General features: G+C 34.6%; 5 protein-coding genes across 30 annotated transcripts; 3 read left to right on the top strand and 2 right to left on the bottom strand.

The window, feature by feature from the left end:
- The first annotated feature begins 2,942 nt into the window (after nucleotides 1–2,942).
- Nucleotides 2,943–5,069, top strand: LOC105783028 (uncharacterized). Its single transcript, XM_012608196.2, has 4 exons — nucleotides 2,943–3,473; nucleotides 3,799–4,248; nucleotides 4,336–4,654; nucleotides 4,892–5,069. The coding sequence occupies exons 1-4, from the start codon at nucleotides 3,069–3,071 to the stop codon at nucleotides 5,026–5,028; spliced, it is 1,311 nt and encodes a 436-aa protein (XP_012463650.1). The 5' UTR covers nucleotides 2,943–3,068; the 3' UTR covers nucleotides 5,029–5,069.
- Nucleotides 5,070–6,299: 1,230 nt separating this feature from the next.
- On the top strand, nucleotides 6,300–10,543 carry LOC105783027 (pentatricopeptide repeat-containing protein At3g24000, mitochondrial). Of its 2 annotated transcripts, none has more exons than XM_012608192.2 (4): nucleotides 6,300–9,320; nucleotides 9,520–9,754; nucleotides 9,886–9,955; nucleotides 10,040–10,543. In XM_012608192.2, the coding sequence occupies exon 1, from the start codon at nucleotides 6,413–6,415 to the stop codon at nucleotides 9,245–9,247; it is 2,835 nt and encodes a 944-aa protein (XP_012463646.1). In that variant the 5' UTR covers nucleotides 6,300–6,412; the 3' UTR covers nucleotides 9,248–9,320; nucleotides 9,520–9,754; nucleotides 9,886–9,955; nucleotides 10,040–10,543. The 2 variants fall into 2 exon arrangements, with proteins under 2 accessions (XP_012463646.1, XP_012463647.1); XM_012608193.2 differs by having other exon boundaries at nucleotides 9,520–9,781.
- LOC105783029 (uncharacterized) lies at nucleotides 7,917–17,266 on the bottom strand. 25 transcript variants are annotated; one of them, XR_008192622.1, is made up of 5 exons: nucleotides 16,632–17,266; nucleotides 16,067–16,561; nucleotides 12,450–12,512; nucleotides 12,086–12,320; nucleotides 11,661–11,976 (listed from the first exon to the last, which is right to left on the bottom strand). XR_008192622.1 is itself a non-coding variant. In XM_052626180.1 (4 exons), exons 2-4 carry the CDS (start codon nucleotides 16,543–16,545, stop codon nucleotides 10,650–10,652), a joined length of 321 nt encoding a protein of 106 aa, XP_052482140.1. In that variant the 5' UTR covers nucleotides 16,546–16,561; nucleotides 16,632–17,266; the 3' UTR covers nucleotides 10,497–10,649. The 25 variants fall into 25 exon arrangements, 1 of the variants encoding a protein (XP_052482140.1); XR_008192621.1 differs by having other exon boundaries at nucleotides 12,454–12,512; XR_008192623.1 differs by having other exon boundaries at nucleotides 12,086–12,512; nucleotides 16,067–16,345; nucleotides 16,455–16,561.
- Nucleotides 17,267–24,046: 6,780 nt separating this feature from the next.
- LOC105783824 (upstream activation factor subunit UAF30) lies at nucleotides 24,047–25,808 on the top strand. The gene is made up of 3 exons (XM_012609495.2): nucleotides 24,047–24,228; nucleotides 24,489–24,690; nucleotides 25,447–25,808. The coding sequence occupies exons 2-3, from the start codon at nucleotides 24,517–24,519 to the stop codon at nucleotides 25,573–25,575; spliced, it is 303 nt and encodes a 100-aa protein (XP_012464949.1). The 5' UTR covers nucleotides 24,047–24,228; nucleotides 24,489–24,516; the 3' UTR covers nucleotides 25,576–25,808.
- Nucleotides 25,809–26,091: 283 nt separating this feature from the next.
- Nucleotides 26,092–28,615, bottom strand: LOC105783823 (GDSL esterase/lipase At4g26790). Its single transcript, XM_012609492.2, has 3 exons — nucleotides 28,123–28,615; nucleotides 27,377–27,866; nucleotides 26,092–26,560 (listed from the first exon to the last, which is right to left on the bottom strand). Exons 1-3 carry the CDS (start codon nucleotides 28,486–28,488, stop codon nucleotides 26,367–26,369), a joined length of 1,050 nt encoding a protein of 349 aa, XP_012464946.1. The 5' UTR covers nucleotides 28,489–28,615; the 3' UTR covers nucleotides 26,092–26,366.
- Nucleotides 28,616–62,918: the final 34,303 nt, after the last annotated feature.

The raw sequence follows: 62,918 nt of genomic DNA, 5'->3' as shown, positions 1-62,918 counted from the left end.
TCATTAAAGTCCATTAAATTAAAATTTCATAGCCATTTGACCCCTTTAACTAATACAATTCAACTTTTACACCTTTTACAATTTAGTCCTTTTTATCTAATTATCTGTTTAAACATCAAAATGTCTTAACAAAACTTTAATACGATCTTAATATAATCTCGTAGACATTAAATAAATAACAAAATAATAATTCACTCATCGAAATTGTGGTCCTAAAATCACTGTTTCTGACATACCACTAAAAATGGGCTGTTACACAACTAGTTGTGAAGATGGTCCACCTTGGTGGAACAATGATTCTGGAGGTGTTTGTGACACCATCAACATAGGTGTATAACCATATTGTGTCTCATACACCGATGGCTGAATAATCAGACTTTCCGCCGGTGCCCCAAATATAGACGGCCTATACGTCACCGTCAGAATTGTTGTCGTCTGAAATGTTGATGGCATCGACGTGTAATATGCGTGTGATGGAGGTGGTGGTCTAAAAATAATACTTGAAGTCGATGTAGAAACAAACAAATATGGTGCAAGATGTGGTGCTTATATAAAAATGACGAGGTTAGTGAAAACATCAAAATAAGTCGAGCCATACTGATCGGGGGGTGGTGATGTCATCAATGCATGTCCTTGCATTGGTGTAGATGATGGATCCAACTCGACAGCTGTTCCAGACCTTGGATGCCCAGGCGTTCATCGTGGTCTCTTCTCATAACGTTGCCTACCCTTCGTCTCTTCCGCTAGTAGATATGGCTTGTCATGGTGTCTAAACCATGACATGTACTCTGAATCGTAGGCTAACTCCCAAGAAATAATGAGTTCGCGAGTAGGTAAAAAGTTTTACCTATGGTTCCAAACATTGATATATTCCGCGTGAAATGTAGGCCAATTTCATCGATTCTCCCCCGCAAGTCAATATGGTGCAGATTGTCGATGTCTTAGGGTGTTGGCGGAATCATTTGCCTAAACCTAAACTGTGGCATAACTACATCTAATTCGTGTATCTCCACCGTAGTGTACACTACCAGTGGTACCTTCACGTGCCAGATGTTGGGATTCACCAAGAATTCAAACGAGATGCATTCTTAAATTCTCATATCGGAGTATGGCGTATACTCAAACTATATTAAAATAATAAAAAAATTAATTATATATACTATTAATTAGATATACGTTAATATTATATAATTCAAATTTAAAAAACACATACCTCTACTTCCGGTCGTTGATCTGACATAAGTTGTACATCTTGAAGCTCCTCCGGTAGTCTCACATAACTTGACCCATGGTTCCATCTATTGAAATAATATGTTAACACATTAATTTAAAATTTAAATAATTTTATTATGATAAATATATTCTCTAATGAATTTAACCTTGTTATGAGTGGGAATGTATAAGGGTAGTCCGCTCGAGGATGTAAAAATGGAAGTCGATACCACTCCAATGATTGTAGCAGTAGCATATAACCACCGATTTTAATTTTCTGTGGTTTTGTCGCCCGACACATCTCCTGATACAATGTTGCCCATACAGCTGACCCCCAACTAAGTTTGCTCGCTTCTCTAAAGTCTACAAGTTTTAGCAGTTACCTTAAATTGACAAGATTTCATGATTTATCAGGTATTAGGAGACCCTCGATGATCATAAGGATGTACGTCCGAGCATGTTGTTCTCTTTAAACTTCATCCGATTCCTCATCGAGCCCACCAATTTTTTTTTCAACCAATTCATATCTATCCAAGCTCCATAAATCATGCCTGGGACCCTTCCTAAAAGTTGCGCGCATACATTTTTCTAATCGACCGCGACAATTGACCCAGTCACTACCGACCCATCCACCGATAACTCGAGTTGTAACTGCAAGTCCTTGAGTGTGATACTACACTCGCCGCATGAAAGATAGAATGTGTGTGTCTCAAGTCTCCACCTTTCCACCAACATGCTTATAAGTGTAGGGTCAAATTTACACCCCCTACCCATACGGGCTACGTGCAAAAATCTCACATCTCTCAAATATGGTTTGATTAAAGACGATGGAGGAACGAGTAGAATACAAATATATGTCTCCAAAATCTGATCTTTCGATTATATATAAAAAATACAAAATATTAAATTTTAGTATAATAACAAAATATTTAAATTAAATTAGACTAAATATAGTAAAAAAACGTCTTACCATTTGCAATTAATCGACCGAAATGTGCTTGTCATCCAAGCGAATTAGAGACTTTGACCTTACTAATTTCAATAAATATGAAAAAAATTAATTTAAGAAAACCTTATTAAAATTTTAATAAAAAAAAAGAGAGTTGAGAGAGGAATAAAAATTGAGTGAGAATCAAGAAAGAATTGAGAGAACTTTAAAAGAGATTTGAGAGAAAATTGAGAATGTGAGAGAAAGTTGAGATGAGATTGAATTGAAAAAGAATAGAATTTAGGGGGTTTATATAGGAAAGGAAAAGAGCGTAGGGGGTAAACGGCTTTGAGATGGATTTCTAACCGTTGGGGTGGGGTAGCTGTTATGGAAAACGCTTCCAGCTAAAAGCATTTCTCTGTAAATCCGCTGAAAATGCTTCTAGCTGGAAGTGTTTTTATTTTTTCGACCTAATCCCGTAATTTTTCTGAAGATCAACTTAGTCCAGTAAATTTTTTTTTTAAAAAATCAACATTTTTTGATACATTTTTAATAAAAAATAATATAATGTAAATAAATTAGATTAGATCGTTTAATTTTCAGGTATAATTTCAACAATGCCTGCTTGATCTGAGGACCAACGTCAGATTTAGACAGAAATTCACAATTAAGAATGATTATTATAAAATAATTGTATAATTGTAATGTACAGTCAAAACCAGGAAAAAAAAGAAAATAATTTTTCTGATAGATTTTTCCCAAAACTTTTTCCTGGAAAATAGAAGAAAAGTTGAGTCCTCTTTTCTCTCTCGATTCCAACACTTGTTATCCTCTGATTGGATCACAACATCCTCCCCTCTTAAATCCAACAAAACTTACAAATCCCCCCTCCCCCCAAACTCTTCAAATTCTCCCACAAATCCCCTTGATGGGAGACACCATGGAACCTTTGGTGGATGATGGGACTAAGAAGTTCACAAGAAGCATATCTCATGCAAAAGATGAGTTACAAAGCTTTAGAACATACCTAAAATGGATGTGTGTTGATCAATCAAACATTTGGACAACTTGTTTGTCTTGGTTTTTGTTCATATTTTTGGGGCTTGTTGTCCCATCTGTGTCTCATTTTTGGTTGGCTTGTTCCACTTGTGATGCTAAACATGCAAGGCCTTATGATTCGGTGGTTCAGCTGTCTTTGAGCAGTGTTTCAGCTTTGTCTTTTGTTTGTTTGACGAGGTTTGTCAAGACATATGGTTTGAAACGGTTCTTGTTTTTTGATAAGCTTTATGTTGAAAGTGAAGCTGTCAGGAAAGGATACACTGGTCAGCTCAATGTAAGTATTCTTTCATTCTTTCCCTTCAAATTCATGACCCTTTTTTTTTTTTTGTTTCTTTAAATTGCAATTTTTAGAATAGTTTTCATATGTGGATTTGAATGAATTTCTGGTTTTTTTTTTTTTTTTTTGTTATTGTCTGAATCTTTCGTTATTGATAGGTAAGAACGTTTAGAATTTTGTAGTTTCAGTTCCTTTGAGAATTTCAATTTCATATGGCTACAAGAAAATGTAGAATGCTAGGTTGCTTCCTTTTGGATGATATTGAAAAAAACTTTCAATTCATAGATTAATGTGATTGAATTTTACTGTATAATATATGCAGAGATCACTGAAAATTGTAGCAGTCTTTGTTCTTCCATGTTTCATAGCTGAGACTGCATACAAAGTATGGTGGTATGCCTCAGGTGCTTCACAAATTCCTTTCCTAGGCATTGTCTGGCTCAGTGACACGGTTGCCTGCATTACGGAGCTGTGCTCGTGGCTTTACCGGACGACTGTCTTCTTCCTTGTGTGTGTTCTTTTCCACCTTATTTGCAATCTCCAGGTTCTCCGACTCCGCGACTTTGCTCAGGTTTTCCAAATTGATTCTGATGTTGGTTCAGTCTTGTCCGAACACCTGCGGATCAGGAGGCATTTGAGGATCATCAGCCATCGATATCGCGCGTTTATAATATGTTGCCTGATCTTGATCACTGGCAGCCAATTCACTTCTTTGCTTATCACTACAAAGGCTACTTCTGCACTGAATTTTTATAAAGCTGGAGAACTTGCTGTAAGTGTTCATTTATCTATCCATGAGATTTTCGGATCAAAACGGTTAACACATTGTTGGATGAGTGCCCTTTTTTTGTTGTTGTAGTTGTGTTCTATAACTCTCCTCACTGGACTCTGTATATTATTACGAAGTGCAACGAAAATAACTCACAAAGCACAAGCTATTACATGCCTAGCGGCAAAGTGGCATGCTTGTGCAACATTAGATTCACTCAATGCGAACGAAGATGATATGCCGAGGAGTCCGTCTGTCATTCAGAGCCATCAACCTTTCCCTCATGTGGGTACGGATGGTGAATCGGACGATGGAGATGACGTTGGTGATGAAGATGACATAGACAACAACAAGATGATCCCGTCTTATGCTTATAGTACCCTTTCATTCCAAAAGAGACAAGCTCTAGGTAATAATGTCACTCCGAAGAACATTACATGTAACGATTGGGTTTTAGGACATTTCCTTCTCATTGCCTATCGGGATTTTAGTGTATTTGGAAGCGACGGCTAGATCCCGATGCATAGGGTGACTCGAGATAGACGTCTTGAAACTCGGTTGTTACAATGTCAACATGAACATAACAGTAGTATACGTGTTGAGTTGCTTGATGATATTGGTCTGTTTCATTCTTGGTTGATGACAGTGACTTATTTTGAGAACAATCGAGCTGGGATAACAATCTATGGGTTCGTACTAGATAGGAGCACACTCCACACCATTTTTGGCCTTGAGTTATCGCTTGTTTTATGGTTGCTTGGAAAGACCATTGTTAGCCTTTAATTTCTTTGAGACACACATTGTACGTATCTATGTAATATATATTTGGGAATTTTAAGGAAACTTCTCTTTTAAACAGACTTTTACAAAATTCTTTACTTCAAGGGATCTGTTCAAACGGAACCAAAGTCCAAATAAAGAGGTACAATACAAACTCTTTACTTCAAGCCTTCATCAAAGTAAACTAAGGGAAATTTGATAGAATCCTACTTTTTTTCTTTCTTTTTATTATCTGAATATTCAGGAATTAAGATAATTTTAATGCTCCTTTTCCCCATGCATAAACTGAACCAACAATTAAGATAAGCATGAAAATAAAAACTTTTATGAATACAGGTATCCCTAATACATCGAAACTCATTGCCCATGGATAAAGAAAAATCGTTTCAACATAAAAAAAAACAACAAAAACTAGAGCAAACATGTAAAAACGGATTCGAAATTGTAACCAAGCATCGCCTATTGGTTCTATACCCAATTCATAACTAAAAAGTTTTTATAGACCCTTTTTAACTGGGGCTAAAACTCTAGAAATTAGAAATGCCAAAATAGGAATAGCACTTGGTACTATTATAAATGCTCAGAAAATATCATAAAGCACGTTTCATTCGAAAGTACGCGTCACTTTGGAACCAAAGCCTAAAAACCATTTGAAAGCACGCTTTGTTACAATCAATGAAGAGAGAAAGCAGTCTCATTTTCTACCTATGCTGACCAAGTACAAGGAGCCTAGCTATCTTATTAGAGTTGTTCATGAACTAGATCAGATTGGGCTTTAGCATATTATTAATATATTTTATGCTTGTCCAAGTTCGATTTGGCTCGAAATATGAATTTAAAATTTTATTCAAATATGTCTATATTTGTAAAAGATTAATCCAAATCCATTTTAGGCCGACATATTATTTTTAAATTTTTTAAAAAGATATTTATTTTATTTTATTTTAATATTTAATAATTTTATATACTTTTATTTATAGAAAATTTTATATAGTTATCTTAACATTATTTTAATGTTTATATTAGAATAATAATATATATTTAATATAGTTTTATTTTTTAATGTATTCTAAATTATATAACATATAAATATAATATAATATAAAATATTACAAACTTAAAATTAATCAAATCAAAAATTCTAAATGCTCAAACCCGAATTTAGCTCATATTTTTAAATAGATTTAATATTTTTTATTCAAACCTATTTTTAAACTTAATATTTTTATCTAAATTTTTCGAGCTTTCGAATGATACTTCGTACTTGCGTGAGTAGCCCAGCCCAGTTATATCTGAAGTAACAGCGAGATAAAAGCTTCAAACTCGATATCTTTACACAAAGAAATCTGAAACCCCAAGCTATTTTTTAATTTTTTATTTTGTTTCAATGCTTATTCAATCACTTGTTTTTCGATGTTTGTCCACAAGAAAAAACCGTCTTGTCATTGAATTCCCCAGGAGGTTGCTTTTTGCCTCATTTCAGTTTGTTTCTTCTTTTACTGCCCATGTTGCCACAGAAGAGATAAACCCATCTTTAAAAGTCCCACTTTTCAAAGAAAAAACAAAGCTTGAAGGATCTAAAAGGTTAAAGCTTTACTCTAAGATTCTACATGATTGCGCATCAAAAGGGTCTTTGAGTTCAGCCAAAGCTGTTCATGGGAAGATAATAAAAAATGGGATTGACCCTGATTTGCATTTATGGAACTCCTTAGTGAATGCTTATGCAAAACGTGGGGTCTTTGGATATGCTTGTAAAGTGCTCGATAGAATGCCTGAAAGAGATGTTGTGTCTTGGGCCGCTCTGTTCTCTGGTTTGGTTAATGAAGGGTATGGATATTATGTGTTGGATTTGTATTGTTCTATGAAGAAAGATGGGGTTCTGCCAAATGGGCATTGCTTAGTGACCGCTTTGAAAGCTTGTTCTTTGAGTTTGGATTTGTTTTTTGGTACATTGTTGCATGGGGAAGGTGTTAAAGTTGGAGTTTTGTTGGATGTTTTTGTTGGATCCTCTCTTGTTGATCTTTATGCGAAATGTGGTCAGATGGAACTGGCAGAGAGAGTATTTCTGTTCATGGATAAAAAGAATGTTGTATCATGGAATGCATTGCTTAATGGATATGCTCTAAAGGGCGATGCAGGAAAGATTTTGAATTTGTTTCAAGGGATGACGGAATCTGAATTGAGGTGTAGTAAGTTTACTTTGTCAAATGTGCTCAAAAGTTGTACGTACCTGGTAAACTTAACATGGGGCTTGATTGCACATTCTTTGGTGATTAAGACCGGGTGTGAGCATGATGAATTTGTTGGTTGTTGCCTTCTTGATATGTACTCAAAATGTGGACTGGCTGAGGATACTCTTAAGGTTTTTAAAAGGATTCAAGAACCCAACATAGTAGCCTGGAGTGCAATGATTGACTGCCTTGATGAGCAAGGCCAGATTCAAGAGGCAGCTGAGTTGTTTTCTCTAATGAGATGCAAAGGGGTAAGCCCCAATCAGCATACTTTTGCCTCTATTGCTGGTGTAGCTGCTAATTTGGGTGATCGGTTATATTGTGAAGGCGTTCATGCTTGTATATTTAAACATGGATTTGAATCTGAAATCATTTTGAGCAATGCACTTATTGCAATGTATATGAAAATCAGGTCAGTCCAAAATGGTTGGCGGGTGTTTAAGGAAATGAGTTCTTGGAATTCAGCTTCATGGAATTCTCTTCTTTCTGGATCTCATAATGGTAAAACTTGTGATCGAGGACCAAGTATCTTTCACAAGATGCTTGCTGAAGGTTTTAAGCCTGATATCTGTACATTTACTAGCATTTTAAGATCTTGTTCCAATCTTTTAAATATAAAATTTGGACATCAAGTGCATGCCCATATAATAAAGAATGGCCTAAAGGATAATAATTTAGTGGGAACATCTCTTATTGACTTGTATGCCAAAAATGGATTCTTGGCGGATGCAGAGCTACTTTTTACTCAATTGATTGAGAGGGATCTTTTTTCATGGACTGCATTAATTGCTGGTTATGCTCAAAGTGATTGTTCAGAGAAGGCTATCAAGTGCTTCAATCATATGCAGAGGCAAGGTGTCACGCCCAATAATTTCACTCTTGCTACCTGTTTGAGTAGTTGCTCCAATATGGCGATGTTGGAAAACGGGCAGCTGCTTCATTCAATGGCAATTAAGGCTGGGAATTCAGGTGATATGTTTGTATCTTCTTCAATTGTAGATATGTATGCTAACTGTGGATGCATAGAAGAAGCTGAAGCTGCTTTCCAGGGCATGGTGTCAACGGATACTGTATCATGGAACACGATGTTATTTGGATACCTGCAACATAGACAAGGATTGAAGGTTTTAGAAACTTTTAGGATGATGTTAGACAAAGGCCTTGAGCCAGATGAGGTTACGTTCATAGCAGTTTTATCTGCCTGTAGTTATATGGGCTTTGTAAATGAAGGGAAAGAGTACTTTGATTCCCTGACCAATGTTTTTGGAATAGTACCCACAATTAAGCACTGTGCCTGTATGATTGATATTTTAGGTCGAGCTGGCAAGTTCAATGAAGTTGAAAGCTTTATCAAGGACATGAAGGTTACATCGAATCCCTTGATTTGGGAGACAGTTCTTGGGGCTTGTAGAATGCATGGAAATGACAAACTTGGTGAAAGTGCTGCTGAGAAACTCTTCGAACTTAATCCTGGTATAGCCTCCCATTACATATTACTAGCAAATATTTTTGCTGCCAAGGGTAGGTGGGAGGATGTCCGAAGAGTCAGAGCATTGATGACCCATTGTGGTGTTAAGAAAGAACCTGGGTGTAGTTGGGTGATGGTCAATGGTCAAGTGCACATCTTCAGGTCCACTGATGGTTTTCATCCAAAACATGGGGAGATCTATATAAAATTGAAGGAGCTTGTCGAGAAGTCTATTTTAGCAGGATATGTGCCTAAGACAGATCATATACTCAATGATGTCAGTGATGATGAAAAATTAGAACAGCTCTTTCATCATAATGAAAGATTAGCTCTTGCTTTTGCTCTTATTAGCATCAACCCTGTGAAAACAATTCGGATATTCAAAAATTTGCACATATGTGAAGACTGCCATGATTTTATGAAGCTTGTCTCTGGTGTCATAAAACAGGAGATAGTTGTTCGTGATGCAAATTGTTTCCATCACTTCAAAAGCGGCATTTGTTCATGTCAAGACTATTGTTGATTTGTCTCTAGCCATCTGACAAAAACTTCATTCTAGCTCAGTAATTTGTTTGCAGGACTTCAGAGTTTAGACGGTAAATGCTCATGCTCTCGTTTCGTCTTATCGCTGGCATTGGTTACGTGATTATGAACTTGTATAGCTAACGGTTGTTTCTTAACTTGCTTGTATTGTTCTATAATTGAATCATCCTTTAAATTTTTAACCCTAATCTTCTTAATCTGTCTCGTTCCTGTCAATTCTGATGCTGTGTCATCTTTGACTGAGCACTGCAGGATCTGGAGGTATCACATTTTCAAATGATGGCTTCTGGTCTAGGTCACAGGCAGCCAATTCCTGTAATTGGTCATCACTATGAAGGCTAATGTTGGATAGAAGTATAATTCTCTAATTATAGGCTGCTTTGTGATACAAATGGTCTGTAATTTTCTCGAAGGTCTGTCGCAGAGAAGTGATTAGATTGACAACTAGATTTTCAATGTTTGATTTTGCAGTGAATGATTGTGCATGGTATGGGAATTTTCAGGTTTCTTGTTGGTATACTGTGTTACATTGCTTCCTTTTGTTCATCCATACTTACTTTCATTCATCATGCTACTTTTATTTGTGTTGTATTTATCGGATCTTTATCCTCTTTTCAGTTTCCGTAGAGGTCTTGATTTCAATTCCAGGAAACAACCATATCTCGGAAAATTCATCATGGCTTTGCAGGTTGGTGAAGTTGTAAATCCCTTGCATTCTGATAATATTAATTCGTTCATTCGAATCTGACCAACTGATATTATGTGTCAACAGTTTAACAAGCTGCAAGTCAAATGAAACTTGATTGCCCAAATCAAGATCACCGGACCATAAAGTTTGGCTTCACCTTTGCATTGCATGTTTGGAGGTTCATCTGTAGATGACAACTTCTTGTTTATTGTTGTCTCCAGATTCATTCCTATGACACAGTTCTTCATATTGGATTTATCAGTTTTAATTTGTTGAACTGAAACAGCAGAACATCAGAACTTCTGCCATCCGACATTGTTGCTGCTGCTCACTTGGATGCTTCAGTCAAGAAGTCTTAAAATTACTCGAAATCGAGAAATTCGGATATCAACGATTGCTTTCATGATCACCAACGCTTAATTTATCCTTCAAGAACACGGTTTGCTCAGATTATACACGAAAGGAACACAAATGTGGTGTCCGATAGAGACGCTGATGATTTTTTGCCCTTGATGTAATTAACTTTGAGTGCTAAGCAATGTAGGCCAAATCGTATACTCTAACACTGATATATAAAATTATTTGGTATGTTCGGATGTATCGTTTCAATTGGTTAAAATGTTGTTCTGTGCTTCAGTAAAGTTGCAGAATTTGCATGAAGTTTGAAGTTTTCAATCACTTCATACTTGAATCACTACCGGGTCTGAGGAGTGACACTTCTTTCATCCTTTGTGCTGGTTTTTTGGGTAGGATGCCAGATCTGGTTGCGTATGGAACCACTGTTTCGAGTGTTTCCGGCCACCATATTTTTGTTCCATCCTCCAGCGGGGATTTGGCAATCTTTACTTTCAGTTAATTTACCTAAATAATTAAAAAAAATTAAATACTGAAATAGGTTATCACCTGGATTATATACGAAAATAGTATGTTTTTATATTATAATATAAAAATTAAAATAGGCGCAACCTCTTTTTTTATATTATAGTATTTTTTATTTTTTTAAATATTATTTTATTGGCAGCTCCTTTCTCATAGGCGTGGTGTTTGTATTTTTTTTTTCCCGGATACAAAAATGGTATGGGGTAGGTGGCACCTATCTAGTAAGCGCAACTGGTGGAGCCTATCTGACAGGCGCGACTGGTTGAACAAAATAACTATAAAATTATTTTTTTAAAAATAATTTTACATTATTAAAAACTCACCAAATACTAAACTAAACACAATAATTTATAAGATAATCCTAAATTACTAATAAATTAATTTTAAAATAATTACATATAACATAATCCTAAATTACTAACAAATTAATTTTAAAATAATTATAAAAAAAATTTACATTCATACCAAATATTAACCCAAAACCATAAACACTAAACATAAACAATTTATAAATAATAATTAATAACAAAAGTATATTTTTGTGCAGGCGGAGGGCGCAGGGGAGGCAGTGGCGCTGCACTGTCGAAGCTCGACCGATGGCGCCTATCGATAGGCGTGGATCGGTCTTGGGTATTTTTAACCCGTATTTTGACTCGTTAACTGTATTTTGACCTGTATATATATATTTAAATATTTTTAATAAAAATAAAATAATAATATTTTATTTAAAGTAAAAAGATATTTTAATATAAAAAAGTTGTTGCGCGTATCAGATAGGCACGACCCAAAAAAATTCATTTTCGTATATAATCCAGTTGACAATCTATTTTAATATTTAATTTTTTAATATTATTTAGATAAATTAACCCTATTTGTCTTTTTGAATAAGAGCAATTTAAAGTATTCTACATTGTTAAATATTTGTAATATTTTTTTTTTTACAAAAAAACCCTAGTTACTTCTTTTCCAAGAGTGCTTCGCCGAGAGTCCTAGTGAAGGCAGTCACTTTTGCAACTTGGGATGGGGGAAAGCGGTGGAGATGATAGTGAGCAGAGGGACGAGATTTCACTCTTAACTGAAGAGCTTATCCAATTATCTATCAAAGGTTCGAAGGTAGTTCCGAATAAAAAACCAACCCTGATCTGCACAATATGGACAGAGAAGTTTTACAATCCGGAAAGTTTTAGGGCACAGATGAAGAGTTTGTGGAAAACAGAAAAGAAGTTTGAGATTCAAACAGCAGGACAAAACCTATTTTTGATAGCGTTTGAGATGGAAGAGGATTTAGAATTGATTATGGAAGGTAGGCCATGGTTATTTCGAAAGAGTCTAATCCTTTTCGACAGGATTACCCAATCGGTGGAAAGGTCTCAGATTCGGCTCAACTCCTCACCGGTCTGGCTGAAGGTAGGACCATGTCTACCATAATTTGATAAAAAAGACTTGCTACATGCCATAGGTGTCACTTTTGGTGGGATAATCAGATCTGAAATCAACGGAGAATGGTGTCGTCTAAAAATAAATCTCGATGTGCAGAAACCCCTTCGAAGAGGTATTTTTGTCTCAGTGAATAATAAGAATAAATGGTGGATTTCCTTTAAATATGAAAAATTACCGACTTTTTGCTTCAGATGTGGGAAGCTGGGGCACGGACTTTCAGGTTGTAACTCACTAAATCCTGCAGAAAAAACAAAAATTAAAGAAAATCCCCCATACACGATGGCACTAAGAGCAGAATCAAACTTACTTGGAAAAGAGTGTATTAAATTAAATAACTCTTTAAATCAGAATAGGGTTCAATGTTTTTATACAGGTGGCTCTGAGCCAGATTTGATTGAAGATGGCAAAGCTGAAGAAGCAAATAATTGGTTGGGGATGACGCATGGGGAGCTACTAGTGAATGAAAACAAGGAGGAGATGAAGAAGCAGGAAAAAGAAGATTCAGTTATGAGCAATGAGTGAGTGGTTGATAAGAGGAGAAGTCAAGACAGTAATCCCAATTCAGTAAAGTCGTCAACTTGGAGAAGAGTCAATCCAGCCCTAAAGTGGCAAAGCAAAAGGATGGAAACTGCAACAAGAAGAGGAAAGCTACTGAAGAAATAGTAGAGACTTACTATATAGAAGCTGAATATGGAGTTGAAACAAAAAGGCTAAAAAAAGATAGAGAACAGGAACAAGGAGAAACGCTACTAGAAACGATGGGAAACGCTATGCAACAGAGTGATACTAATTTACTCATAGGATCGGCGGCTGCCAAGAGGCAAGCCGGCCGAACGCAATGAAAATCATTACTTGGAATGTTCGTGGATTGGGGAGTCCACGAATAGTTAGAAGGCTGCGATACTTTCTAAAGCAGCAAAACCCCCAAATGGTCTTCTTAATGGAGACAAAATTAAGCAAGCAATGTATGGAGAAAGTTAGAAGAAGATGTGGTTTTCAGAATGGATTTGATGTAGATGTAGAAGGTTCTCGATGTGGTTTATGCTCAGCATGGAGAGAAGAGATTACGGTTACCTTAAGAAGTTTTTCTAAGAATCATATTGATGCAATGGTTATGGAAGAAACTGACAATGAAGAATGGAGATTTACAGGTTTCTATGGTTCCCCTTATGTCAATCTGAAGAATGATTCGTGGAATTTGTTACGAAAATTGGGACAAGACCAGACATATCCATGGGTTGTGAGTGGGGATTTTAATGAAATCATGTATTCTTTTGAGAAAAAAGGAAGTTTACTAAGAGATGAAAGACAGATGGAGGTTTTTAGAGAAACTCTTGAAGAATGCAACTTGGAAGATTTAGGGTACATAGGGCCTTGGTTCACATGGGAAAGGGGAAATATACCAGAAACAAATGTTAAAGAGAGACTTGATAGAGGAGTAGCCAATGATAAGTGGAGGAATCTTTTTCCAATGGGTAACATTCATCACTTGCCCCATTCATTATCTGATCATTATCCTCTGCTGCTTACTACAAAAACAGAAAATGATAATTTTGGAAAGCCAATTTTTAATTTTGAGGCATGGTGGACTATGGAAGAGTCTCTTGAAGGAGAAATTAAAGCATCTTGGGAATCATCTACAAATAACGTACTGGAGAAACTGGAAAAATTACAATCAGACTTAAAAAAATGGGCAGGGGAAATTAAAAAAGGACAAGAAGGGCTGAAGAAAAGGCTTACAAAGAAACTGGAGATGCTGATGGAGAAGGAAAATACCGATGACATAATGGCAGAAATCATTGATACTAAGGTGCACCTAAACTTAGAAATTGATAAAGATGAAAGATATTGGGAACAAAGGGTAAGGGTAAATTGGATAAAAGCAGGGGACAAAAATACAGCTTTTTTTCACAGGCACGCCACATCTCGACGAAAGAAAAACACGATATCAAGGCTGGAACTTATCGAAGGAGGAGAAGTGACGGAAGAATGCATGATCAGTGAAGAAGCTACTCTTTTCTTTCAGAAGTTATTTATATCAAAAGGAGTAGGTGAGCTATCCTACCTCCTAACAGGCATTGAAGAGAAAATCACACCAGAAATAAATGAAGACTTAATGGGAAAATTTACGGAAGAAGAAGTGCATCTTGCCTTGAAAGGAATGGGGCCAACTAAAGCACCAGGACCTGATGGATTCCCAGCACTTTTCTTTCAACAATATTGGCATATTGTAGGTAAAGAAGTCACCACTTTTTGTTTGGAAATTTTAAACAGTGACAAAAATTTAGGCCATTCAAATTTTACTGGTATTGTTTTGATCCCAAAAGCACAGAATCCCAAAAACATAACAAGTTTCAGACCTATCAGTCTATGTACTGTTATCTACAAAATTGTGGCGAAAGTAATAGCCAACAGACTTCAAGGGGTTATTGGGCAGTGTATTGATCTGTCGTAGAGTGCTTTCATCCCAGGAAGGTTAATTTCTGATAACATATTGCTAGCCTATGAGATCCTACACACTCTTAGACGAAAACGAACAGGTAAGAAAGGCTTTATGGCAGTTAAACTTGATATGAGCAAAGCCTTTGATAGGGTTGAGTGGAGTTTTCTTAAGGAAGTCATGTTGAGAATGGGTTTTGCAAAAGAATGGGTCGGTTTAATTATGAAATGCATTACTACAGCTTTTTTTGCAGTCAATATTAATGGAAAAGGGGGAAGAATCTTTCAATCTTCTAGAGGACTACGACAAGGTGACCCACTTAGTCCTTTCCTTTTTCTACTATGCAGCGAGGGTCTTTCGGCACTAATGAGATTAGCATTGAAAGAAGGACGAATAAGAGGAGTCAAGGCAAGCAGGAAAGGACCAGCGATTTCACATCTACTTTTTGCCGATGATTGCATTCTGTTCGGAGAAGCAACTAACAAGGATGTAAGGGTGCTAAAAGAAATCCTTAAGGAATATGAAGTATGTTCGGGCCAATGTGTTAATTTTGAAAAATCTACAATTTACTTTAGCTCGAATACATCAACCAGAGATAGAGAGGAAGTTTCAGTGAGCTTAGGTATAAGAGGGTCAACAAATATGGAGAAGTATTTGGGCCTTCCTAATGTAGTTGGAAGACGGAAAAAGGAGGCTTTTCAATATCTAAAAGATAAAGTTAACTCCATAATTAAAGGGTGGAGCACCAGACTATTATCACAATGAGGCAAGGAAGTTTTCATTAAATCCATACTTCAGGCACTTCCGACTTATGCTATGTCATGCTTTCTTCTCCCTAATTCCCTATGTGACGAATTGGAAAAATTATTCGCCACCTTTTGGTGGCAAAAGAAGCAAGGAAAAAGAGGAATTCACTGGTGTAAATGGCAAAATATGTGCCGAGCAAAAGAACAAGGAGGTATAGGTTTCAAGAGTATGGCTAATTTTAATATCTCCTTATTAGCTAAACAAGGCTGGCGAATCCTAAATAATCCAAACTCGTTAGTTGCAAGGGTGTTAAAGGCTAAATACTTTCCAGAAACGGATTTCCTTAATTCGTATCTTGGGAATAATAGTTCCTTTGCGTGGAAAAGCATATGGGCAACGAGAGGTGTTCTATTCGATGGAAGCTGTTGGAAAGTAGAGAGGGGTACTGTAATCTCGGTCATTAATGATAGTTGGTTACCGGATTATCCAAAATTATCATTTTATTTTACCAATTATCCCAGGTTATCGCATTTGCAGGAATATAAAGTTGCAGATCTAATTGAAGACAGAAACAAAGAATGGAAAAAAGAACTAATCGAAGCTACCTTTCCTGCGGAGATATCTGAGAAAATCTTCTGTATCCCACTTGCAAAAGAACCTCACGATGACTTCCTGGTCTGGCTTCGAAAATGACCCTTGTGCTTATGCTTTACAAAATGATTCTAGAAATTTCTACAGAAACCTATGGCTCCTTAATCTACCTCTTAAGGTAAAAATTTCAATCTGGAAAATATCATGGAATTATATCCCGACTCGAGTCAACTTGAACTACAGAAGGCTGTTAAACAATGTGACATGCATCGGGTGTGGCAGTGCAGTAGAATCTACAAATCATATATTCCGTGAATGTCTTGTGGCAAGAACAGTATGGGAAGAGCTATTATTCCCAGAGTTATTACAAGTTCCTCATGTGGATTTTGTACAATGGCTTACCTGGGTTTTTGAACAGAATTCCACCAATCGGTGACGGATCTTTTGTTGTGCTCTTTGGGCAATATGGGGAGAAAGGAATAGGAGAGTGCATGAAAAGACTAATAGATCTGGGAAAGAGATATATTAGTGAACTGAATGAGATTGGAGCAAAAACAGGCAGGGAATAGAAGTACCCACCGGTCCAGTTTGTGAAGGTTAACTTCGATGCAGCATTTGATGGGAACTCACGGCAATCAGCAGCGAGAATCGTGGCCAGGGATAGTGATGGAAACACACTTTTATCATGCACAGAGATTCATCATCATGTGGCATCAGCCTTTGCCGCAGAAGCAATAGCGTGTCGTACAGCAACTCAAATAAGTAGGGACATGCAATGGTCAAACATTATTATCGAAGGGGATGCGTTATCTATTATAAAGAAGTGCAAACTGAAAAGCCATGATAAATCCAGAATCGGAGCATATATCCAAGATATACATCAGCTGTTAAAAAATTTTGGAAAATACTATCTTGAGTATATTCCCAGAGAAGCGAACAACCTGGCACACAAACTAGCGACGGTGACATTAAAGGAAAAAGAAGAACTTTACCTGATTGGAAGAGTCCCGGAGTATGCTGCTAATCTGGAAGAAATCGAAAGAAAGGCAGAGGACATGTGTTGAGAAGAAGTGAACGGTTAAAGAAGCTGTATAGTGATAATTCAAAGGAGTGGCAGACAAGGCTTCATTAAAATCTGGAAACGTCTCTTTGAAGAAATGAATAGATGATTTTGAAAAGACAGAAATGGATTTTTTCTGATTGGGCAAGATATGATAGCATTTATTAGGTTTTAGAAGATTTTGATTTTAAGTTGCTTAAAGACTGTTTTTTTTCTATTTTCCTTTAGGATTTGGTCCACAGTTCTGATTTGTTTATGGGCCAGAACTTGCATTTAGCTTAGCCTGGACTTTCTGTACTTTTTTCTTCATTTTAAGTTATAAAGCCCAATCTGAATTTGTTTCAAAAACCCTATTTGTCTTTTCTACCGTGGTGGGTTTTGTTTATGTTATGATTCTGAAGGGGTTGGGGTTTTAGGCAATTATTGGATTCTCCTAGTCCCAGCTCACTTGTTCAGGTTTTATTCTTTACTTTATTGTTTTGTTTGAGATGAACGCCTACTAAAACAGATCTCTCTTGGTCTTGGGGGCTTCGCTGTTTCACCATGCCAGTAACTCATGCCTTCTATCCGTCTCTATTAAAAATGTACTAATATAGTAAAAATATCTAAACTTTATTTAAACAAACACTTAAATTATTTCTGTAGGTGTGAATTAACAGAAAATGTCTATTTTTTGAACTTGTTTTCTAGGCAATTTAGGATTTTATTTTACGTTTGTAATACCCAAATTTTTTCCGGCCCGAGCCCAACTATTAAAACCCAGATATGAAAAATATATAAAATAAATAATAATAAAATGTCCAGTTTTTCATTACAACAGCAGGCCAAAAATAGCCCAACCCAAATTTCCTAATACTCAACCTAGTCATCCCAATACACCACCTAATTACATACCAGAAATTAAATAACCAAACCCAAAATACATTACCCAAGCCCAAACCCGAATACATCGAGCCCAAACAACCCAAAATTAGAAACCCTAGTGGTTTCTAGACTAATCTGGTGAAGCCACAACAGACCCCTGCTTCAGCGCCATAGATGAATCCAACAAACCTTGCGCGTGCATCGCCACTAGGCGCGTGCGTCATCTCCACACAGATGCACCTCCAGGCTGGCCGAGTACCTGCAAGCAAACACACGAAAATGAGAGCAAAAGAAAATAACAGAATAACAAGGACGGGGCAATTTTCCTTTTATTTATTTTAATTTTCTTTTTCTCTTGTAAAAAAATCAGGCTATAAAAAATCCAAGAATAGACTGTAAACAGTTACGCATTCAGAGAAATTGAATACAAAAAAACTCATTTTCAGTGAAAAGAAAAATTCGAAAGGTGATAGTTAATCTTTTCTTTGTTTTTTTTTTCTGCTCCTTTGTTCATTGATTAATATTGAAGTAGAAAAGAAAAAAGAGCAAGGAACTTACCTGACCGTCGTTCGCTCGTCACAATTGGAGCCGGGCGAGGGTTGAAGGTCCCATGAGCAGTAGGTTCCAAAATGTGACACCGAGGATCTGCTCATTTTAAGTCTCTGCTTTTCTTTTTTTTAGGAAGAAGAGTCTGTTTAAATTAGGGTTACTTTAGTTTTTATGTCTAGCTAGAAACGGCGTCGTTTGAGGCCGGGCCTTGTGGTCTCAAAACGACGTGGTATGACGCAGGTATCCGCGCGGTGACCCGACCCGGGGCAGGAGCCACGCGTTTCGTTCGTCGGTTTATTTGCGAAATGAGTCCCTCTATGTTTTATGTAGTTTCAATCTAATTTTCTTCAGTTTTTTTAATTTGTACTGCATATTTAATTCTGTTTTCATTTGGATCCAAGCCTAAACGGCATCGTTTTCTGCTATTGATTTTGATTATTCAGGTTTAGCGTTTAATTGCTGATTTAGTCCTTCAACGTTGAAATATGTTTCAATTTAATGCAAATTTAGTTTTCATTTTTAATTCAATAATATTTTTAAATGTAATTAATCCTACTTTCATATATTATAAAATTTAATATTATTTGTAATATTTGATTTTGATAGTGTTTAAATTTACTATTATTATAGTTTAAAATGTAATAAATTATTATTTTAGCTTTTTTAATATTTTTAAATTCATTATACACCAATATTTTGAGTCTATTGTATATTTATTTAATTTTCTTTTCCTTTTTATACTAATTTTATTTAAGCTTCGATTTTAAAATTTGTTGATATTATTATAATTATTGTTGTTAATTTAAAAAAGTTTTTTCATATTTAATTTTGCCTTCAAAAGTATTTTTAAAAATAAATCAATTCTCATATTAATCCGTTATTTTTAATATTATTTTAATATTGGCTTAATATTGTTTTCAAACTGATTATTAATATAATTTTAAGATATAATACACAATTCTTTCAAATTATTATTATCAATATGTTTTAAATTTATTAAACATTATTTCAAAATTTCTATTGTACACTTTTATTTTCCAACTTGATATATTATTATTTGTTTCCATCATTCTTGATATATTTTATAAAAATTTGATAAATTACTTATTATTTTTAAATAATGTATTTCATAATATAACTCAAATTTTATTTTCACAATAATATTACATGGTTCTTTTATATATATGTATATATTATTTATATGGAATTATTTTTGGTGTACATGTGTATAAAATATATTATTAATTTCAATTATAAAGTTTTTTCAATGCATAAATACTCTCTTTCTTAAAATTATTTATTTCCTTTACTTTATTTTGGTTATTTATTATCAAATTGTTTTAAATTTCCATATTAACTATATTTTATTTTATTTTATTTCTAATCAAAGTATCTTTAGAAAACTGATTATTAATTTATTATATGCATAATTATCAATGTTGATGTATTACATGCTTGATTGCTCCTTAGTGTAAATTTATATTGCTATTTTTTTTTTTTGCATTTTATGTATTGTTATTCAATCATGTTTCATTTGTAAGAGTTGTATTTTATTAAAGCACTATAATCATTTTATTTCATAATTCCTAAAATAGCTTGGTGTTCATAAGTTCTCAAGAGAATTGTGCCCTAACTTACTGGGCTTCAATTCTTCTCGATGAATTTAGATAATCAAGTGTTCATTTTATTAAAACCATACAATTGTTAAAATAAAGTTCTTAAGATTTCAAAATGTTGGATCCTAACTTACTGGATATGACATTTTGTTGTCTCGATTTTAAAATAAAGGCAATATTTGATGTTTAAGAATTTCGAGAAATTGAACCCTAACTTACTGGATTCTGATTTCTCGATTGGCTTAAATAATCAAATATCCTTCTTAAAACATATGATTTTTTTAAAAATTTTTAAAAAGGAAAGACGAATCTAGCTCCGAAGATTGAATTGCTGCACTCTAACTTACTGAGTGTGGCGATTTATCTCTTTGAAATAGGTCCGTCTATTTAGCCAATTCAATTATTTAAGCTTTCATTTCATGGGATCGTATTTAAAAATCTTTTCAAGTTTCGACACTAAGACATTAAACAATTAATTCGGTACCAATTTTGGGCGTTACGAGGGTGTTAACCCTTCCTTGTGCGTAACCGACTCCCGAACTTGTTTTCTCAAAATTTGTAGACCTAAAATCATTTTTAAGGTGACCTGATCACACCCCAATAAAAGATTGGTGGCCACTCCATTTTCAAAATCGATTTCCATTTTTCAAATAAAAAAATGGTTTCGACAACTTTTTCAGTAATTAGACCTTAGGATTGAAAGTTAATAAAAATAAGTGTTTTTAAACAGTTTGTAGGTGTTGTGACCCAATAGACTGACACGGGCCTGAGATTGTGCTAATTGGTTTAATTCAGTGTGTAAGATGGATATATAAAGGTCCAATTGACGTGGAAGTAAGGGTCGAATGATGTACAAGCTTTCCTGAACATCAAAGCACAAAATGAACGAGACAAGATAGTATTTGGGTGTCGTGTCACACCATGCAAGGTGTGTGGTGCGACATAAAGCCGACGTGCTGCCTATGTATTTTGGGGTAATTTTTGTCTACGCAATCAAACTTATATGAAGACCTAGGACGTGCCAAACACCTAATATGAATTGTTGACACCTCTATAAATAAGACATTAAGGGTTGAATATAATCAAGTCATCCTAGACGCCTTCAAAAAACCCTCGTAGTTTAAAAGCAGTTGTAGTTTATTTTCTTTTCGACTTTTCATAACTTTCTTGTTTTTCTTCTTGAATTAGTTTTGATTCAATAACGTGTTTATTTAATTAAAAGTATTCGATTATAATTTTATTTACATTTGTTTTATTTCTTTATTTCAATCGAGAGATTTGTTATTTCGTTCCTCATTTTATATTCAATCTACAATTATTCAAATCTCTTTTCTTCTCCAAGTTGGTTTTGTTTTTCACTTGGTTTGTTCAATCGAAGTTGGGATTATTAAAAGCATGAGTGACTAAATATCTTAGGGGAGATTAATGAGTGGATGAGGATGTGATTAACAAAGAATTTGGGGTTTTTCAAGAAGGATTAGTTGGTATAAATTATGTGTTTTTAAATTGTTAGGCTTGACAACCCTAATAAGTTATCATAAGCTAGAACAGGTCGGAAGATAAGTCAAATTGAGTAAATCGTAATTATCTTGGTTGAGAAAGTGAGGTCGGGAGATAAGCGAATATTATCAATGAATCAATTAGTTAATTAGAGACCGAGAGGTAATAATTAGTTAATCGATTACTAATCCATCTCAAAACCTTAATCCGAAGTTAGTTACAAACCATGAAACGAGTTAATCTTCCTGATTGGTTTATCAATTTAATTAATTTGTTTATTTTTCTTTATTTATTTATTTTTGTTGTTTATTTATTTTTATTGTTCTTAATCTATTTTTATGGTTAATAGTATATAGGAAATAATTACTACTATTTAGACTTATTATTGTAAAAAATATTTTTCATTATTTATTTCATCCTCCTTTGGGTATGATTCTCAGAATACTTCTGGTATTTCGTTGTAAAATTATATTACAATTTGACCTGTGCACTTCCGGACACCATCATTCTTAACTCTTGTATTTTTGGTGTTATATTTATTCTGTAAACGGTAACTCATTTATAGGCAGTCAACACCCTGACATGACACTCTGTTAGTAGTTTTGATTTCAACTTTGAGAGTCTGATGTTATACGTCGGGAACACTTACAGGGGTATGACATTAAGTTCCACCGGTGGACAATCTGCAGGTGGTTTTGGTTGTACCGACAACTATACAAGAATGGATGATGTACTCCCTACAACCTCTACCGGTGAAGGGACATCCAACCTTGGACATGCTAGAGGGGTTGAGATTGAAGAGGACACTAAAACCAATGACAATCCAATGTAGGAGTCTGGGCTGGATGATTTAGAAATTACATTATTTTCTAAACCAGAACCGGTTCCAACTGAACTAGAAGATAGAGGTTCAGACGATGAAGGTACGAATGAAGCCGTCGAAGAAGATCTACAATTCAGGACATACTCACCTCCGACCCATATGCATAATGTAGATCTCTCAGCAGAAGGTGGGTTGGTGTTTTCAGAACTCCCACACAGAATCGGACCATGCGAGTTCTTTGTTGGATGCTGATGATTTAGAAGTGGAGAATGAGTTCTCCTCTAAAGATGCTTTTGTCGTAGCAATGAAGTGATACAACATAAAGAATAGAGTAAACTTCTACATTGTTAAATCTCGATCAGAGAAATTCGAGGCGAAATGTGCAATGCAAGATAGTAGATGTCCATGGAAAATCATGACTTCTATGAAGAAAAAGACGGGGTTATGGACTATCAAGAAATATACCGCTTCGCATACGTGTGTTGTCACGGGTATTGCGTCAAGACTGTTTAATATATGTCTCCAAAATTCAATCTTCCACCTACTTATAAAAGAAAACATACAAAATTTTAAATTTCAATATAACAATTTAATAATGAAATTAAATTAGATTAAAAATAATATAAATATTATTTTTACCATTTGCAATTAGAAGACTGAAATGTGTTTGTCATCCAAACGAATAAGAAAATTGACCATTAAGAATTAAAAAAAACGATTAAATTTCATAATACAAAATTAAATAAAAAATTCTTAAGACAATTTTTATAAAATTTGAGAGAATTGAAAGAAATTGAGAGTGAATTGAAAAAAAATGGAATTGAGGGGTTTTAAATAGGTTTTTTTTTTTTTACTGTTGGGGGTGGAAAGTAGTTGTTGGAATTCACTCGGGATAGCCATTGGGAAAAATGCATCCAGTTAGAAGTGTTTTACTGACAAAGCAAGAAAGCGCGTCTAACTGGTAGCGTTTTCCTGCAACATTCACTGAAAATATGTCCAACTCAACGTGTTTTCTTGCAAAGTATGATCAAAACTCGTCTAACTTAGCGTGTTTTAAAAAATCGGCCTAATTCCACGAATATTAAAAAAGGTCTAATATGATAAATATTAAAGAAAAAGTGAAATTTTCTGACAATTCACCCTTTTGTGGTTATGGTTTCTGTCTATAAAAATCATTGATTTTAATATTAAAGTTTTTTTTTTTTGAAATTTCAGTCTTTTAATTTCTTAACGAGGCAGTAGAAATTTTATACTTTAACGTCAACATACAATTTTAAAAGAGTGATGGTGTTATGTATTCTTATCAAATTCACAACATAAAAGACAAATTAGTTAAAAAGTTTTAAATATTTTTAGTTATAAATTAAAATCAAGTTAGTGACTTATTTAATTACAAAACTAGCTGTTTTATTATATTAGCCTTGAAATTAAAAAAATATAAAAGATAAGAAATTTATGAAAAATTGCAAAAATATAAAAGGAATATATAAATTTGTAGAAAATTACCAAAAACTATTAAAAATAATAAAAATTACCAAAAATAAAAAATAAAACACATATAAAATTTGTGGTTTCATTATTACTACCCTTGCCGTTTTGAAGAACTCAAGCAAAGCAACCATCAGTTCTTACTAAGTGCCCTTTACTCACGCTTTCGTTTCCCTCTCTCTCTCTCGCCTGCAAAACCTTGAAGTTTGGTATTCAGAACTGCTTCTCTTTACCATTTTAACCCCTGAACTTTGCCGCCATCCCGTTCCTCTTCAGGTAAACCAGCTGAACTATCTTCTAACAAAACTATTAATTTTAGCAATTGACAACGAATGTAGAAGGTTACGAATTCGATAACCAAATGGCGCCAACTGTTTGATAAAATTCCCCAGAAGCTTAAGCTTGTACTGCTTTTTTTAGCAGCAAAGAACATAAATTTTTTTCTTAAAATTCATTGGGTGTTGAAAATTTGTTATTATTATTATTATTATTATTATTTTGTTAAGTGTTTGATGTATGGTTTTTTGGATATATAGCGAGGAAGAAGAGAAGGAGGTAGAAAAAATGCTGCCACAGAGACTGAAGAAGACAATCACTGATAACCCCAAGAAGCTTGCTAACTTGATTGACCTTGCAAATCTTCCTTCCCCAGTTAGAGAATTTGTGGGTCAGTCTCAGATTTCACGTTTGGGTTGCTTCTTTCGTGTTTGGTCTTATATCAAAGAGAACAATCTTCAGGTACTCTTAGGTCTATCCTCTGTTCAATCAAATGTTTGTAAACGAATCTTGGAGAGGCTTTATTCACCCATATCTTTTTCCTATTGTTTTGCACTCCCTGGCGTTGCCTGTAGATTATTGAATAAATCTCATGGTTCATTGATAGTTGGGTCTTCCAATTCGTTATTAGCATGTCAGAGTTGGATTGGTAAGTTGTTGTGATGTTTAAGTAGGGACAAATAGCCTCCCCCCCCGGGGGTTAATATGAGTTTTCAAATGAGTATTTTATCTGTATCAGGTGTTTATTATCAAACATTTGGCATCTTTATATCATTGTTTCCATGAATGATAATGTTTTACTACAATTTGTGAAGATGTGTGTTCATGATGATAATGATATCATCTCTCTACAGGTTTGCATTGTATGTCCCAGGAAATGTTAATCATGTTTTGGATCATTCATTTTATCATAGACAGTTTGATGCTATAAGATGGAATTCATGGGCACCGCTGTTGTCACCACCACTTGCTCTAGAGTCTAGTGGTTCTTAAATGATTTTATTTGTTATGAAGGCTTTCTTATGTATGTTTAATTGTTTATCATGGCTGGCAATTCAGCACTGGGCTCATAAAGTTTGTAATTCTCATTTTTTGGAATCATTCTCTACTCTTTGAACCTTATACTCATAGATTGATTTTGAACTTTTAGTCTTGATGCCCTGGTATATACACAAATTTACCCAAAGATCTCTCAGCATGTCACTTTTTCTTGATTAGGATCCAAACAACAAGAATCTTGTCAATTGTGATGAGAAATTGAGGAGTATTTTATTGGGCAAGCCTCAAGTTGAGCTGGCTGAACTTCCTGCACTTATCAAACTGCATTTTCCTAAAGTGCCAAAATAAGCCGAAGGATTCAAGTTGTGCTGCACCGAGTGTCTCCCATATCTTGTCATTGAAGATCTCTAGCTGCTTCATGTTCTTTTAAATCAGTTTATTATTATTATTATTATTATTTGTATATGCTGATATTTGATAGTTTGGAGCAAATTTCTTATTAAAATTTAGGCTTTCCCTCTCAACGAAACCTTTTCTTTGAAGGATCTTAGTTTATAATGAAGAACAATTTTATTTGTTAATCTTATTCGAGTAGACAATGTCCATTTCTATGGTGGGATCTCTTAGGAAGCTTTTCTGAATCTAACTGTTTTCTCTTCTTACAGCAATATCGTCTATTAGATTTTGAAATATTGAATGGTTCTTTCTTGCAATTATTTTGCAAAACCACTCTTCCAAAATAAAAAAAATTGCAGAACCTCTTAGATCACAACAGAAATAGCTGTTTTCTCTTGGGGGGGGGGATAACTTGCTTGATTTGAAGTTTGAACTTGTTCTTATGTTTTCTCATCTAACATGCATTCATCCAGTTGACTTATTGTTTTCTATATTTTCCTTCATTGGATGTAGTTGAAAAGGCAATAGTAAATATAATGCCTACTAATACTAGTTCTACAACAATGAAGCAGTGCTGCTTTCTTTTACTTTTAGTAATTATTGGAACTCGGCTAGGGTAGTTTTGACCACATAATCAGCCAAAATGGCATTTGTTTTCTCTGTCGGGTGGAAGGCATCCCAGAATACATACTTATTGGCATCTACAACAATGAAGCAGTGCTGCTTTCTTTTACTTTTAGTAATTATTGGAACTCGGCTAGGGTAGTTTTGACCACATAATCAGCCAAAATGGCATTTGTTTTCTCTGTCGGGTGGAAGGCGTCCCAGAATACATACTTATTGGCATCTGAACATGTAAATGGGTTCATGTTATCACACAGGTAACTCATCTCGAAGAATCCAGTCCCACAGCATGCTGTTTCTGCATCTTCAAATCCTGTAATGTAGAAAATTTATAAGAAATTTACCATAAGAGGAGAAGTATGTTAAAACACTTGCCTAATTACATCTGCATTCATACTGTGCGCACATAGGTTCAAGAACACATCCAAACACACACACACACACACACAGAGATTGCTTTGCTTTGCCTGAAAAGGTTTGTTTTTATGGTGTTATGGCTCTTCATTATTAGGTGGTATGATATTGCATGGTTTTATGCATGTTTTAAACAAAAAAGTTCATTGGATGAAACTAGTGAATGAGTTCTTGAGGCTTGCTCAAGGCAAGTGACAACATGGGGGGCATGAAAGTACCTAGTTTCTGTCTGGTTTCATATACTTGTATCCATGATTGTGTTTTTGTATATCGGCCTTCTATGTCTTAGTCCATTCATGCTTGAAGTCAAAGGATCATCTCATGGCCGTAGAGGTAAGCAATGTCTCTAATAAAACGCATGCAAAATCATTTATATTACTGAATATCTTGGGTACGAAGGAAGCCATAATCAGGGATAAGGAAAGGCTTGTAGATGCTAGGATTCCAAACAAGATTTGATATATGCTACCGTTTAAGGGAAGCTGAATGAAGTAACTGCGCTATTTACGGGGTTCAACATGGTTAATTTTACTAGACTAGTTTTGTACATAATATCTGACCCATGTGGATGGCATAAAACAGTAGTTAACCGTTTGGACAAGTTAGGTGATTGGATTCAAGTAGTGGATGTGCTCTTATTCTAGGTATTCTTTTTCTTTATATATGACCTTAGTAACAGTAGTTTAACTTTTGTAAACTATCGATAATGACTTACCAAAGTGACTTGGATTCCGAATCATTTCCATGAGCTTATCGTAGGGGCTTGACATAACCAGATGGATTCCACCAAGCTCCTGTTTCAACTCTGTGACTGCACCCCGTAACTTCTTGTTGAAATCTTTAGCCACATCATTATACTCATCGATACAGTCACTTCCAAAGAACATATTTGTTGTTCTTTCCAATGGTAAGCATCCCATTGGAGGAAGGCCGCCAATGACTACCTTCCGAGCTCCGAGCTTGTAAAGCTCTCTGATGAAATTGCTGGCAATTCCTATCAGAAAGCTCTGATACTCGTCAACTGAATACTCCGAAGATCTGGTAGGAAAAATGTAGTAGTTCTCTAAAAAGTCATTGGTTCCTATGCTTATTAGGTGCAATGATTCAGAAAAACGTTGATTAGCTTCATCTTTGCCTAGATGTTTTCTTAGCTTGTTCTGATATTCTTTGTAGTACTCCAGTTCCTTCCAAAATGGTATGACAGACTGCAAATTCAAGAAAATGGCTTTTGTAAGTTGTAATTGATGACCTGTTGTCTATAGTTGATTAAATGTACTGAACTAGATTAAAAGAACATGTTGAAACTGAAATCTTTTGTCATTTGTTGCAGGCAAGAATCAAAATGGAATTTAACAACATTCATGGAAAACCTGATGCAAACAAAAATTTACAACTCACTGCATGACTTCTGTTTCACATGGTAAGACGGTTAACTTATCACCAATCTGTAGCTCGACTTACTAGCACATCAGAAGTAGCATTGTCATAACCAGTCCCGGCTGAAGCAAAGGAAACTCCGGTAGCGAAATCTTCTATGTCATACTTCGGGTCCAGATATGCAGGTATGGCTGGCTTGATCCTGAGGGCTTCAGAAATGAAGTCTGTTGCAATCCTTCCATTAGAAAAACGTCCTGTTGGCTGACCACCATAGTAATCCCTGCCATATGGCTCGAAGTTGCTCTTTAGAACTGTAGATACTTGGTTGTTGTTCCCTGGATCCACCGTAGAATCTCCGAAAACGATAATTGCAGGAACTGTTGCCCTTACTTTTGGTATTTGCATTAGGAGATTAACAAAGAAGAACAGTATAACAAGCTTACATGCCATATTTCAGTTTCATTCCAACTTTCCTGGTTTGTATCATAAATAGCAAATAGGTGATTGGTAAAGCTGGTGTGAATGATTTTAATGATGGGAAGACCACTCCTACAATGTGGTATCCAGTAGTTTGAATACTAACATTTACAACCCTTTAATAGGCTGAGGCAGATGAAGTTTGTTGAGAGTTTTAATTGCTGAGAGTTGGTGAGAGGGCATTTGTCTTGAAGCCATTGGACATGAAAACAAAGTTTTGGGTATGGTGCGTGATTGGCTTGGATCAACGAGACTTGGCATATTCCTTGATATATTTAGTATATCAATGATAATGATGGGAGAGAAGCAATATTTCTTAAAGTGTAGATAAATGGTTTTAATTTGGAGTTGGTAGATTGATAATGTACTTATTAGGAGATGGAAATTAAAGTGAGCTTAAACTATAAGATATTTTAAGAGCTTACCCTCAGTTTAGGAATTGCTAATGAAGTTTAATGTTTTTCTTTTTAAAGTAAATAAATAAAACCCGAATAAGTATAGATACTTTTGGTTACGTGTTGTGGAACTAAAAGGTGATTGTTTGGAGCTTTAATGGGCATGCATTAAAATATTCGATTTTCGACTTGGGACTCCCTTTGCTCTTTAAATTTGGTGGGTTTCAGTTAGGTGACAGCATTTATTTTTCACAGCATAAAACACACAAAACTCCATGCATACACGTTCTTGGGAATTTATCTCTTTTGTTTTGTGGAGATTGAAATTAAGAATTTTTTGTCGGGTGTGAATTAAATGTAATGAGAAACTAGGAGCCAAATGCATGATTGCTAACACCTTTGGTATAAACAAATAGAAATTTAGTTAGTTAGGTTGGAGTTTGAGACTAATTAAGTTGCTTGTAGTCTTTCTCTAATATAAACAACACAGCATTGAAGACCATTTCGCTATTGGATTGAGAATCACGAGTCATTTGTGACACGCACCACTGCTATATCTCTACTTTTTCCTCTTTGAAAAGGAAAATGGAGATTTTTGTGTGTGTGTGTGTGTGGAGGGACTTGCTTAATAAATTCTGAAAACAACAACTGCATTCATTGGTCCATAAAGAAATTAGTGTCTCGTTTCCCATAATAATGGGGTTTAATAAATGCAGGTTCCTGGCGGTGGCTGTCCCATTGAAACGAGCTGTTTCTTTGTGGGAAGTTCTAGAGACAACCTTACTTGCATCCCAAACCAGTTCCTGGGGTTACACCAACCTAAGGTCTGTATCTTTTTGTAATTTTTTTATTTTTATTTTTAAAATTTTATTTATTTATTTATTTTCAAAATTTAGATCTACCTATTAATACTATTAAAATTATTTTATTAAATTCAAGTTTATTAAATATTAAATATTAAATATTAAATATTAATTATATTACTATTAAGTGAGTTTTATTATTATTTCAAAATGTCGCATTGATAAATTTAACAAATTGAATTTGGATTTTGAAATTTAAAATTTAAAAACCTAAATTTCTTCCAAATTTGTAAAGAGTACAAGAACCTATAACATATTTTAACTTAATCTAAATTTACACGTAAGATTAATCCTAACTTAAAAAAAAAGTCCTATTCATTTAGACGAATCAATTTTAAATTTCATAATATTTATGCTTTATTCAAGTTTACTATACACTTTTTCTCACTTAAGTATTTGAACTTTTATTCTATCTCATTACTTAAACTATTGCTTTATTATAGTATTTGGCCCCAAAAGTTAATGGTGTGAAAGGTGGTCCACTCAGCTAATGAGAACATGCCATGTGTTAAGCATTGATTGATAATGTGGTTGTTGACCAAACAAAAAAAATTATAAAATTTAATTTTTAAAGAAATCTTCAAAATTAATAAAATAAAGAATGAACTTACACAAGTGGTGGTTCATTAATTTGAGGACAATCATTTGTCCAATTTCATTTTAAATACGATTGATAATAATATAAAATGTAAAATGTTGCAAAAGTTGTTCAAAGTTACAAAAAATTATTATTGAAAATTATTTTTTAAAAAATACCCTTTTCAAATTAAAATAGTTCTAAAAAATGGATTTTTTTAAGTATGTTCATATTTGTTTTATGATCCAAGTTCATGATTATCCTCTCAACAATATCATTTCCAAGATTCAAACCCATGTCTCCTCTTGATATTTCTTTGTTTTTTTTCATGACGATAAAGAAGACATTTCCTCTTGATATCTTTTTTTAATTTCACATTTATTTTTCTTTTCATTTAATTATCCAAACAAACCTAATTATTTAATTGCCTTATTAAGGGTCTTAAAACCAACCATCTCCAATGATTTTTTTTCTTTTTCATTTTTTTTGGTTACAAAAGAGGGCTAAAGTCTTGATCAAACTAAAGTAATAGTGCTCAGAAAATCAACCCTTTTCATATTCGCCTTCAGCAGGTGAACGGTGCTATGAGGAGGTTGGTAAAAAGTAGAAGTTTTTCCTCCATCAGTAGACTCCTTGTAACACCCCTTTCCTGACCCTATCGTCGAGTCCGAGTTACGGGATGCTACATTTGTAACCAAAGCAACTACAACAAGCTTCAATACAATTCAATCATTTTAGCATGCTCATTAGTATAAAACACATTTTCAATATGATACAAAAACATTTTATGTTCTTATACGAGCTTATGAAAGGTCTTTTAATAATTCAAGGTCGATTAATGACTAAATTGTAAAGTTTTCAAAATTTGCAAGTTGACATTGTGACCTTTCACTAATTCAAGGTCGATTAATGACTAAATTGTAAAGTTTTCAAAATTTGCAAGTTGACATTGCGACATCATTAATCAATGAGTTATGTTATGACTTCAAACATCTCAACGTTGCAACGTCACTCGCTGTCGATCCATGTCACGACGTTGGGGACTTGTAGTCGCAACGTCACCACTGTTTTGGCAAGAATCACTTTGGCACACATTTAATACTTTCAATCAAACACATTTTTTTTTCTTACAAACACATGCCTATACCAATTTCATCTATGCATCAAATTATCCCAAACCATACCAAGCTGAGTTTATAACACATTTAGAATCCCTATCAATTGGCACCAAACACATGATCAAAACCTAACTCATTCAAGCCATTCACCAATCTTAATCTATCAAATTGCCATATTTCGAAGTTCAAACATATAAGGTCCATGTAAGCTTTAAAAATTGAGGATTCAAAAGGCATTGATATGATCACATTAGACTTATATTAGACCATATATAAACTTAGCAAACAACATAGTCTTGGCCATTAACATAACATAACATAAGCAATCATAATTAAGGATGACCATTACAAAACACAATGATCCTATATACATAACTCAACTTTAGGAACCAAAATAAACATATTTCTATCATTTCAATGATAGTGTGACATTCGTAAAGATTCGGCTTTGAGAGTTTTGCAAGTTGTGATGATCTACAAGTAGGAGAAACAACTAGAGTGAGCATTTAAATGCTTAATAAGTTCAAATGGAATTAAAACACTTACCTTGCTCATAGGTGAGCATGATATAACCAAAAGTTAGGCATACATTGTAATACCCCCTACCCGTTTCCGTCGCCGGAATAGGATACGAGGCATTACCAGATTTTACTGAATTAATTTTTCTGTTATTACGAGTTTAATTACTATTCATTTATCGAATCATGTCATGACGTCCCTTGGATGGGCCTCCGAAGCCCAAAACATACATCGGGACTAAACTGATATTAAATCGAAGCCATAAGAAATTTTTCGCAAAATTTCAAAGTTATACTTACTCTAGCCATACCAACAGCTAAGTTACAAACATTCATTTCTATGTAATATTGGTATTTAGTCTATACATGCCATTCTTTCAAAATAAGTCATTTTCAAATACCAAAAGATATGGGTTGATAGTGTGATAAAGCTCCGACTAATCTCCAACCTTCGAGCTCCCGGGCACTACAAAATAGGGAAAAAAGAGAACGGGGTAAGCACATTGTGCTTAGTAAGTTCATGCAACAAGAATTATACTTACCATATTATACACCTATCATTTAATAGCACAAGCACACATCCAATTCACATAAACATATACCTATCACATACAAACTCAACTTTTGCATTAGTTAAGTAAACATCATATAAATTCATTACAAAGACAAATGATTGATGAGCTTATCAATTCCATATTTTCCATTCCCTTTTTATTTTTCCATATTTATCCCGTTGAATTTCTCGAAATTTCGATGGATTTTCAGAGGTACACTTTAGTGTACAAATCCGGGTCCGTTAATTCATATTCATGTACTCACATTTCTATTTCAGATAGCACACTCCCGCGAACCTCATCCTTACAGCGGGATTACCAGTCCAGGCTAAATCCCCTGTAATATAAACTCATAGAGTATTGTCGGGATTACCACCCGAGCTAAATCCCTGCAATGACAATTACTCTAATGAGTTTGGATCTGAATTACCACCCAGGCTAAATTCAGACCTAATTCGGATTACCCGTCCGGCTAAATCCATTTTCCACATATTCTTCGGGAGGGCTATATCAGGATAGGATCACCCGTCCGGGCTAGATCCTTTTTACCATCAATTCCTTTTCAGAGATCCATCGAATTTTCCTTTCATTCAACTGAGATTTATTTTCCCTTTTCATCAAGAATATCAATACTTCATCAATTATCATACAATAAACATCTAAATCATATTCACATCAAGAAAAATATATTTCAAGCATTTAAGAATATAATTCAAGTTACACGAACTTACCTCGTCACTTGTTCGTAACCAAAAATCTACTAATCCCAAACTTTTTCTTTTCCTCGATCTTGCTTCCTATTTGAATTTTTCGGATCTAAATAAATAAATTTAATCATTAATCTAATACTTTTCATGTTCATATGTAACATTCTCTATAATTCCATTATTATTTATAGTGCATTCAAAGCTGTCTCACTGAGTCACAGTCACTAAATTATTTATATCTTGAGCTACAGAACTCCAAATTAAGATCCGATAATTTTTCCCGAAACTAGACTCACAAATATTCTTACCATAAAATTTTCAGAATTTTTGGTTTAGCCAATAAGTACATTTTATTCTTTAAAATTTCTCCTGTTTCACTGTTCAACAGTTTCGACCTCTCTTCACTAAAAATTAATTATCTCATTGTACAGAATTCGGATGATGTTTCCATTTGTTTCTTCTAAAAATATACTCATTAAGGATTATAACCATATAAATTATAACTCATAATCATTTTTTTTACAATTTTTAATGATTTTCCAAAGTCAGAACAGGGGAACCCGAATTCATTCTGACCTTGTCTCACAAAATCTATTATATCTCATGATTTACAATTCCATTGCTTACACCGTTTCTTTTATAAGAAACTAGACTAAATAAGATTTACTTTCATATTTTATTCATCCTTTAATTCGATCTATACAATTTTTGGTGATTTTTTAAAGTTAGACTACTGCTGCTGTCCAAAACTGTTTTAGTGCATAATGTTAATTACCATTCTTTCCCTAAGCTTTCAATAAATGATAATTCCATCCCTGCTCAATTAACCTCTCAATTGAGCTGATTTTTCTCAACCAACACTTTATTCTATCACTTTAAACTACTTTATAACCTTTGGAAATCAGAATTTTAGCACTAGACTTTAATTCGAAACTTTTTTACAATTAAGTCCTACAAATCAATTTCTATTGAAATTACCTAATAAAATCATCTTATAAACAAATTAAAGCTTCAATTTCATCCTATTTCATCATGAAATTCCAGCACATATTCATAGCAACTTTCAAATTCATTCATAAAATCAAAAACTAATAAATTTAGTAATAGGACCTAGTTGTAAAAGTCTTAGAAACACAAAAATTACAAGAAAAAGGCAATGATTAACTCACTTGGTGCAAAAATTATGAAAAAATAGCTTAAAGAAACCCTTAGGACGTTTTTTGGCTGATGAGAATGCAGAAAAATAAAGAGAATTCTAGATATTCCACTTTAGTCCTAACTTTTAAAGTAAATTTTGCAATATTCCAATTTTACCCTTAATTCTTCAATATTCCTGATTTTTCTCAGCGTATGCCGCCCAAAATATCTTCTTTTGGGCTTATTTGCAATTTATGTCCCTCCTCATTTAACAATTGAGCTATTTAATCCTTCTAGTAACTTTTACACCTTTTTCAATTTAGCCCTTTTCACTTAATTGACTACCCAAACATTAAAATTTTCTAACGAAATTTTAATACCATATTACTAACACTTCATAAATATTTATAAAAATATTTTTGACTCGATTTTACGAGATCGAGGTCTCGATACCTTGTTTTTACCCAATTTCTTCAGTAATTTCTTTTTCTAACTAACCACTAAATTGGTAAAATTCTTCTATCTATATTTTCATACGATTTTCCTATCATATCAATATTCATACAAAAATATTAAAATAAATTTCTCTTTAAATCAAATTTGTGGTTACAATACTACTATTCCGATAACCTTGAATTTGGGCCATTACATACATTTAGCTAGCAGATGACACTCTAGGTCACAACAAGGTATACACAAAAATCATGAGTATTAATATGCATTAAACATGATAAAAGTAACACAAACATTACCAATTTTCACCATTTCACATAGGTTTATCACCAATTTCTCTACTTTCATTAAGATCATTACCATTTCATATTACATTATCAATTTACAAGATCAAGCCATTTCAATTTGAATCACGAATCATAATAACACATTAAATTGGTTCATTTTTTTATATTTCAAGATCCATTTTCAACATTTTTCCCAATGGAACCCTAGAAAAATAGACTCGGATACACGAGTGAACTACACCACGTCAGATAGCTTGTAAGAGCTTAACTATACCACACCAAGGCACCAAAATCCAAAGCCCGTAGGAATCAAATGTATAAACATTTTCAATTAATTCCCTCTACCACATCAAAGTCTCTGTAGGGACAAATAATGCTCGATGATCCATAACAAATGCAAGTCTCGATATATCCTGTCATAATCTCCGTATCATCACATATCCCGTACAAGCGTGCAAATGACCTTATTGACATGCCAATCATATCCTAACCTTTTACTAAGTTCACATGGGCATCAATTATACATATTTGCATTATCATACCCTGTAATCATTCATGCTCACATGTTCATACCCTATAATTTTCCATATTTACATATCATACCATGTACCATGTCATATCAATCATCAATCTTAATTCATTTTTATTCAATTCAATTCCATTTCATTTTCTAGCCATGTATGCCAACTTAATCAACATTTAAAGTTATGTTCGAACATAGTTATAATGGAATAAACACAAGCATACATATAACCTAAAGAAGAGTAGTAAGTTCGATATGAACTTACCTTTTCAAAACACAATACAGGTGGATTTGTCAGGGACTAATCCACAATTTATGTGTAGCAACTCGGTTTTAGCCAAATCGAAATAGTGGTTTTGAGACCACAAATCCGAGTCAAAAAATATTTTAATATTATTTTCTATGCTTATTGTATGTGAATTGACATGTGTAAAATTTTCGTGATTTAATATATCCGTTTGTATGCTTAATTTGCAAAAAAGGGCTAAACCCATAAAAAGTAGAAGTGACATTCTCATTGTAAATATGTTAATTTGTTATGATTTGATTTATGGGAAGTCCTTAAAAGGTTAATATGCCATTATAAGGCTAGTGGACATTTATGTCCATGATTCAAGTGTTTTATATTAATATTTCATTAAGGTTAAATTAGTAATTCTTTAAATCAAAATAAATAAAGTGAATAAGGCCAAAATGTTGATCATTTTCAAGTGTTCTTCCACCAAAATTAGAAAGAAAATAAGGGTTTTAAATCTTTCTTCTATTCGGCCTTATCCAAGCTTAATCAAGGTATGTTTTTGTTTCGGTTTTTGACAATTAAAACATTTTTGTGATCGTTGCAATGTGTTTTCTTAAGCCCATGCCTCAATTTCAGAATTTGATAATGATTTTGAGTTGTGCCATTGATGATTTTGTGAGTTTAATGATGTTAATTGATGAATTATGAAAGCTTGGTATGAGATTAATATGTTTTGTGTTTGGATTTTTGATGAATTTGAGTATTTTGGGCTAAAATGTGAAAATGAGAAATAGAGGGGTTAAAATGTGAAATAAAGGAAATATATGGGCATATATGAAGTGTATAAACATTCGACCTAGCATGTGTAAAATGAAATTATGTGTATTTTGTAATTTTGTGAATTAGGGACTTAAATGTCAAAATGTGAAAATATAAAGGATACTTTGTAAAATGCCTTAAATATGATTATGTGGATTAAATTGAATGGTGAATAAAAGAGTTAAATTTGTATTAATTTAGATCAAGAAAAGAGGAAAACGAAATTGGATCGGGGAAAATCAAAAGTTGTCGAATAGTCGTTCTGGTCCATTCGTCTCCGTACGAGGTAAGTTCATAAGTAAATAAATGTTGTTAAATTCGAATGTATATGTATTATATGTGCCAAAATTGAATTATAATAAATTTATGTGTATATGCCAAATTGAATTAAGCATTGGAGAACTAGTTACGAGTTTGAATCGATCGAATTATGACGTCCGAAAGCCCAGTACGAACCATAGGAATAGTTAGGATACATATGTCATGACATAGGATTCCGATATGTGATTTCTTGTAAGACCATGTTTGGGACGTTGGCATCAATTTGAGATTTAAGTGTAAGACCATGTCTGGGACATTGGCATCATATATGATTTTGTGTAAGACCCTGTCTGCAACAGTGGCATCGACATTTGATTACATGTAAGACCTCGTCTGGGACATTGGTAGTGTACGAGCTTTTCGAGCTATTCGAGTATCCTTATTGATTTCGAATGGTTTAACGGGCAATGTTGAGTTAAGATCGAATGTGAAATTGAACTAAATGGTTCAGGTACGTTCGAAGTTAAATGTCCATGAAAATAAGGTAAGTATAGTACTTGAGATGATGATATGAATTATACATGTCAAAGGTCTGACCATTATGTACATGAGATTGTTCATATTCGACCATGTTGAAATAATCATGCTAATGTTCATTTGATAATTTATTTGCTTATGACTTACTAAGCTTTCCAAGCTTACTTTGTGTGTTTGTCTGTTGTTTTATAGATTTTGAAAGCTAGCTACGAGCTTGGGGATCGTCTAGGATCATCGTCACACTATCGAATATTACTCGGTACTTTTGAAGTTTGAAACTATAAACATATGGCATGTATAGGCTGGTTTTTATATGTTTGGCTTTGAAATTTGTATATAGATAGCTATGTGAACATGGCTTGATTATAATGTTAAAGCTTGTGTGTATGTGGCTATGACTTAAACTTATTTTGGAAGTATGTTTCTTGGTATATAAGTTTGTGATGTTGGTTATATGATTTGGCAATGAGAAATGGTAAGTATGATGTATAATCAGCTTAATAATTAGCTTATTTTGGAAGTATGGAATGTGGAATAATTTGGGTGGTGGATGATTGTTTAATTTGGCTTAGTAATGAGGTAATATGATGAATATGTATTTGAATGTATATTGGCTATATAGGTTTGGTTGCTAAATGACAAGTAATGAATATGTTTCATGATTTTTTTGGTTGATTGTTTTGGTACGGATCCAAATGGTAAATGATGGTTATGATTTAGGTATGTTTTGGTTAGCTTTTAATGGATAGTTAAAAGTGTCAAGTTGATGTTAATATTAATATAGGTACGCGTACATGTGTGGTTGTAAATTCGGTAACGATATTTGGTTCATTTTGATAAGCATATGATCTTGATAATGGTGTGACTGAATCAATGATTAGTTAATAGGATGAAATATGAAGTTAGGGTTACTAATATATATATATATATATGCGAATTAGGTGTACATTGGAATGTTATTTTTGTTCAAATGTTAAATGTGGCTTTTGTTTTTAGGGTGAAATGCGCACTATATATATATGCATCAAAAGTATGTTTGGCCCTATTGTAATATTACTAAAGTCGCATATGTGATTGCATAATAATTAATGTAATATGGTTCGAATGGTTTTATTATGTGCTTGTGCGAAGTTATGAAATGATATGTTTGATATTCAACTAATGAAATAGATATAGTGACATATATTCGATGTATGAAATGTAATGATATATGCTAGGATATGTTTTAAGTATACAAATGCCATTAATATTAGAGTCATGTGGTTCGAACATTTATATGTATTAAGTACATGTAACTTGGCTTTGTTGCACATTAGATAATTCGAATATGTGGTTATATAGATGATATGAATATGTTTTAATTATGCAATGTTATGATTGTTCTGATTTCAAGACTCGATATTTGATTAAGTTACGAGCATTGATGTGATTGAATTTCGAGTTGTGAAATGTAATGATTATCTGTATGAACTGTAATATGACTGGTAATACCTCGTAACCCTAATCCGGTGACGGATACGGGTTAGGGGTGTTACATTATGCTTTTCCTTTATTTACTCCACTTTGGTCTAATTCTTGATCTATACAAATATTTTATATACCAAATCAATACCACACATTATCACACAATTTCATGAGATGAATGATCCTAAATAAACTCAAAGACTTAAGCTTGTTATTATTTACGAATGCTTGGCTTCTCTCGAAGACTTAAGCTTGACCTTTTAGTCTCCATGCATATTTCTATGTCAAGTCTAACTTCAAGATTACCTTTCTAGGTATCGTCTAAGAAATTACACTTATTAAATAATTAAGTTTTTCTAGCATATGTCTATGTTCAATCAACTTAGTATTTTAATAAGTAGAAATCATATTATGTGAAGTAATGGTAATATTTCTATACCGAAATAGTTTAATCACATTAATCTTAGGGTTATGCAAGGTAATAAAGTTCTTTTGATATTATTACTAATTTGACCTAATTTCATCATAAAATGGTCAAACATGCACCATTCAGATCTTGTGTCAATTAATTACAATTTGGTTCGATTTAATAATTAATTCAATTGCATCCCAATATTTATAATGCACGAATAACATGTTCATGATTTTATTTGAATGAATAAGCAACCAAGGCACATAACATCATTAATAAAATTCTAATAATCTAAGCTAAAAAAATGCAATCAATCTAACATAAACAAAATTAAGCCATTTTAATGAAATAAAAAGCAGAAATATATTTAGCAATCATGTTCATAAGTTTAGAACAAAATCAAAAGAATTAAGAAAAAGGAACTAGGAGACAAATGCGATGTTTCTCCGCTGCACAACTTTTATTTGCTTTTCCTCATTCTTTTTGCTTTGTTCCTTCACACAAATGCCTTATAAATGCTGAATTTTTGCTACTCACAAGAACTTCTAAATACTCCTTACAACTCTTGAGTTTTCTATTTTTAGAATTATAATCCCCCTCATTTCTCTCACAAATGGTCGACCCCTTGTGTTAAGGAAGGAAGGTGAATGACTTTGCTAAATTTAGCTACTTCTTACTTGATTCATGGGAAGGCACCTTAAAATAGGGATGGGAGTTGAACGATCATGGGAAATTTGTTGTGACTGATCTGTGATATTTTACCAAGTCTTGGGAGGCAAAGTTAAATACTTTTATGGACGGTTGGACTTCCCTTGGTTGAATTAGGCTTTTTCCTCCCTTAGTGGATGATTTGGGCTTCATATTTGGTAGCAAGCTTGTCCATTTTTGTGAACCATTTGGGAGCTGGATCAAATTGAATTTAAAGGTCCAATAAAAGAATTTAGGATGTCTCATGTTGTTTAGCCATCAACCCACGTTTGCATGGCCTCTACTGCAGGAATGTTACATCATCAAGCATCGAATAGGTGAGCTTCAAGATTAACTTTTCTTCTATTGCACCAAACTGCGCCAAACTGGAAAAAAAATATGTAAAATTAGCATGGAAATAAATAACATTACAAATTTATCTTTAATTTTGTTCTACTTTACAAATTTTTAATGAAAAAATACAAAATTTGCTATCAAAATACTCAGAATTTGCATGAATTAATAGTCAGAAGGTGTTGTAAATGTCTATATAATTTTGAGTTATCATACCCCCAAACTTAATTCATTGCTCATCCCAAGTGGTGATATATGCTAACTTACATTAGAAACCAAAGAGCCACTTTTGCAAAAATCCCTTCAAACGAAATCAATCATTCCTATAGTTATGTGTTTAGCAAAATTATGCTGAAGAATAAAAAATTTCTAAACATGCAACTTGAGTGCCTATATCACTCAATTATTTTCAAAGATTAATATACTAACAAAACTATGTACTAAATACCATCCCTTAACAAATATGTGCTTAGTACTTCCCAAACAAAATTTATTTCCCTTGGTTGAACTCAGTAGTAATCCTAAAGTTTAATCAATAGGTCTTTAATATGGTTGTAATATGACTTGGGTCAAGGTAGGAAAATGATAGATCATTTTTAGACTAAAATCTTAGACTCAGTGTACCTCAAACCTTCCAAATACAATTATCCCCAAGAACACCAACTCTTTTGAGTTTGAGTACACATGTTCTCTGTACATATTTTTTTTTCAATAACTAGATTTTTTAAGCAATCACTAATGCTTTTTTAAGCATACAACTCAATATTTTGAGAAATCAAACACTTCTCTCTAACTCCCCAAATTTAATCACAAAAACATTCTAGTTGGACTGAGTCTAAGATTTGGGACAGATAGAGATAAATTTTAAGGAAGGATGACTTATTAATATAAGGTTCAGAAAAAAAACATCAGGCTATATAGCTTAAAGTAGGGTTTCAATAGATAATTATTACTAGGGTTGGCTTGAAAGGCTCAAATGGTCCAAACAAAAATTGCCTAAATCATTTTCAAATTACCATGCCTCTTAGTATTTCGCCTTAAGGAAATTACTAAGTCAATTCTAAAGACTTAAACTTTCATGATTGCTTAGTTTTTCTAAGGAATTAAAAATTTTCATGGTATGGTTTATACACAATTACTCAGTTCAACATTTTTTATCATAACTAAGCTAGCATAAAAATAATTGAAATAATAAAATTTTATACATAAAATAATATTTTACTATAACATAACTTGATGGAAAAAAATTAATTTTCGTCATAAGCCAAAAATTTTATTTCTGGTCCCCCCACAAAAGAGAAACAATGTCCTCATTGTTTAAAAGCAAATATCAAAAAGGGTAAAAATAAAGAAGTGAATGAGAACTGTGCACTAGGTAGATTCCTAGGAAAGGAATGTGAGTTTTATTTGACTGCTAAACCGATGGATATGAATAGAAGATAGTTGTCCAACTGGACCTCAAATATAAACCCCAACAAATTCAATTAAAGGCTCTAATCAACTATCAAAGAAATAATTTTTGGCAAATTGAAGGATTAAGAATGGATTCCCACAAATCCTTGAAGAAAATCAAGAGGAAAAAATCGTTTCTAAAAATCACGAGAAAAGAATCCTGCATGAAAGAAATTAACTTTTAGAGTTGAAAATTTTATTAATGAATGAATCAATTTTATCAATGCTTTTAATAAACAATGAAAAGACCAATATATAGGCTAGATAATTACATCTAAATAAAACTCTCAAGTATAATGAAACTGTAATTAATCTAAACAATGAGTAGTTTTAGTAAAACTAAACTTTCTTATTAACTAAGAAACATAAAACTCTTAAACAACTTTAAATACTTAAAAATATCCTAAAATTCAGAATAAAGAAATAATAAAATAATAAAACTTAATAAATGCAATATTGTACTCATATATAATAAAATTTAAGCCTAAAAATCGAACACAATATGATTTCAACTTGCATTAAAGTCCGAAACTCGTAATTTCTTGTAATAATTCTATCCAAAAATTCTACTCACACAGTATTCAGTAAAATGATCATAACTTGACCTCCTGGACTTGAAATCGATTGATTCAAAGTGCGTTTCAAATCTAAGAGGTAACTCTTCAAATGCTATGCAGATATCTCAGTCCAGAAATATCTGGATCCCATCCAAAAATTCATCGCAAGTCGACTGATATTCCAAACTTGAAAAGTGATAGCTTGGTTGAATTGACTTCTGTTAAGTATGACTCCTATTTTCAGTCAATTTTGAAAAATAATTTTTTAGTTAAACTCTGTTTATTTATTTCAGTCAAACACTGATTAGTTTAGATTATTTTATTATTATTTGACATATGAATTTAGCCTATAAATAGGCTCTTTTACAACCTTAGAAAAGACACCCATTAGATATTAGAACTCATAACACATTTAGAGAATTTTGTGTTTAAGTTTTGAGGGTTCTTTGTTTTCGGGTTTTTAGGGTTTAGTTTTATCTCCATCTTTTGTACTCTTCGTTCTTTTGCCATTATAGTAAAATTATCTTTGCCCGTGGTTTTTTATCCTCTTTGGAGGGGTTTTTCCACGTTAAATTTGTGTGTTCAATTTCTCAATTTATTCCGCTATTTTTGTTATTTGTTGCTTAATCGGTTCGATCCCTAACAAGTGGTATCAGAGCTAGTTCAAATATCAGCCCATTCAGATATGACAACAATAAGGTTTGAAATTGAGAAGTTCGATGGTGAGACAAATTTCAATCTGTGGCAAGTTCGGATGATGGCAATTCTAGTTCAATCCGGTTTGAAAAAGGTTAGAAACTCTTTATGCGACTAAGTCTCTGGCTAACTGTTTAGTGTTGAAACAACGTCTATTTACGTTTCGCATGAACGAATGTGGGCTTATTAGAGATCACATCAGTCAATTCATTACTCTTTTAAATGATTTAAAGAACGTTGAGGTTCATACTGATGATGAAGATCAAGCTATGCTATTATTTTTCTCTTTACCCCCTTCATACAAGTCTTTTAGGGAGACCCTGATTTATGGCGGAGATAAACTCTCGTTCGAAGATGTGAAGGGTCATTTGTTGAGTAGAGACAAACTCGACAATGAGCTTCATTTGGATAGCAAGGCAGATAGGCAAGCTTTCATTTTGATAGCATCAAAGAAACGAGACAAAAGGTGTCGCTATTGTAAAAATTTAGGTCACGTCAAAGCAGATTGTTATAAACTGCAAAATAAAAGAGCTACTGAGAGTAACGAGGAAGATGTAGCTGGTGCTAATTTGATCGATGAAAGCGATGGTGGTTTCTTGTTAGTGTCAACGAGCGATAACTCCAAGCTCACGTTCGAGTGGATCCTAGATTCGGGATGTTCTTTCCACATGTGTCCCAATAGAGAATGGTTCTCTACATACAGTTCAGTTGAAGGTGGAGTTGTTTAATGGGAAACGATTCATATAGTAAGGTAATTGGTATTGGTACTGTTAAAATTAGGATACACAATAGGACGATTAGGACACTCTCAGATGTCAGGTATGTACCTGATTTACGAAAAAATCTCATCTTCTTGAGTATTTTAGACTTGAAAGGATGCAAAATCAACATCGAGTCACGCGACATTAGAGTATCTCATGAAGCTCTCATTTTGTTAAAAGGTAAAAGAAATGACAGTCTTTATATTATGGAAGGTTCTACAGTGACCGATGAAATCGGACGTCCCTCGTCCGTTACAGAGTAGAAGTCAACTCGTTTGGAGCGAAGGCAACTTGGTCATAGGAGGGAAAAATGTATGACCGTTTTGTTGAAGAGAGGTTCTCTTTTGGATGCAGGTTTTGAAAAGTTAGGGCACTGTGTTCGTGAAAATCAGACCCGGGTTAGTTTTGATTTGGCGGTGTACAAGTTGAAGGCTAGAAGTCTTCCAGTTTCTAAGCACAGATTCGACCTAGTTAATTCCCTGCATAGTTCAAGATAGGCTCGTGGCGAGCTTTGGCAAAGATGGCGTTGTAGAAATATGAGTCAAGGTGGAGATTTGTTAAGTATGACTCATACTTTCAGTCAAATTTGAAAAATAATCTTTTAGTTAAACCCTGTTTATTTATTTCAGTCAAACACTGATTAGTTTAGATTATTTTATTATTATTTGACATATGAATTTAACCTATAAATAGGCTCTTTTACAACCTTAGAAAAGGCACCCATTAGATATTAGAACTCATAACACATTTAGAGAATTTTGTGTTTACGTTTTGAGGGTTCTTTGTTTTCGGGTTTTTTAGGGTTTAGTTTTATCTCCATCTTTTGTACTCTTCGTTCTTTTGCCATTATAGTAAACTTATCTTTACCCGTGGTTTTTTTATCCTCTTTGGAGGGGTTTTTCCACGTTAAATTTGTGTGTTCAATTTCTCAATTTATTCCGCTATTTTTGTTACTTGTTGCTTAATCGGGTCGATCCCTAACAACTTCAATAGATTTTACCCATCTATGCATGTATCATTTGGGGTAGACCAAACTCAATAATGATGAGTCAATTAAAGAAATGGCGGGGAGAGCTAGTTCGGGTGGATTTTTGCGTGATCATAACAAGAGATGGTTGCTCGGTTATGGCAAATTTGTTGGTAATTGTTCTATCTTTATTGCTGAAGATTGGGTAATGTTAGATGGCTTGAAGTTAGCATGGGATTCTAGTCATACAAAACTGTAGGTGGAATGCGAAAATATGGAGCTTGTTAACATGTTAGAACATTAGTATGATAATGATAGATTGCCAACAATTGTGAAAGAGATTAGACTGTCTATTACTTCATCGTGTGACTAAATTGGTGACTTTCCCCGCACCTTCGATCGTGGCTCTTTATCTACTTGAAAAGGATGCAGTTGCCTATTTGGAGTTTGTTTCTTGAGATTATTTGATCTCTTTTTAATAGGAAAAAAATATAAAGGTGATTTTAAATAAATTATATTTTTATTAAGATGGCTTAAAGCCCCTTTTCTTCAATCTATACTCATACTTTGCATTTTGTGATGACATGAAATTTAAATTATGTTAGCTTTAGTTTTTCAAATGTTTTTATATTAAAAAGTTAAATTATAAAATTTCATTTAGTCAAATCGGCAATAATTTATATAAGCTTATAAAATTATTTTTAAAGTTATTATAAACTTAGATTTAAAAAATACTGATTCAGAACCAATTTTACCTATTGGGATACTTCTGTCGATACAAGTGCATATTTTTTTAGATAGAAGTAAGTCAAAGAGCATCCCAAAATTTCATTCAAACTTCTACCGGTACTTGGAGGCTCTTCTATCGAAACTTTAGCACTTGTAGCGGTAGACTTGTAGTAATACTTCGGAACCCTTCTACTGATACAAGTAAGCCAGTGAGCATTTTTAGCTTCCTTGCACCTTCTACCTATCGAAACCAACTTTTATTTTGAAAAAACAAAAATTAGTTGTCGATGAAAATTGGAGTCTCCACCAATCTTTTATTGAGGTGTGATTGGATCACTTAAAAGAATAGCTTTGTTCTACGAGTTTTACAAAAATGGATCCGGGAGTCGATTACATACGAGGAAGGGTTAGCACCCTCGTAACGCCCAAAATTGGTACCTAGTTAATTAATTAGTGTCTTAATGTCGAAATTTAAAAATATGGTCCTTAATAAAAACTTAAAAAAAAAGTTACTTATTAAGACTCTTATCATTTCGGAGAAAGAAAATGTCACACCCAATGCGTTAGGGCACAACATTCTAATTCCTCAAAAATGAATTAGTCCAAAATACTCGTGTCATAAAAATTCAAAAGAATATTCATTTGTTTAAGATTTAAGAAATCGCAGCCCAATACGTTAGGGCACAATCTCTCAAAATCCTAAACTTGGAACATTTCCTTTGTTATTATTTTTTAAAAAATCTTTGTCTCGAGAAATCAATACGTCACATCCAATATGTTAGGTACAACATACTAAATTCCCGACAACAAGCTTTTCATCTTTTTTTATTAATGAGCAATTCTCGATTGTTAGATTTATCGAAGAAAATCAGAACCCAATACGTTAGGGCTCAATTTCCTTGAAAATCCTAAATACGAGTATTATCTCAATTTTGAAAATTTTAAAATCGAGTAAAAATGATATAATGCTACATTTAGTGTAAAATACAATAATAAATACAACAATAGCATAGAAATAAACGAAATTAATGTACATAAAAACAACAACGACATGTAAAGTGTCAAATGCACAAAATATAAATGTAAACATAAATCAATAAAGAAAATAAACAAAAATATAGAATAAAAGGTACAAAATATACATACATTTGAAATTATGAAGAAATAAAAGACATAAAGGTAATTTATACATAAAGCTTTTGGGTTATAAAATTCATACATATAAAATACATAATGTATTTATGAAAATAAAGAAAAATATATGCATATAAATTAAGATATGTGTTTTAAAAATATATATATACTGGATTTAAGCGTTTTGAAAATAAATAAAAAACATAGATATACTCAGTATATATAAAATATCCAATATATATATATATAAATATATTTACATGTACATATATATGAAAAAAATTTATACATATATAAATTATAAAAAAATAAAGAAAAATTATCATGGAAATTAACTAATTTAAAAATATATATAAAAAAGGACTAAATTGAACTGAAGATGAAAAATCTGGGGCAAATTCGCAAATAAATAAAGTCCAAAGGACCATATTGAATGCGCAAATAATGTAGAGGGGCTAGAAAGGAAATTATCCCTTCTCCTCTAAAACGGCGCCGTTCAAATTGGACCAAATAGTAATTTAAAATAAATTAAAAGGGTGAATTAAAAAATAAAAAAACTTAATTGTAAAAACATTAAAAGGCGGAGGGGATAAAAACGTAATTTACCCCTCTGCTAAAAAACATGTGGATCCTAGGTCGGGTCGGCTCGGATTCGGGTCGGCCTCCCAAAACAACGTCGTTTTAGCGCCTGGGGAGGTTTAGTGAAACGATGCCGTTTCGATAGGCTATTTAAGCCAAAAATACTTTAAAAAAATTTCATTTTTCATTCTTTTTGAAAAAAACAAAAAAACTCTCCTTTCCATTTCGTCCTACCGGAGGTCCGGTCATCGGCGATCCTCACCACCGGTCTTGACCAAGACCGCCATATCACGGTGGTGAAAAAGGAAAACCCTACTCGCCCTTTTTGATCCCTCTGAATCCGAATCTGGGCTTAAAACCTTCCAAAAGTGAACCAAAACACCCCAAAAATTCAAAAAATCCTTCGGCTTCCGATCGTCTATCTTTGGAGACAAACCTCGGCCGCCTCAACGGCGTTTCAGAAGTGAGCGAAGATAAGTTCTTTATTTTATTTTTTTTTTACTGTATTTTAGCTAAGTAAAAAAAATAAAAAAAATAAAAGAAAATATAGAATAGGATGATGCTAAAATATCAACCTTTCGATTTCTTGATAGATCTTTGTATTCTTGATATTCTGTTTGCTGTGAAAATAATAGCTTTTTTGTATTGATTTTCGAATTCGGAATCACGATTACAGTGTACCAATGGCTATCTTATAGCCATAATGAGAAAAATATAAAGAAATCAAAACTGCTCATATTGATTTGGTTTTACAAATATTTGATTTTGTTTCCTTTCTTGCGTTTGTTCCTTGCAGGTGAAGATTTGGCTCTTGGCTGCGGCGCGGACGGGCTACAACGCTGATGAACTCCATAGAAACCCTAGGGTTTCTTCCTTTGTTTTGGGCCACTGTATTTGGGTCATTATTGGGCCATGTATTTTTAGGCCGACTATTAATTGGACCATATAGGCCTATTTGTTATTCGAGCCTTTTAGACCCGGGCAAAATCGGGCATTTACAGCTGCCCCTCTTTGCTCGTTGTTGTGTAACAGGGAAGGAGCAAAGACCTTAAAATTGCCCAATTTTGCTCGGTCGTGCTGGGCCTTGGTACTCTTCTTCTTCAAGTAGCCTCATTCCTTCCTACTGCATCTTTAGATGGATAGGAGCTAGTGCTTCAATCTACTCCACCGTAACTTCAGAGAGATAAGACTTATAACTTCAACTTGATGTGCTGCAACTTGATGCGATCTGCTCTACTGTGATTTCAGAAAGATAAGACTTGTTTTCTTGGGTCTGCTCCACTGCAACTCCAGGGAGATAAGACTAGATGAGATATGCTCTCTGCAACTTCAGAGAGATAAAATTTATTTTTAATCCACTCTACTGCAACTTAAGGGAGATAGGATTATAGGCTTAAATCTGCTCCACTGCAACTTCAGGGAGATAAGATTCACCATTTTGGGTCTGCCCCACTGCAACTTCAGGGGGATAAGACCTGCTTATCCAGTCTGCTCCACTGTAACTTTAGGGAGATAAGACTAGATGAGATCTGCTCTCTGCAACTTCAGAGAGATAAGATCTGTGATTTTAATCCACTCCACTGCAACTTCAGGGAGATAAGATTCGCCATTTTGGGTCTGCCCTACTGCAACTTCAAGGGGATAAGATTCGCCATCTTCAATCTGCTCCACTGCAACTTTAGGAGGATAAGACTTGTATCTTCGATCTACTTCGCCACCAGTATGGGAAGACAAGATCTGCTATCTTTGATTTACTTCATGCCAATACATGAAGACAAGATCTGTCATCTTCGATCTACTTCACGCCAATACATGAAGACAAGATCTGCTACCTCTGATCTACTTCATGCCGATACATGAAGAGAAGATCTACTTTTTTCGATCTACTCCGCCACCAGTATGAGAAGACAAGATCTGCTACCTTTGATCTACTTCATGCCGATACATGAAGACAAGATCTGCTTTCTTCGACCTATTCCGCCACCAGTATGGGAAGACAAGATCTGCATCTTCGATCCACTTCCTACCAATATAGGAAGACAGGATCTGCTATCTTCGATCTACTTCATGCTAATACATGAAGACAAGATCTGCTTTCTTCGATCTACTTCGCCACCAGTATGGGAAGACAAGATTTGCTATCTTCGATCTACTTCACGCCAATACATGAAGACAAGATCTACTATCTTCGATCTACTTCATGCCAATACATGAAGACAAGATCTGCTTTCTTCGATCTTCTTCACGCCAATACATGAAGACAAGATTACTTTCTTAGATCTACTTCGCCACCAGTATGGGAAGACGAGATCTACTATCTTCGATCTACTTCACGCCAATACATGAAGACAATATCTGCTGCTTTTTAACCTGCTCCACTATTGCTTAGGGAGATAAGGCTTTATGATTTCACCGATCTATTTTTTGTGAAACATGAACTGTATGATGAACCCAATTATGCCTAAGATGAGGATGGCATGATCAAAAATGCATCAAACGATCTTAACCAGACATGTATGAATGGTGTTTGCATGAATGCATAAATTTTTTTCGAAAATGATCCCACCTAGGTTGTCATTGCTCAAAGTTTATTAAGGCTTTAACACTGACGTGCTACAACGTTTTCTTACTTAGTTGGCGTTTTCAAGAAAACACATAGTCAGATTGCCCCCACTGTAAACCTCAAAGTTCAATCCACTGGGGCACAAAATTTGAACCATCATTCTCCCACTGTAACCCAAGGGTAGAAATATATGGCTTTTCCTCAATCCTCTCCTATAACATTTCAAGGATCTAAATCTTTTTGGTCTTTTACACTATTCCCAGGGTGTCGTACCAAAGCCTCATACGCAAATGAAGACTCTTTTCTCCGAGGTAACCTCTTCCATTGCCTGGTGATCATTACTTGCTTGTTCATTTAAGCTTTATCACCAAACTGACATGTTGTTCAATCAACAAAATCTAAAGAGAAACTCTTAATTTAGACTCTTCCTTCTTAGATTTCCAGCCTTTAAACTTGGTGCGTTCTAAACAATAGTCCTATTTCAGGTTCCTGTATTATTTAGAAACTTCTAGAGTAATATGCAGAACTTCCTTTGTGAAAATTTATTAGTCCATTAATCATTATTCTAATGCAACATGCTCGCACCAAGATAATACTGACCCAGAAATGAATTATCAAATATAAATAAAAGAAAAGGAATTTATTGAGAGCAAGTGTCTTGAAAAGAAAAAGATATTCAAGAACAATGAAGAATAAAGTATTACAAGAACAAACAAATTCTGTATAAGTAATATGAAGACTAGGTGCCTTGGATATCACAGCTTGAACTTCTCTGTGCAAACTAAGAATCATTTTGAATTTAACATGTGTTTAGGAGATCCACAGTACTTTTTCGATGCCCCAAGATGTCGTATATCCTTTCCCTATTGATTTAGGTATAGCAAGATCACCACATGCCCCAATCTGATCAATGTTTGAGCTGCCCTTTTCGGGTTTTCAACTCAAATCCCCTTTGGTCTCAAGGCGCCCTTTGCGGGTTTTCACCTTGGCCTCTCCATTTTTTTTGATTTAAAGCGCCTTTTGTGGGTTTTCACTTTGATTCCTTCTTTTCCTTCAAGTGAAATATTTCTTGACTGAATCTGAATTTACAAGATTCAGTAAGTTTTTACCATCTATTTCACCCAAAATCAAAGCACCTCTAGAAAAAGCCTTTTTTACAACATAAGGTCCTTCCCAGTTTGACATTCATTTCTCTCTAAAATCCTTTTGTAAAGGGAGGATATTTTTCAACACCAAATCCCCCTAATGAAATTCTCTGGGACGAACCTTCTTATTATAAGCTGGCATCATTCGCCTCTGATACATTTGACCATGACGAATAGCTTTTAGTCTTTTCTCTTCTATCAGGTTCAACTGATCATACCGAGATTGGATCCATTCGACCTCATCCAATTTTAATTCAGCCAAAACCCAGAGAGACGGAATTATACTTCGATGAGTAAAACTGCTTCCATCCCATAAACTAAAGAAAAATGTGTTGCTCCAGTAGAAGTCCTGATAGATGTTCGGTAAGCAAGAAGAGCGAATAATAACTTCTCATGCCAATCCTTGTAAGTTTCAGCCATTTCGCCACAATTTTCTTGATATTTTTGTTGGCCGCCTCTACTGCACCATTAATTTTTGGACGATACAGTGATGAATTATGGTGTCTAATATTGAACTGGTTGCAGACTTCCGCTATCGTGTTGTTATTCAAATTCAGCGCACTGTCAGATATGATCCTTTCAGGCATTCCATATCAACATATGATCTCTTTCTTTAAAAACTTACTGACTGCTGACTTCATAACATTAGCATATGAGGCTGCTTCTACCCATTTAGTGAAGTAGTCAATAACCACGAAAATGAAATGATGTCCATTAGAAGCATTTGGCGATATTGACCAAATGACATCCATTCCCCACATGGAAAAAGGCTACGAAGAAGTCATAACATGAAGAGGTGAAGGAGGTGCGTGCATTTTATCCCCATAAATTTGGCATTTGTAGCACTTCTTGGCATGGTTGATGCAATCTCCTTCCATAGAGGACCAGTAATATCCAAATCTCATGATCTGTCTAGTCATGGTGAATCCATTATTCCACAAATACCCTCATGGACTTCTTCTAAAATTTCTTTAGCCTCCACAGCCTCCACGGCCTCCACAGTATCCACACATCTCAACAGTACTCGATCCTTTCCCTTTTTATATAGAATCTCTCCATCTAGGACATAGTCAATAGCTAACCTCCTTAATGTCCTCTTATCATTCTCCGTTGCCTGATCAGGAAATTCGCGATTCTTCACATATAGCAATATATCTTGGTACCAGGGGCAATTATCATTCTCCACTTCTTCCATACTGTAGCAGTGAGCCGGGATCTCATAAATAATAATTTGAATGGGCTTTATATCCTCTAATTTATTCACTTCCATCATGGAGGCTAAAGTAGCAAGAGCATCAGCCATCTGATTTTCTTCCCGTGGGAGATAGTAAAAGGTAATGTTGTCAAACTCTTCAATCAATTCCAGAACCAATCTCTGATAACGGATCAAATTGGGGTCTCTCGTTTCTCATTCCCCTTCTAGTTGGTATATTACCAATGCTGAGTCTCCATATACTTCTAGTGTCTTGATTTTCTATTCTATGGACGCTCGGATACCCATGATGCAAGCTTCATATTCAGCCATGTTATTGGTGCAATCAAAATCCAACTTGCTGGTGAAAGGATGATAATCTCCATTTGGAGATATCAGGATTGCCCCAATTCCATTGCCTAACGCATTCGTAGCTCCGTCAAAGTTTAACCTCCAAGAATGATTTTCCTAGGGATCCTCTCCAACATTTGCCACATACATCAAGTCTTTATTTGGAAAGTCAAAGTCCAGCGGTTCATAATCTTCTAAAGCTCTGCTAGCCAAGAAATCTGCTATTGCACTCCCTTTGATGGCCTTTTGACTCACATATATCATATCGAACTCGGAGAGCAAGATTTGTCATCTAGCCATTCTTTCATTCAATGCCGTTGACTCCATCATATACTTTAAAGGGTCTAATTTTGAAATCAGTCAAGTCGTATGATAAAGCAAGTATTGCCTCAATCTCTTCGTCGTCCAAATCAAGGCACAACATAATTTTTCGATAGACGAGTATCTCATTTTACAATCAGTAAATTTCTTACTGAGATAGTATATTGCATTTTCTTTCTTTCTAGTCTCATCATGCTAACCCAACACAAATCCCATGAAGTTGTCGAACACCGTTAGATACAAAATCAATGGTTTATCCGGGCTGGGCGGTGACAGTACTGGAGTCTTGGATAAGTATTGCTTTATCTTCTCAAAAGCTTCCTGACATTTTTCATTCCAAAGACCTGAGTTATGTTTCTTCAAAAGACGAAATATGGAGTCACATTTCTCGGTCAACTGTGAAATGAACCGAGTAATATAATTCAATCTTCCTAAGAAACCTCAAATTTCTTTCTGAGTACGTGGTGGCGGTAAATCCCGTATTGCCCTAACTTTGTCTAGGTCAATCTCAATTCTTTTCTCACTGACTACGAAGCCCAACAACTTTCCTGACCTGGCTCCAAAGGTGCATTTTGTTGGATTGAGTTTGAGCAAAAACTTTCTTAGTCTTAGGAACAACTTCCTCAGGACCTGCACATGTTTCTCCTCTGTTCTGGATTTGACAATCATATCATCAACATAAACCTCAATCTCCTTGTGCATCATGTCATGGAACAAGGCTACCATGGCTCTTTGATATGTTGCTCCTGCATTCTTTAACCCAAAGGGCATCACTTTATAGCAGAATGTTCCTCACATGAACGTAGTCTTTCCCATATCTTCAGGATGCATCTTTATTTGATTATATCTTGAGAACCCATCCATGAAAGAAAACAGTGAATATCCGCCGTATTGTCTACCAACGTGTCAATATGCGGTAATGGGAAATTGTCTTTTGGGCTAGCCTTGTTCAAATCTCTGTAATCCACGCACATTCGTACTTTTCCATCCTTTTTCAGGACTGGAATGATGTTGGCTACCCATTCAGAATATTTGACCTCTGTAAAATCCAAAGATCAAACCGCTTCTTGACTTCCTCTTTATTTTAAGCACAATATCGCCTCATCCTTCGAGCTTCTCACGAACGGCTTGCAATCCTTCCTTATGGGCAAGCGATGTACCACAATGTCAGTGCTCAGCCCGGACATATCTTGGTATGACCATGCGAAGACATCTTTGAATTCTTGGAGTAATTCAATGAGGTCTCGTCTTGTCTTTGCAGAGATCTCAGTTCCGATTTTCACCTCTTTCCCTTCTTCCAAGCTCACAACTTCTATTGTTTCCTTGTGAGGTACAATTTGTTTTTCCTCTTGTTCTACCATCCTCACCAAGTCCAAAGATAAACCACAATCTACGTCATCTTCAAATTCTTGTAATCCCTCTAAACACATGTTTCGTTCCAAAGGAAACTCTGAGTTTGTAGCAGCGTCATTCACGTCATTGATATATAAGGACCTAATATGGTTACAAAAGAATGTATGAATTAATGTACAATTATTTGTGCAATATGGTTATAAATGGAAGAATAATTATATAATATTTACTCGTATGGAAAGAATAAAGAATATTTGCTTGAAGAATTGCAAAGATGTGTTTTATTAAAATAATGATGCTTGAACGTAAGCCTTTTTCACAAAAGAGTTCTTATTATTTCTAGGCTAAAACAACAAGTTTGTTCTGAATATTACTCTGAGACAGTTCTAAAGACTTCAGGTATTTCTTCCGCAGTCCAATTATCTAGAACACTCCCAGGCTCATAAGAACAAATGTTTGACAAACTTCCTTCTTCCTTTGTACCCTCACAAATGGCATTGATGTGCACATTTTCCAGTGTTTCCTCGATGCTTTCCTCCATCAGTATCCTTCTATCAGAATGAATGACCCCTCTAGATACGAACGTTCTGGATATGTGGGGAATCATCATTGGCTCCTATTTAGTTTTTTCTCCACTTAGGTGCGCTTTTCTTCTTTCCTGCCTTTTCTCTAACTCTTTCTTTTTCTGTCCTCTATCTGGCTTGTACCCTAAACCAAAGTTGTCTTGTTTTTCTTTTAGTGCTAGAACCCCAATCTTTCCTTGAAGGTATTTCCCTAATCCTCTTTGGGGTAAAGCTCCTTTCTCCAACAACAATTGCAAACCCATCTCTGTAGTTTTGGATATTTTAGGCACCAAAATTTTACCCCATTCAGGAATAAATGTTGCATTTACAAATTCCAGAGATCGAAAGGAGCATTCTACCGCCTCGTCATTGGTTTCCACATACGGCGCCTCATTGGATACGGCCGCTATAATATCCTCTTTAGCGTTTATGGTCACCAACCGATCTTCTGACACCAACTTTAATTTTTGATGTAATGATGAAGGTACGGCCCGCGCCGAATGTATCCATGGTCTCCCTAGTAAGAAATTGTATGAGGGTTTGATATCCATCACAAGAAAATCCCATGACCTTCCTTTCTGAACCATCAAATGCCCTCACTATATTTTGGCATGTTTTCATGTGCGAGCTGTCTATGGGAAGTCTGTTAAGTGTGGACAATGGCAACACATTCAAAGCTGATCCATTGTCAATCAACACTCCTGGCAATGTATACCCCTTGCATCGTGTAGTGATATGCAAAATTTTAGTAGATCCCATGCCCCCAAGTGGTATCTCATCATCGTTGAAGAATATGAAGTTATCAGCATTGATATTATTGACCAACCGATCCAATTTATTGACAGAAATATCATTGGCTACATAGGTTTCGTTCAACACCTTCATCAACGCACTACGGTGTACTTCGAAATTCAAGAGCAAGGCTAGTACGGATGTGCGAGCCGGTTGTTTATGCAACTGTTCGACCATATTATACTCTCTCTGTTTCAAAAATTTGAGGAACTCCATGGCTTCTTCCTCCTTCCCTGGCTCATTGATAGATAGCACAGGCTCAGCTACTTTCCATTTTTGTTCCACTGCTATGACCTTTCCTTTCATAGGTTCTAGATCAGCACTCACACCTTGGTCCTTTGCAGTCTCCTTTCCAGGGACAGTTGTATTGCACTCCTAGTTCCACGAAACCCTCCTACTATCTTGGTAAGAAAAGGTTGTAGGTTTCTTTATTATGATCATTGGCATTACTAGGGTTCTCACTTCATTATTCTTTGGTTGCAAAATGATGACCACCGGCTGCGTTACTCTTGGCAACTTCGTGGATTCGGATGTGCAAATACTCCCTTCCTCCTTAACTTCTTCGTAAAACTCCATTTTCTTGTTATCCATCATGCATTGAACCAAGGCTCTGAATTCTATACATTCTTGAATCTCATGTCCCTCCACATGGTGGAACTCACAGTAGTTTTCCACCCCTTCAAAGCTTCTCTCTGAAACAAATAATCCCCTTTCTACCATCTTCCTCCAGACCCATCTCAAAGGAATTTTCACTTCTGTAATATCTTCCTTGATTTTTCTACCCATGCTCCCACCTATCATGTTCACTCTATTATGATTAGGTAACAGATTCTCTGTCTTAGGTGAATCATCCAATTTAACAACGCCCATGCTTATGAGTCTTTCTACCAGCTTTTTGAATGCCGTACAATATTCTATGGAATGCCCCATGATTCTCGCATGATAATCGCATTGTGCGTTTGCATCGTACCACTTGGGGTACGGAGGCTGTAGAGGTTGTAAAAAAAAAGGAGAAACTACGTGTGCATTGAATAACTTTTAATACAAATCCTTATACGATATTGAAATGGGTGTAAATTGGGGCTTTTCCTTGCTTTGCCTTGTGTCAGTTCCTTGTTTGTCAACAACCACCTTTCTCGGCTGATTTACCGTAATCGTCTTTAAATAATTGGCGTTATTGACCTTATTTTCCTTTTTCTTCGATGCTGACCTTCCGCTACTTTCTCCCGCATCTATCTTTCCGTTTCTGATAGCATTTTCTATCATTTCACCATTCATAATTATGTCGGAAAAAATTTTAGTAGCACTTCCCAACATGTGAGTAAAAAATGGAGTCTTTAATGTGTTAACAAAGAGCATTGTCATCTCTCTTTCTAGAAGAGACGGCTGAACTTGGATAGCAACCTCCCTCCACCTCTGTGCATATTGCCTAAAACTTTCACCAGGTTTCTTCTTCATATTTTGTAGAGTGATTCTTTCAGGTACCATATCAGTCACATGACTGTATTGTTTTATGAATGTCTGTGCTAAATCTCTCCACGAATTAATCTTGGTACGGCTCAATTGATTGTACCACTTGGACGCTGCCCCTGTGAGGCTATCCTGGAAGCAATGTATCAGCAGTGGGTCGTTATTAACATGCCCAGTCATTCACCTACAAAACATGGTAATATGAGCTTTGGGGCTACTAGTTCCGTTGTACTTCTCAAACTCTGGCATTTTGAACTTGTAAGGGAGTACTAAATCTGAAACCAAGCTTAATTCTTTAGCATCCATCCCATAGTAGCTCTCGGCACATTCCATCGCTCTAAATTTCTCTTCCAGCCACTTATACTTTTCCTCTAATAGTTTTGACAATTCATCATTCATTTTCTCCTTTTCAGCTGTTTCATCGAAATCAAGGACAGCAGGATTAACAAGGTTGTCTCTGGGGTTAGAGCCTGATCCAGCCTGAAAATTCATTGGTGTTGCCATGTCGGCCTGAAATTGCTGAGGCTTAATGGTGACAGATGATTTGTGCAGATATACGTCAACTTGCTGAGGGGTAAAGCCTGGAGGATAGATAGGTCCCTCACTGTCTCCTTCCTCAACATTAACCACAGAGCTTTTCCCTTTATCAACTTCTCCAGTCAACAACTGAGTTAACTTAGCCATCATATTCCCCTGAGATTCCATTATTTTATCCATCATTTTTTGTTGAATCTTCTCAAGCTGCTCATTCATTTGTTGTTGAAGCTGATCTTGCATTTCCCTTTGGAACTGTTCTAGCGTTTTGTCCATGTCTTTAGTTTTTGATCGAGTACCGTAGCGATGTTTGGTAGGTTGGTTGGTTTCCAGATTATCTGAGGAATTAATTAGAATTTTTTAGTATTTTTTAATGCATATGAAGCAAATGCAATGCATGAAATGAATGCAAAAAGGCGACAATTTTGATTCAATTCCATTTAAGAAAACTTTACTAGAAATTAAATTTCTTTACATAAAGTGAATTACAAATAAGACTTTGCCCTAGTACCCAGAACTCTAATCTTTCTAAGTAACAAAGCTAATTCTTGTCCCCGATCCGATTCTAATTCATACTTCACACTCAAAGATGTCACTGCTCGCTAAAGTCTCAGATGTGATCAGCTACTCCTCGAATCTGGACCACAGCTTCCTCCATAAGATGATCTCTGCTCCTAACTTGACTCTGACAGTAGTGGAGCTGTTCCTTATTACAACTTTCATTTGCTTTCAAGTACTTAATCTGGACCTCTCAATTTTGTAACGTCATTTTTAGCTCTTCGATTCTTTTCTTCATTTCCTCAATCTTGCTCAAGCTTGCTTCCAACTCTATTGTAGCATTTCGATTTCTATACTGATGAAGAGATCTTTCCAACTCAGTCACCCTATCCTTTAATTCATTTTTTTCTCTTTAGCTATCTAATAAACTTTTCTCTAAAGCCTCGTTTCGCATCTGTATCTCTTGGAATTTCCGTTCCCACCTTTCGGCTTTGTCTTTTTCTTCTCGAATTTCTTCACGCCATTGCTCTGAAGTTTTTCCCAGCCCGGCAATTCTTATTGACAGACGTAACTTTTTATAATTCGACTTCAGACTACCCTACTCCTCCTCAGCCTTATTTTTCTCTTTCCTTAATTTCTCAGTTTCGAGTTTCTGAATGTCTATGTCTAATCTCAAGTTCGTCTTTTCTTCCTCCATTCGCTCTATCTTCTTTTCTAAATCTGCATTTCTTCTTTCAAAATCTTGTCTTATGATTTCCAACTCAGAAGGGACGACCGCAAATATTCCTCTATTGACTGGCTATTTTCCTAACTTATCTTGGGTACATTGTCGTTAATTCTCCTAACCCACCATTCATTATACTCGGGAGTTGTCATCGAACCCACCGCTATCTTCTTCATTCGACGAGTCTGTTTCCATGCACTAGACATCTCTTGAATCTTCTTTCTATAACCATCATCTCTGTATGAAAATTCACAATCAGCTATCCCTTGGGTCGCAGGTATAAATTGCCTTGACCTATACTGCCTTAGCACCAATAATGGGGCATATCCAACAGCTCCTCAAATTCCAAGTAGTGGAACCCAATCGAATTTGCCACACCTATAGAGGGTCTCATCTGGAAGCAACCAAGGAGCTCTCCACTCAACATCCTCCTCCTGAAGATTTTGAAGAATTACTATCCACTTCTCCTCCGAAATGTCGTCTCTTCTCGGCGTAGCTACTATCTCCTTTAGTGGTGAATAATTTTCAGAGAAAACCCGATACGAAACCTTATCCACCTTCCAAAAGTGACTGTGAAACCATGCGAGTAGAAGTTGTGCACACCTAATGAATCTTCCCTCTCCAGCTTTTTGGCATGCACTCAATGACCTGAAAGTTTCTGCCAAAATCGCTGAAATTGGTGTAACCTTCTTATCAAGCCGGTTGAATAAGTCGGTGACTGCTTCATCAACATGCCCCAAGGCTTTGGGGAAAACAACCAAGCCATATATACTTAGCGCAAAGTCATCTAACCTCTTCCTCACGTCTGGGTGTGTTAAAATTGCATCTTTCAAACTCCTCCAAGGAACGCACTTACTATCCCCCTTTTGCTTAATCCGTGTAGCAACCCACTACTCACTCATCCCCATTATACTCATCAGCTTCTTTGAAAAGGTTGGTACATTTATCGCTCTCGAGTAAACCCTGTCCACTTGAAACTTTGAACATCGGAGTAAAGCCACATATTCTTCTATCGTAGGCAACAAATCAACTTTCCCAAATGTGAAGCAACTGTAAGCAGGATTCCAAAATTGGGCGAGGGCTCGAAACAAACGCTTGTCTACCTTCACGTCAAGCAAATAAGGTAAATCCTCATAATTATCATAAAATAGCTGTCTAACCTCGTCATTCCACAGATCCCAGATTTCCTTCAATTCTTGCAAATTGTTTTGAGTTACACTAATGCGAGTAAAGTCACATAATTTCGATACATACCCGTCAGCCAAACTATCACCCTTTTCTTGCTGCAATGTTTCAGACCAAGTTCAGACAGCCGCATTATCCTCCACTTTATCAAGAAACCCTTTTTCCATGATAAGCTTTCTATCTAGCAACTGAATATGAACCGAAGCCTTTTATGATGAAATGAAATGCCATGTCATGCAATCAAAATAAAACACAAAAAGTCAGTGTCATATAACAACATAAAATATAATCAAGAAATAGTAAAACACCTAATTAGATATCTACTAGGGTTCAGTATAGTTCTACTTAAGGTGGATTCCTAAGGTTCACTATATGAAGTTCGGCTTCTAGGGCAAAGGTACCCGAACCAGTAGATTCCTCGATCTTCACCCATTATAGGCTCATATAGATCAAGTTCGGTTTAGGGGAATACATTTTTCCTATGACTATATAGAGATGAAAATCTCACGAAGGCATAGGTACCGATGTACTCCGAAAGCGATCCACTATCCTATACGGAGGTGAAAACCTCACGAAAGAATTGTTTCTCACTCCCACTTAGAAGGGTAAAATCATTCGACTCATGTAATGTGTAATGCAAACAATATTTAAATCAATTAAGTAAGAAAATAATGAATGTAAAAGGATCTCATAAATTTTTTTAAAAATATTTTCTCGACCATAAGACGAAAATTAATCAACTTTGTGGCTCGACTCTCTTATTTTTTTAAAAAAAGTCCCCAGTGGAGTCGCCAAGCTGTCGAAACCAACTTTTATTTTGAAAAAACAAAAATTAGTTGTCGATGAAAATTGGAGTCGCCACCAATCTTTTATTGAGGTGTGATTGGATCACCTAAAAGAATAGCTTTGGTCTACGAGTTTTAGAAAAATGGATCCGAGAGTCGATTACGTATGAGGAAGGGTTAGCACCCTCGTAACGCCCAAAATTGGTACCTAGTTAATTAATTAGTGTCTTAATGTCAAAATTTAAAAATATGGTCCTTAATAAAAACTTAAAAAAACGTTACTTATTAAGACTCTTATCATTTCGGAGAAAGAAAATGTCACACCCAATGCATTAGGGCACAACATTCTAATTCCTCAAAAATGAATTAGTCCAAAATACTCGTGTCATAAAAATTCAAAAGAATATTCATTTATTTAAGATTTAAGAAATCGCGGCCCAATACGTTAGGGCACAATCTCTCAAAATCCTAAACTTGGAACATTTCCTTTGATATTATTTTTTTTAAAAAAAATCTTTGTCTTGAGAAATCAATACTTCACATCCAATATGTTAGGATACAACATACTAAATTCCCAACAACAAGCTTTTCATCTTCTTTTTTTATTAATGAGCAATTCTCGATTGTTAGATTTAACGAAGAAAATCGGAACCCAATACTTTAGGGCTCAATTTCCTTGAAAATCCTAAATACAAGTATTATCTCAATTTTGAAAATTTTAAAATCGAGTAAAAATGATATAATGCTACATTAAGTGTAAAATACAATATTAATACAACAATGGCATAGAAATAAACGAAATTAATGTACATAAAAACAACAACGACATGTAAAGTGTCAAATGCACAAAATATAAATGTAAACATAAATCAATAAAGAAAATAAACAAAATATAGAATAAAAGGTACAAAATATACATACATTTGAAATTATGAAGAAATAAAAGACATAAAAGTAATTTATACATAAAGCTTTTGGGTTATAAAATTCATATATATAAAATACATAATGCATTTATGAAAATAAAGAAAATATATGCATATAAATTAAGATATGTGTTTTAAAAATATATATATACTGATTTAAGCATTTTTGAAAATAAATAAAAACATAGATATACTCAGTATATATAAAATATCCAATATATATATATAAATATATTTACATGTACATATATATGAAAAAATTTATACATATATAAATTATAAAAATAAAAAAATTATCATGGAAATTAACTAATTTAAAATATATATAAAAAGGACTAAATTGAACTGAAGATGAAAAATCTGGGGCAAATTCGTAAATAAATAAAGTCCAAAGGACCATATTGAATGTGCAAATAATGTAGAGGGGCTAGAAAGGAAATTATCCCTTCTCCTCTAAAACGGCGCTGTTCAAATTGGACCAAATAGTAATTTAAAATAAATTAAAAGGGCGAATTAAAAAATAAAAAACTTAATTGTAAAGACATTAAAAGGCGGAGGGGCTAAAAACGCAATTTACCCCTCCGCTCAAAAACACGCGGATCCTAGGCCGGGTCGGGTCGGATTCGGGTCGGCCTCCCCAAAACGAGTCGTTTTAGTGCCTGGGGAGGTTTAGTGAAATGATGTTGTTTCGATAGGCTATTTAAGCCAAAAATACTTTAAAAAAATTTCATTTTTCATTCTTTTTGAAAAAAAACAAAAAAAAACTCTCCCTTCCCAGCTCGTCCGGCCAGAGGTCTGGTCATCGGCCAGTCCTCGGCCACCGGTCTTCGGCACCGGCACCGCCATATGCGGTGGCTGAAAAAGGGGAAAAACCCCTACTCGCCCTTTTTGATCCCTCTGAATCCGAATCTGGGCTTAAAACCTTCCAAAAGTGAACCAAAACACCCCAAAAACCCAAAAAATCCTTCGGCTTCCGATCGTCTATCTTTGGAGACAAACCTCGGCCGCCTCAACGGCGTTTCAGAAGCGAGCGAAGATAAGTTCTTTATTTTTTTTGTTTTACTGTATTTTAGCTAAGTAAAAAAAATAAAAAAATAAAAGAAAATATAGAATAGGATGATGCTAAAATATCAACCTTTCGATTTTTTGATAGATCTTTGTATTCTTGATATTCTGTTTGCTGTGAAAATAATAGCTTTTTTGTATTGATTTTCGAATTCGG

Source organism: Gossypium raimondii, chromosome 13 (assembly GCF_025698545.1).
Source record: "Gossypium raimondii isolate GPD5lz chromosome 13, ASM2569854v1, whole genome shotgun sequence".
NCBI classification, from domain to species: Eukaryota; Viridiplantae; Streptophyta; class Magnoliopsida; order Malvales; family Malvaceae; genus Gossypium; species Gossypium raimondii.
The sequence above is the reverse complement of the archived record's forward strand: the minus strand, read 5'-3'. Positions and strand labels throughout refer to the sequence as shown.

What these genes read in the sequence shown, in the direction of transcription:
- LOC105783028 (XM_012608196.2), top strand. Translation starts at nt 3,069, where the DNA reads ATGGGAGACACCATGGAACCTTTGGTGGATGATGGGACTAAGAAGTTC. An exon ending in GATACACTGGTCAGCTCAAT is followed by an intron (nt 3,474 to 3,798) that starts GTAAGTATTCTT and finishes TAATATATGCAG; the next exon opens with AGATCACTGAAAATTGTAGC. An exon ending in CCAAAAGAGACAAGCTCTAG is followed by an intron (nt 4,655 to 4,891) that starts GTAATAATGTCA and finishes GGTTGATGACAG; the next exon opens with TGACTTATTTTGAGAACAAT.
- LOC105783027 (XM_012608192.2), top strand. Translation starts at nt 6,413, where the DNA reads ATGCTTATTCAATCACTTGTTTTTCGATGTTTGTCCACAAGAAAAAAC.
- LOC105783029 (XM_052626180.1), bottom strand. Translation starts at nt 16,545, where the DNA reads ATGCACTCTCCTATTCCTTTCTCCCCATATTGCCCAAAGAGCACAACA. An exon ending in AATTCTGTTCAAAAACCCAG is followed by an intron (nt 12,513 to 16,454) that starts GTAAGCCATTGT and finishes TTTTTTCTGCAG; the next exon opens with GATTTAGTGAGTTACAACCT. An exon ending in ACATCTGAAGCAAAAAGTCG is followed by an intron (nt 10,817 to 12,449) that starts GTAATTTTTCAT and finishes TTAATTATTTAG; the next exon opens with GTAAATTAACTGAAAGTAAA.
- LOC105783824 (XM_012609495.2), top strand. Translation starts at nt 24,517, where the DNA reads ATGCTGCCACAGAGACTGAAGAAGACAATCACTGATAACCCCAAGAAG. An exon ending in TCAAAGAGAACAATCTTCAG is followed by an intron (nt 24,691 to 25,446) that starts GTACTCTTAGGT and finishes TTTCTTGATTAG; the next exon opens with GATCCAAACAACAAGAATCT.
- LOC105783823 (XM_012609492.2), bottom strand. Translation starts at nt 28,488, where the DNA reads ATGGCATGTAAGCTTGTTATACTGTTCTTCTTTGTTAATCTCCTAATG. An exon ending in ATGCTACTTCTGATGTGCTA is followed by an intron (nt 27,867 to 28,122) that starts GTAAGTCGAGCT and finishes TTGAATTTGCAG; the next exon opens with TCTGTCATACCATTTTGGAA. An exon ending in TCGGAATCCAAGTCACTTTG is followed by an intron (nt 26,561 to 27,376) that starts GTAAGTCATTAT and finishes TCTACATTACAG; the next exon opens with GATTTGAAGATGCAGAAACA.